Source organism: Triplophysa rosa, linkage group LG12 (genome assembly GCF_024868665.1).
Source record: "Triplophysa rosa linkage group LG12, Trosa_1v2, whole genome shotgun sequence".
Taxonomy (NCBI): Eukaryota; Metazoa; Chordata; class Actinopteri; order Cypriniformes; family Nemacheilidae; genus Triplophysa; species Triplophysa rosa.
Genome location: NC_079901.1, coordinates 23,567,553 through 23,639,641, shown reverse-complemented (window position 1 = coordinate 23,639,641; position 72,089 = coordinate 23,567,553). Strand labels below are relative to the sequence as shown.

Here is a 72,089-nt window from a genome sequence, read left to right as displayed (position 1 = left end):
TCGACAGAATAAATGCCGTTTACATTGATTCCTCTGGAATTTTGGGGGGTTGTTTTATTGCGTGCGGTTCAGTTTGGATGTTCTTAAAGCTGTTGTGACGTTAAACAGGTGAGGGGTCGAGCGAGGCGGACAGAAGCGTTACCAGTAAATGTGATTATTCTGAAGGCTATTGCTTTAGGCCGAGCACAGTGCTGGAAACAAGTTGAGGTATTCCTGCTGTTACAGACTTTGTGTCTGGTTGCATTCACTCTTTTACAAAGACACGCGTGTATCGCAACCTCCGTGGCAAAGTAAATTGTAAATGAACTGCGTGTGCAACACTCTTCGGGGAATTTCTGCTGATCTTTTCACATTATTCCAGGCACGGCTTCTCTCCGGCTCGTCCTCGCCCCTCCGGTGAAATCGATGCCAAGTCGGACGGAAATTTGGTTAGAGACACCCGGAGCGGTTGTAATCCCATCATGCTCAGCGTCAGCGACACAGTTAAATATGGTTGTTTGACTGGCTGCCTTGATCGATTTATTCCCTCAGCGGTGTCATAACTACAGCGTGGATGCTGGGTTGTGTTGCAGGCGTGTCGGCGGTAATGCTGCTGTAAACTGAGACCGTGAAAGCGCAAACGGCAGCAATTAGACGATCACAGGCTGAGCTGTTAAGAACCATCTGAGGATGAAGAGGATGTGATGTGTTGTCTACATGTACTGCTAATCTGACCCTGTTGAAATGATGTACAACAAGCTGCTTAATAACAGTTGCTCTTATATGTGAATGTGTTTCAGATGTGTGACTGTGACCGTGAGACAACTGAGGTGAGGATTACAATGTATATACGTACGTAAATCATATGATCAAATACAGAATGTTTTTTCCCTACCTTTAAATCTCTTCCTAATCTTTGTAGACTACACTTCTTATATAAAACAAAACATTACAATAAGGTTATATCTGTTAACATAATTCGAGCAACTGTGACGGCATTAACCAACATTAGTTCACCCAAAAATGAATATTCTGTCATCATTCACCCACCCACCCACCATTTCAATGCTCCTGTTTACACAAACAAAGATATTTGGAAGAATGTTTGTAACCAAACAGTTCTGGGGCACTATTGACTACCATAGGAGGAAAATAAACTGTGATGGCCAATGGTGCCTGCAGGACTGATGGTTTTCCACGTTCTTCAGAATATTTTCTTTTTTGTTCGACATGTATACAGGTTTGAAACAACTTGAGGGTGTGTAAATGATGACAAAATTTTAATTTTTGGGTGAACTGTCCCTTTAACAAAGATTGATAAATGCCGAAAAGCTAACTTTTAATTGGTTTTACTAATGTTAACAAATACAAACGTGTTACCAGAAACAAAAGTTAAATGCTCTCTCATTTGGGATAAAAGTGTCTATTAAAAGATTAAATGTAGTGTTAACATTTATGTTTTTTAACATAAACAATGTTTATAAAACATTTTTTTACATACAATTTCATCCAAGAATTACACCATGGACATAATACTGTGGTTGTCAATGGAAATAAATATACATCAATTTCATGAAATTAAAGTTGTTTCTACTTTCTTGTTCCTGATTTCAAGAATTTGAGGGCGAGTAATAAAAACAACTTTAAATAAACAGCCAGACATGAATGTGATTTTGTCGTTTATTGTGAAGGAAAAACGAAATGAAGCTTTCTTTATTCTTTTTTTTAATTATTTAATTATTTTTTAATTGAATGTTAGCTGGAATTAAATTGCTGTATTGACTTTTGACAAGATTTTAGAAATACTTTGCCCATGAATAACCTAAAACAATATCAAAATAACTACAGTAGTTGGTTAACGTTAATGGTCTAGGTGTTTTTATTTTCTTTAGAATAACGTACTGGTGAATCAGCGAAACCAGTAACAAGAAAGTAGAAGCCACTTTAATTTCATGTTAACTTAAAATTTATGTACATTTATTTCTATTGACACCTGCAGTATAATGTAATAAATAAATCAAATGACTGAGAGGGCATGGTAAATCCTTAAGTGTGCATAACTTTGAACCAACAATACACATATTTTCAAGGCGCTTCCTAAACACTTCATTTGCAAACGGATAAACGGACTAAGTTAAAAGATAAGTCTTTTAATAGCTTGGCATTGAATCTCTTCATTGATTTGTCATTTGAGGCTAAATCACTTTCAAAATGTTTACATAAATATAAGCAACAGCTATATCAGGTCAGCGTTGGAAGCACTCCACCAGTGTTTTCTGTAACGGTCTCAAGTGCTGACTGGTCTGGGGTTAGCTTGCGCGAGCTTTTCAGATGAACTTAAATATGTTCCGTCACTGTGTGATGATGATGCTGTCATGATCTGAGCGGCAACTGTGCGTGAACACATCTGAACATCTCGACAGCTAAAATTATAGTCCTATTTTCATATTCCAAAATGCAAGGCATATGTATGTAAGTATAACTGCTCTATCATCCCTTCTGCGTTGAAAAACTTAAAACTTGTTTTCAAGAAGTCTTGAAAAGACCGTGAGTAACATTAAATGATATTCAGCATATTGAACAGCCCACGTGTTAGCACTTAAATAACCAGTTCCTTTAAAAACACTTTCTGGTAATATTGGACACACATGTTGCATAGGACATAAACAACACATTTTAATAACAAAGAATTACAAATAACTGAACGGAGTCGCTGACTCACCACTGACTAAACCAGAAAATGGGACAACCCGGTTACACTGTCCAATCATCTTTTAGTGCGATTATTTATCTAAACTTTATTATTGGCAAGCAGAGGCACATACCATATCATCCAGTTACCAATACGTTGACAACGACGAAAACTTTGCCTTTGCCATAAATACTAAGATGAAACTGAGGGGGCACAAATCTGACCTGAGGGTGCAATGCCCCCTTTTGCCCCCCCCCGTGGCGCCAGGCCTGGTTCATGGCGTCATTCTTTGATGAAATTGTATGGATCTATTCTCTTTATGTTCAGTCTATTTCTACAATGTTTTAATCATTAAAGTCGATGATTGAAAACATCTATTTGCAGTTGAGAGAGTATACAGAAGGAGATGCTATGGATCCTAAAAGAACCTGTAAATCATTGTATGAAGTGATGCGTTTCTTTGAATATGCTGAGGTTCTAATATGTTTACGTTTAGTGTCTCTTGTGTATATAGTGTCTATTCAGTATTTTTTCGAATTCCCCAGGTTCCTCTCTCTCCCTTCACAGCTCTGGGACTCTCTACCCCAATTCAAATCAGAAGTCCCTTGCGTGGCACACACGAGCAAACAAATAAAGAACAAATAAAGCGACATTACAAATGTCAGCTTGTGCTCTTGGCGCCGTCACACGGGAGCAAAAAAACCCTCAAAAATAATGAGACATCATGAGTAAGAGCAGTTTATCTGAGTGCGTGCTGTTTCCCGTGATTTCCACAGGTTATTTTTTGAACATGGATCAGACTGTCAGGGCCTCAGCCAGAGGACCGGGTCACTTTCCCATTAGTTCACAATTGTGTTTTCCGCCCGTCCCAAATAATTTGTCGCGTTCGGCTGTAACACGAGGCCACCTAATCCCGTCTGGGTGGATACAAGATTACGTTAACCTCATTTTGTACAGGATGCGGTTTACAGCGTGTTGATATTGAAAAATAAAATCAATTCATAGCTCTGGGAATAAAAATGGAAATTTTCGTATTAACTTTTTGTTTTGTCTGTAGCTATTTTATTTGTCTCGGCTTTAGACGTCATGCACACGGACCACCCGCGGTCCCTCACTTACTGTTTCGTGCAGGTACAAAAGACTTTTCTGAATCTGGCAAGCTCTGGGCTAATTGACTGATTTTACTCAACTTTAGGGATATGCAAAATTACTGCTGGAGCAACCGCTTCGGTTTACCCCACAATTGGCTACTGTTGTGGTATAATGTATTTCACATAATCCCATCTTTTCTTATATTGCAACATACATACTAATAATTACTAATTAGCATTGGTTATTTTACAGGTTTCTTTCGGTCTACAGTGAGTGGCATTGTATAGACCACAGTTACGAAAAGTAAGTATACTGTATTTCAAGTTCATTTTATTAAGTATACTTAAGTTCACCTGTATTTATGTAGTATGTGTACTAATATCAATGTACTGGTAGTATGCTTGTAAGTGTACTATTTCAATACTACTTTGGCCCAGTTTTTAGTTTATAAAAGTTTACAGTAGTGTAATGGTAGTAAACACAGCTACTTTACAACTGTTTATTCTTTGTACTGCAACTACAAGTGAATTTATAGGTATACTGATAGCCTGCTGGTTTGGAATTTGTATTTTGTCTAGTTTAAAGTACACTCCATTACTATTTAAGTCATTTTTATATTGCAAGTATAGTACGTTTTCTTCAAGTGAACTTGACGTCACATTTATACTTTATTGTATATATTTTAAGTGTACTATGTTCAAATGTGACCTTTTTTTTTTTTTTTACTATTTTCTATGTACATAGAATACGCTTTGCATAAAAGCATCTGCTAAATGACTGAATGTAAAAAAATGACTACATGTACATCAAATAATCCAACGTAATGTAAGGAACATTCTGTCAAAATCTAACCTTGATATCTTTAATATTGACTGAGTAAAGATATGCCCAAAATTGAAATGATAGTGAAATTAATTAATGGCTGAAATCAAACTTTGATGCTTATTTTCTCATAATCAGATTTTGAGACTTTAATGTGGTTTTCACAGGCTGGGTCACATATTTAGGTGTTCATTTTAATCACTGAAATATACCTTTAATGGTGCTTGAAGTAGATTCCTATTTACTGAAGATCAGCTTCATTTTCACACATGTGGACATGTAAGTTTTTAAGACAGTATGTAAAAAACTATGTGAAAAAATATGAAAAGGCCACTCAATCGAACGCAACTACAAGCCAAGTATACTTAAAATACTTCATTATACTATAGCTATATACTATAGATATATCTATCGCCATCAAATGTTTTAACTACGAGTATAGAGCAAATATACTATACATTTTCATGCAGTATTAGTCAAGTATGAGAAGTACATAAAAAGTAGACTGAAAGTACACTTTCTCATTATTTACTTTAAAAATAGTCCACTTATAGTGCACTGAAATAAACCCCTTTTTTTGTAAAAGCACACTATGTGCTTCATCAAAAGTCTGTTTATGAATCTGCTGTGTTCTCAACTTACTGTCTCTCTTTTTGTCTGGTTGGCTGGCACGTTCTCTCTCTCTCTCGTTACTCTCCCCTTTGTCAGCTTACACTTTTGACACGCGTGACCGCATTTGGATGCTCATCGCCATTTTGGGAGCAGATTGCCAATTGGATTGCCATATGGTAGCGTCCCTACAGGACAATGCATCGGGATGCTAAGTGGCCCTGGATGGAGAAGCAGCCGAGCTGGAGTTATCGCCTCTCTCTCCTCGTCTCATTGAGAGCCAGCACAAAGCCATCCCTCCATCACAGCCCTATTCAGATCAACTATTGTTTTAAAGCCGCCTCTCGCCGCACAATAGAGCGCTTTATTTCTCATCGGCCTTGACAGCGAGAGGGAAGAGGCTGCTATTTTTAAAAGCATGTGGGTGACCGCGTTAGCTAATGAACGATTGCATTACACCATCCGGCAGAGAGAAGAAAGAGAGCGCGAGAGAGGGAGACGGACGTTGCACGCTCGAGCGTTCGAAAACTCACAGCGGAGGGATCCAGACGTCTCATTACATGGAAAATCCTCCCTTAGCAGCCACAATACTATGTGATATACCACCTCCTATATTTTATTTAAAGCTCTGCGCGAACATCGTCGCCGTTGAACGCGAGCACATGATGTAGACGCGCATCACGCGCTAGCCGCTAGCAGTCAATTCTTCCCGCCTTTCTCACCGTTGACCACATCCCATGCGATTTACCGTTTCGAAAGACACGTTCCCGAATCCAGACTGCCCTCTGCTCGGCGTGAAACGAGAAAAGATTCACGTTTGATGAACTGGATGTTCACTGGCAGTTGGTTAGAATTGGCGGGATGTGATGGACGGTTATGGATTTGCTGCTCCAGCAGCATTTGGCTCTAATTGGAGTCTTATCTTGACATCGGTAAATATATGACCATTGACCGGCCAGTCAGATGCATTAGCTATTGTGTTGGTGGCACCTCATCTGTTTCATGCTGCAAAAACTCGTCATGGCTTTTGCAGGTCACGCTGGGTTTTAATAAACACAGAAGCCCTTTGGCAGTGTTAGACACATTTCCGTACACATATTTACATGGAATCTTGTTTACAGAATATATTTGCTCTGTCATTGGAACACAATGCACTTTTTTAATACAATACGACATTCAATTGAATGGCCATATACTGTATGGATGGTTAATTTTCACAAGTCACCCAGCATTGACAAATGTGGCACAAAGTTAATTCTTCTGCATCAAATTGTATTTTCAATTCCTTTAGAATATAATTAAGAGGCACATAAATAGCTACCGCCATGATTTTCGGGCATAGGGAGTCGATTTATATTGTTAATGTGTTTTCTACTCTATAGGGTAAATAACACAGCGATTAGTGATTGCGTTACCTCGTGTTTATTTGTATGAGATTCCCCAGTGTGACAAAATAACTGTGAAGCGTTCTGTTTTGTGCTTGATCATCACTAGAGCTATTTATATTTATTATGGGTGACAGCCAAAGAAACTGATAGTCTGTTAAACTGATAATGAATAAATGTAATGCATATAAATGTAATGTACATTTTTATGTACACATTTGGCAGACACTTTTATCTAAAGCAACATATGGTATAGTACATTTAATCTACATTTGATTTGATCAGGATGTGTGTTCCCATCTGAAGCCATGATCTTTGTGTATAGGTAATTTAATGATCTAACACTTGAGCTACAGGAACACTTATACATGTTTAGTGTTACTTTCTGAAGAATTGAGTATCAAAAAAGCTTACTTAACTTTTTGACATACGTTTTGGGCAAAATTTGCATAAAACTTTTTTATTTGATGGGTTTGAATATAAATTGATTCCATGACTCACTAGATTTTGAACGGAAAAAATACAATTTGTAGTCTTGTATTTATAACGTTCCATTTGCATTCTGAGCAGTTTTGAGAGAACGCACTTCAAAGTTTTTGCATTCCATTTGACTTGGTAGATAAAACCTTTTTTGTTTTCTAAAAAAAGGTTTGAACATGTACACAACATAAAGAACAAAACATCACATCATGTAAACAAGCTGTCACAGAACTCAGTTTTGACAAAAATGTTGTGTAGACCCTTATAATTCCAAGGTGACAAATTTACTTTTTTGCAGTTTAGTTATGTTTGCCACAGATTGTTTTGTCAGTTTTGTAGGCTTGGTAAAATCTCCATCATAAGTAATTCATGATAAGGTATATAAGTGCCAAAAGTGCCTTAAAAAGTGCAGCTTTGTTTGATGCATTGATATTATTTTCTCTTAAGTTAAGGCAAGACAAATGAAGTGGCTCCACCCTTTTTAAAACAGCCTATGAAAACCTCAAGTGCAAAATAATTTCATAAAAAATCATACATCTGTGCTGGTTAAAGTGAAAGACTGTAAATTTTGAATTCTTTTATCTCCTAAATGTGAATTGTGATTTCTGACTTATAGACTTCCTTAAAGGGGTCCAATTTGTCGATGTACATTTTAGGATTCATGTCACTAATAACCCAGGAAAACGTTTGTTGTAGTCCCTACAAGCCACTCATTGTAGTCTTTAAAATTCAATTCAATTTTATTTATATAACGCTTTTCACAATGTGCATTGTTCCAAAGCAGCTTTACAGGAGCAAATAAGAAAAACTGAAAAACACAATAAAGGTCAAACACAGCACAGTGCATGGTGTGTATAGAACAAGCAAGATTATTATAGTAAATAATATCTAATAAATGCAGTCTCCCGGTGGTTTATTTTGCATATTTTGCATTAAGTGAATGCTTGGCTGAAAAGATGTGTCTTTAATCTAGATTTAAATTGGGAGAGTGTGTCTGACCCTGGAATAGTATCGGGGAGGCTATTCCAGAGTTTAGGTGCTACGTATGAGAAAGCTCCGCCCCCTTTGGTGGATTTAGTTATAAAAAGTATAGAGTTTTGAGATCTTAGAGAGCGTGATGGGTTGTAGTGTGGTAGAAGCTCTGTTATGTAGGTAGGGGCTAAAGCGTTTAAGGCTTTATAAGTGATTAAAAGAACTTTAAAGTCAATACGAAACTTAATGGGTAACCAGTGAAGGGTTGATAACATTGGGGTTATGTGATGGTATTTTCTGGACCTGGTTAGAACTCTGGCAGCTGCGTTCTGAACTAACTGTAGTTTGTTTATTGATGATGCAGGACAACCACTAAGCAGTGCATTACAGTAGTCAAGTCTTGAGGTCACAAATGCATGAATAAGCTTCTCTGCGTCAGCCACACATAAAATATTTCACAATTTGGCAACATTTCTAAGGTGGAAGAAGGCTGTTTTTGTGACATTTGAGATGTGATTTTTAAATGACAGGTTGCTGTCTAATATAACGCCGAGGTCTTTAACAGTATTTGTTGGAGTAACAGTGCAGCCTTCAATTTGCAGGTCATAATCCAAAATATTCTGCTCACGTGTCTTTGGTCCGATAAGTAATATTTCTGTTTTATTAGAATTTAATAGAAGGAAATTACAAGTCATCCAATGTTTTATGTATTCGATGCACTCTGCCAATTTGGATAGTTGGAAGGAATCATCTGGTCTTGATGAGATATACAGCTGAGTATCATCTGCATAACAGTGGAAGATAATTCCATGTTTTCTAATAATGTTTCCAAGGGGCAGCATGTATATGGAGAATAGCAAGGGTCCAAAAAAGTGATTTCTGTTAAAGAAAATATCTTCCTCTTTATTTTTTTATTTCGTTTTATCCTTTATAATTTAAAAAAGTGAAATTCCATCATACCTCCTCTTTAAGGCTTGCATATTCGTAACTTCGATAACTTTTATTTTGTTTTCAGAAGGACCTTAATTAAACTATCCTCAATTTCACATTCCAATTACAATTCTGCCTTTATCCAAATCCAAATTCGCAATATGAATCTTAATTCACATGAATGTTTACACCGTGTAAACATGAATCTTAATTCACTTCTGATTGTGACTCCATCACCTGGTTTCAGATTCAAGTGGGCGGAGCCAGCGCTGTGACTCAGCATGCTCGTGTCGTGGGAGGGCACTCTGCTCTTGGACGCTGCCCTGTTTCCCAAAGAGTTTCTGTGACAGTTGCCATGGAAACTGTGAGACTCTGATTCGCCCTGAGAAGTTTGTGTACGGCCGTGCATGTGGGTGCACGAGAGGAAGATAAACATGAGGCTTATGTGTGTGTTACACTTACAATCTTCACTTATCCACGGACGACCGAGCATGTGTGCGTGCGTGTGTGTGTCGAGGAGATTGATGGCTGAAAATGGCGTATTTCATCACTGCACAGATATATTTGTGCTGGAAAATCCTCCTTCTTTTGGCAGCCAATATGCTGATGGGCGATTTTCATTTCGTGCGCCGACTGTAAGTGCTCAAATAAGCTCCGTCCTGAAATATCTAATATGATTTTTAATAGATGACATAAATGGCAATAATACTTATCAGAAAGAAGTTATTAAATGACGAGGGAGGGTTACTTCCGGATGGGGGGTTGCTATGGCGACTGCAAAGGAGTGCCTGCGGTCATTTGCTGCGAAGCACGTGGCGTTTTATTTTTATTTCGACTCGTGAAGCAGTCGGGCTCATCGGACTGCCTAGTGCTCTCACAAATAACTTCTAGCTTCTAAAAGTTTGTTAAACTTCACAGGGAAGAGAATCCTGCTGAGATGATCATGAAAGAGTAGACAGTCGCCCTACAGATGTCCAGGTGCTGCCGTGTGTCCTGTAATATCTCTGCTTTATTTTCCAGACTTTTAGGGGCTGTTTGTAGTTTATTCTGTCATCTGATCTCAGCCGACCCTCGACATCAACCCGCACACAAATATACATCCGTGATTTTTCATATATAACCTTGTTTGAACTTTTCCTTCATGTTCTTTCTCATAATTTAGGCATGCGACTCAGACAAACATTACTGGCTTGAACAAACCTAACCATACGTATGATAATCTTCGACCCATGCTACAGATTTGAAATATTCTGCACATTTAAGCACCTCTCAGATTGTTTTACAATTACAGTAGACTAAAAAACAGCAAACAACGCTCATACCGAACACTCTCGTGTAATTTACAGCTCTAAAGAGGTAAATGAGGTTACAAGCATGTCTGTTGTGGTACACATAAACAGCTGGCATGTTATTTTTCCCCGGAGAGCTGCTTGTTGATCGGAGGATATTCGTCTTGTTCTCTCGAGCTCAAAATAGTCTGATAGCCGAGTTTGTGTGCAATACACAATTGTGTAACCAGTGTGATATTTTGTGGATGAGATCCGACGAATCCAGTTAATAGTTTGACGATGTCTGGTGGCAACAAACACATCTGCGCACAGCCTGGAGTAGATAAACAAGCATTTCCCCGGACGAGCAACACCAACACAAAATAATCTCTTCAAGTCAATCTGCAGCGTTCTTCAGTACAGAACCGGAGCCGCTGGAGTTCTGTGCTGTTGAGACACTTCACAGAATGAGGGCTCAAATCGTGAGAGGTACATGTGATCTTTTTGGGATGAACATGATGCACAGTAATTTACAGTACTGTACAGAATTTGTGTTCTAACTGTGACACAAATTGAAATATAAAATAATTTTAAAAAGTTGGATTACTCAAATAAAACGATTATTTCCAAACACCTGGGGTAAAAAAAACTGGATAGTGGCACGGGTTTTCAACACATGTAAAAATAGACCACATTGGCAAAGATAATTCGGCGAAAGAGACACAGACTTACACAAACTCTTATATCAGCATGATGGTGCACCACTTTCTACTTTAATTCATTCACATTATACGTACATTATTTAATCAATTATCATTATACTTTATATTATTCTTTAAAAATTATATATAGCCACAGAAAAAAACATTAAGAGACCGCACCTAAATTATTTGAGTTTTTCTGAATTCATTCTGTGGACATTTCTCCCAAATTCCACATGCATTTTCTTTTTCAAACATTGAAACGGGGCAAACTAGTCAAAATAAAAAATGATGCAACATTTGCAGATCTTGAATACCGCAAATTTCAAAGTTCATATTCATGTTTAAACAACAATACAATATATGTTTTACATGTCTTTTAGGATCAGTTCAAAAATTAATATATGATGCAATAAGACTCTTTTTTTTTTTTTCAACTTTAATGCATTCTTTCAGTCTTTCATATTGCTGTTGGGCGACTTTGTCATTCCTGAAGTTTGTTTCTGTGCCTATTATTGCCATAATACATGCTGATTAAAGTCAAATCTTAAGTAGTCTCTAAATATTTTGTGCCAATATTTATTTACTTGTATATGTGTGTGTTTAGAAAAATGTATGTTTTCTGTTGCTATTTAGTGTTTAAGGTAAAAGTATAACCTATGTATTTTGCCCCGGGGGGCTTTTGCATTGTTACCCTGTGCATCATTGCATGACCACAAATGTGTATGCACCAGTGAGACCTCACGAGTGAATATAAACATTGCTCAAATCATGGTGAAGTAATGAAGATGTAGAATTGATACCGCCATTCTCAAATGCCAGAGGAGCTAATGATAATAGAAAATGATGTGAAAGTTTGTTTTGTGCTGTATAGAGCAGGACGGTCCATGATTACCTCAGTCTGCTCTTAACAGTTTATCTCATTTCAGCACAGATTGTTTTATGAATCTGTCACAGTGTAATGCAGCCTCGCAGGACTATTGAAGGATGGGCCTGTTAAAACTGTAATGCGCCCCACAGCAACGTCTGTGTGTTAGCAGTGATATTTCTCGTTTGACAGTGACTTTACTAAAAAATGTTTAGGGTATGGGTAAGTGTGCGTTTAATGTGTATTTTTACCGTTCATGCTATTTCTGGTTTTAGCAGGACTGCACTGGTCTAGCTGGTGTAAGTACTGTGACAGACCACTGATGCCTAAAACCAGGTGATATAAACTGGTCCAGAGGGGTTTAAGATGTATTTTCTCTTTTTTTTCTACAGGGAAGAGAGATTGCCTCTCCTGATTCCTACAGGATACATATGTGTTTGTAATGACCTGCTGGGCTTCAGACCTGTATCCATCACCACACATGAATCTAACAGGTATCCACGTCCCTTCAGTCTGAGGTTGCCTAGCACACAGTAACCAAGCAACATAAGAATTCACATATTACATTGCAGTCAAGGTCTTACCTGAGTGGGCACTGTTACAGAAGCGTCAGTCCTGTTTAGAAAAGTGCATATAAGCGTTCACCGAGTTAATCTGTGTGAGGATTGTGTCAAACCGCCATTTTTATTTTTTGACAGCAGATGGTTCTCACCAATAACCAAAAGTCACAATTCCCCAGGTAAAATGAATGATTCCTCATCAAATCTGTATTAAAGATTATAGCTTTTCTCTAATGGAATGAACCACATGATGGTTTAGATTTGCATAACTGGTCTGTATTGACAAAAGCTGTTAAAATTAACCATGGTTTATATAGCAACCATAGATTTGGGTTTTATTTAAAGGAAAACCAGAGTTACAGCAAATTTACTACACTGTAAAAATGACACATATATGTATATGATATTTACTTTAAAAAATCATGGTAACAATATGACACATTTTTTTAAAGTACTTTAAAGCGTATTTTTAATGCAATATTCCATGAATAACAAGTCAACAAGTCAAGTAAAATTACCTAAATTATTTAAGCACATGTCACATGATAATCTTAAAAAAATCAAGAAGAAATACTAATTTGAGCATTGCAGTTAACGTCTTGATCTTTTTTTAACTCAGTTTAACATTTATCATTTTTTACAACATATATGATGTACAAGTAAGATGAGAGTTGTCTCAGTACTGGCATTAGCAGCATTACTCTTCACTGAGTGAAATAAAACACATCATGAGCTCTCCCATAACCTAAGCACAAACACCACGCTTCTGAACGATGGTAACCACGAACTCAAAAATACGAACAGAATCTCTTCTAAATCTTATAGACAACTGAACGATAAACTCCATCAAGTCTTTCAGTTTATTGTAACGCACATAAAATAGCACTTTTTCCTCAAAAATGACTCTCTTAATGCTGTCGCGTGCTGGGAACTCTAAATTCACTGCTCCGTTAGTGAATTTAACAAAAATAATTAATGTAGTCCCACCACAAAGTAATTAAGTAAAGATCCTTTATACAAGTTTAAGTGGGTTGAACATGATAAAATTAAGTTGAATTCACTCAATAATTTGTGCATTTAGAATTCCGAGATCTTTTCTATAATTTAAAATAAAATTTTGGTTAAAAAACAAGAACACGATTGTATTAAGTAAAGTTTACTCAATTAATTTCATGAAATCTACTACGACACATGATCATTTTTTACAGTGTATTGTTGCACTGTAGTAACTATACGTTTACCATTACAGTATAAAAGGGTTATAAATCAGCCGTTTACCGAAATTAAACCTCGGTTATATTTAACAGGTTGATCTGCTATACCAGCAGAGAAAATACGTTTTCTCATATATTAGCTATCAATATATTAAATAATTGTCTGTTTATTTAAAAATACATAGAATAATTAATTCTTGATATATTACAATATCACAATATATTTAATAATACAAAATAAAATATGTGACCCGGGACATCATCTGAAAGCTGAATAAATAAGCTTTAATATATGGTTTGTTAGGATAGGACAATATTTGATCGAGATACAACAATATAAATTTCTGGAATCTGAGGATGCAAAAAAATCTAAATATTGAGAAAATCGCATTGAAAGTTGTCCAGATGAAGTCCTTAGCATAGCATATTACTTACAAAAATAAAGTTTTGATGCGTTTACGGTAGGAAATTTACAAAATATCCTCATGGAACATGATCTTTACTTAATATCCTAATGATTTTTGGAATAAAAGAAAAATCGATAAATTTGACCCATACTATGTTTTTTCGGCTAAGACCGGTTTTGTGGTCCGGGTCATAAGCACTTTTTTTTTACAATATATGGAAATGTATTATTTAATATGTTCCATTATGTTCCTATATATTTTTGTTTCGTAACAGATGGTAGCCATGTAAAAGCGATATCTATTATCATTTATTCACCCTCACGTTGTTCATTTTTGCATGAAACTTTAAACCAGCCAAAGGTGCCTAAAATATAAGCTGGATTTAAGGTGGTTTCAACTGGTCCCAGTAAGCCGGTTGACAAACTGTTTGGTCAAGGCCAGTTTTGTTCTTGTGCAGGACAGGAAAGAATAAGTGAAACAAGCTAGAGAATTGAAAGCCGGACTCACTCAGCGAGGTGTGTGCCGGTCATCGGGTCAGAACAGCAGGTGCCGTGTGAAATGTGGATTCGTGGTGGCGATGTCGAACGGCAGTTTCCATTAGAGAAGAAATGAAAAGCCGAGATTGTGATGTTGAAGTATGAGGAAGCGTAACTCTGGTGACAGAATGTTGCTACTAATGTTGTGAGAGAAAACTGAAACCGCTTGTACCACATAAAGAATGCCTGTATGATGTGTGTGTGGGTGTGTTTGTATGCAGGTGTATTCATTATACATCAATATAGCCTGACAAATCAAATGAATTAGATGCTAATAGTGTGTGTATTTGCTATAATGTTTCTTCATTTCATTGTTTAGCCATATTAACAACACGAATGCAGAAAAGCACAGCATCATTTAATATGACTGACTGGATCTTGTGTAATTAAGTTTTTTTTCTCCCTGGAGAAACGTGCGTTTATGTGTGTCGAGTGTGTGAGACAGGATTTTCTCACCACCCTAAAAATAACCACAGGTGACCTGGGAGAAATCCAATCCCCACATCCAATTGTGGCAGACGAAGCCGCTCTTAACTACTTCAAAAGGTAGAGTGATGAGATTTCAAGCGATCGATAGCAACGCCGGGGACGAACCACACCGCCTGGCCCCGGAGCGCTCGCCTGTTTGCCTCTCATCTGTAAGCTGTGTTAGCGCTCCAAAATACTCAACATGTCCAAACCTTCGCTTGTAAGTAGACTAACCTTGGGACCCCATCTTTAGAGACATTGTCAGCCATTAGCTCTCACAAAGTGTCTGACTGTGTTCTTCAGTCTCTCTGTTTAAATCCTAAAGAGATCAGATGCACATTTATCTTCACGCCTGTCACTTGCTGCCGTGTTTATTTTGCAGTTTATTTTGATAAACACAAATTAAAAGAAAACAAATCAAATGTTTATCTAAGAGGTAAATTATGAAATGGATAGATCTTGTTAAATACTACGTTTCAGATGTGCTGAGATATATGCAGTGTAGTCATGTGTCTTTGATGTGTAACACCTGTTCGCCTAGCAACTGTATCGCTTCACACCACTTGTAGAAGCAACTAGAAACTGAAGTTAAGTCAACTTCAGGTCTGTGTTTGGTTTAAATATAACAATTTATTTTATATTAATTTATGTATTAAATTATATTAAAACTATTTATTATTGATTCTTTGCGGAGGTCTACTGGAAGTTAAGTTTGGGACACACAACGTTTGTTTATGTTGTTGACGCTGAAACCGTCTATAGGATATGGTACAAAGCAAATTTATGATGTATTTTGTTGGACGAAGTAAAAAACAATTCGTACATTGAATACATACTTCACAAAATGCTAATCCAACCGGATCTCATAGAAAAATAGCTATTTTACAAGGTGGCAATTCGTAATAATTTACAATTCTATGATTCGTACAAAACTAGGTTTAAAGCAGACTGTACAAAAACATACACATTAAATTGTACGAATTTATACGAATTTGCTAAAAATCTGATTAAACAAAATAGTAACAATTTGTCATGAGATTGTGTTGACTAATCAGGAAATGTCTTTTTTATTATTTAACTATAAAAACTATTTAACTTTTAATTATTATTCACTGATGTTTTTACAACAAACATTGTTAAATTTTACATTCACATTCATTCACTTAGTAGTCACTTTTATCCAAAGCGGCTCACAAATTGTGATGCAATTGTTTGATTTGAATTCCTTTCACACTCTTAAAAATAAAGGTGCTTCAAAATGCCATAGAACTATTTCTATATGGTTCCATAAAGAACCTTCGACATTGGAAGAACCTTTCTGTTTTACCAAAGTTTCTTTGTATTTGAGAAAAGGTTCTTTAGAACATAAGAAAGAAATGGTTCTTATACCTTTGACTTCTTTCGGGAGCCAGAAATGGTTCTGTTACAGCATCACTGCAAATAACTTTTTGCAGCACCTTTATTCCTGACATGTCCAGCCAAACTTTTTGTCGATCACAGTTTCTGTTTTTATAAAACTAAGTATCTCTCTCTACAGTGAAATCCCCCAAATCTCTCAGTAAAGGAGTATATTAAAAATTAAATGAATGACTTACACTGATTTGTTTTTTAGAAGTGTTAATGTGATGGGCTGCTCCCTGTGGCTGATCGTGACTGTCGTGATGTGCTTTACATCAGCACCCGGCCTGTTATTCCATCCCGGTACAGAGTTTAGTTAAAAACAACACACCAACTACATTAAGGGATTAATGCGATGATGTGTTGTGTGCTCGTGCTGTAGTTCCGTCCCACTGCCTGCCTCAAGCAGCTCGTCTTGTTCCGGAAATAATCGCACAGCCGTATCTCTCTTTTATATATTTGATCAAACTAAATACTCTTCGAAGATACGACGTATGCAACACTACTGTATAGGCACTCAAGATTAATATGAGATTGGCAGAAACTAAGCATGTTACCCGATCTTTAATGTCCGTCTTAAAGTGTTGCTGTAAATGCATATTTCAGCTAAAACTGCATTGAAGTCCTAGCAGATCTACAACCTGATTTGCTTTTATGTGCAGTTATTTACCTCATTGGGATAAAAGCAAGCAGTTTAAAATAATAATCAAATGTTAATGTTTGTATGTGTCTTGGAGTAAAAGAAACCTTTTCGACATTTTTTGGAAAGTGCAGAACTGAATTGACAATCATGTTCTTTATATTGTCATAAGTACTCAGGATCAGGATTCACAGCTTCACTAATGATGACAAACACCAGTGCTGGGAGAAAATTGGTTTAGACTTCAGAACTCAATAAGAATACACAACACACTAGCTGTGAGCTTTCCGAAAGGTAGTTAGTTGTTAACAAAACACAAATACATCATGGCTGTCTTTTGGAAAGATACTTCATGTTACATAATAGTCATTATTTGTCCATTTCAGTGGGAAACAACTATTACCCAACCATAAACTAAACATTGTGTTGGCTTTTCAGTTAATCTATTCATTGTGAGCTGAGCGTAAATTTACCTCATAAACTGCAGACATTTATGAAGCATTTGGACTTTCAAACAATATTATGATCGATATATTGAACAAACTCAATGCACACACACGTCTACAAAGAAAATCCAGCAAGTAACTGAGGTTCAGAGTTGAAAGCGAGTCAGCATTCATTTTTCTAGTCAGAAAACCTGGTGCAATCAACCATGTTACATGACATATTTCATTAAACATTTTTCATTTTTGTAATGTGTTTGTAAAAACCATTACCTACTTTACTGACATGCTGTATGTTGTTCTTTGCTAGATATTGCTGTGTTCACCTCACTACTAGACCAGCATCAGTTAAAGGGATAGTTCACCTAAAAATAAAAATGCATTATTTACTCGCCCTCATGTCATTCCGAACCTGTTTGACTTTCTTTCTTCTGCAGAACACAATAGAAGAGTTTTTGAAGAACGTTAGTAACCAAACAACATTGAACCCAATTTACTTCCACAAAACCGCATGACATTTCTCTAAATATCTTCTTTTGTGTTCCACAGAAGAAAGAGTCACACACAGGTATATAAACACATGAGGGGGAATGATGACAGAATTTTTACTTTTGGGATCCACTACCCGATCTGGACCAAAACAGAAGTTCGTGCTTGTGTTTTCAGCAGACGCATTGTCTTTTCTGCTTCTAGCACTCTGGAATATGAAACACCGAAGCTGCTCCTCAGAGAAGCCAAATCGAGAGAGAGAGAGAGCAGGAATGTGTAGGTAAGAGCTCTTTTGAATCTTCAGTTTCTCATTAAACATTGGTTCTGTACTCCCCGACACTCATTTAAACACACATCTGCTCCTCAGTCTCTGTTCCTCTGTCTCCTACTGTGCTTGCGGTCCTGGGCTCCGTTAGAGGAGGTGCACATGTCACTCTTTCAAGGTGTGGAAGCTGGAGGCCTTCCCATCATGCCCTGCGGTGAACGTCTCTGATTCTCAAGCGCATTAGGTGATGGATGGCAAATTGGTTTCTTGTGAGCTACTGTTGTTTGTTTACCACTATATTATTTACTTGCAAATAAGTGAAATATAACTGTACTTTTAAGATTAGAATTAGAAATTTGAGTTATATTATCATTTCATGTGAAATCAGCCAAATTTTGGAAAACTCTCTTGCCAACTTTTTGGATTTTATTCAATTTTTTCTGTATAAATAAAAATAAATGGTGGTGAAAGCAAAATTATTACATGTTTTCGATTAATATTTTATGTTTTGTACACCATAAGACGTGTTTATTAAAAAACATAATCTAAAGGTATGCTAATATATTTTTAATACCGTTTCAGTTACAGGCATGCAAACTTGACATGAATACAAAAAAGAGCTTTTTCTAAAGTCAACAGATTCTACAGATAGTCCAACCAATCCAAGTTAAAATAAAATAATGCTGCTCTTTCACATAGTCATTTTTTTACCCCCTGTAATTTGGGTCGGAAGTTTAGGTGAAATATATCACCCCGTCCAAAATGGTTAAATATTCACTCATGCCGTTTTATATTTTTTGTCAGAATGAAAATCAACATATTTGACACACAATGACCCTTTATATTGCATTATGTTGTGTATCTGTTACTTATCAGGGTACAGAAGGGTGCAGAGATAAATGATAAAAAAGTAATTCCTCCAGAAAGCATAAGAGTGAGTAAAAAGATGCTTCTTGCTTTCTATGCAGAGCAAAGTCATCATTCACTTTTGATTTGATCTGAGCATTTGATCTCCTCAGAGAACCTTCTAAGCCTCATCCGGACGGCTTAGACTTTATGAAATAAATGTCTTCAAATAAAAAACACTCACTCATTGTTATTTTTCAATGTTTGTTTGCTCCAAAGCTGTAGCGTATGATCCATCAACTCTGAAAACACATTTCACATCCAGCAGATCACGATCAACGCTGCTGTCCGAGAACGCCTCTATCGCTTGGCCTCTCATTGCCCCGGTCTTTGACGGTGAAATATTTTCTTTGTGACTTTTTTTGGGAAAGAAGTCAGAGTGTTGGAGTTGGAGAGTACCGTATAGCTTATATACTCGTGGTCGAGCTGTTCTCTGATCCTATTGTGCAGGGAAGCTGGAGGACTTTTATAGGCAGAAGTAATCCGAACTTCACTCCAGGGATAGCCTGTAATTTTCTTCTCTCCTGCGGAGACATGAAGGCCACAGGGTGCGTGATCTAATCTAAGTGCTTATGGAGGCGAAAGTAGGTAGAGGGAAAGTTAGCAAGGTGCAAATGATGCTTTGACCTATTTTCACTCTCCTTCATAACCCCTCTCTGGTGTACTTTGTCCATCTTGTTCTTTTTTCATTTCTTCTCTCCGTAATTCATTTTTCCACAGCTCTAATCGGGAGAAATGACCAACAACAGAGAATCAGAAATCCTTTAACTGCAGGTAAATTCACTGTTGTTTTCTGCAATATATATGGAGCTCATTTGTGAAGTATCATGCTTTCTAAGACCATGTGACTTCAAATATGTTCTCGTTTGCCTTTTTCTTTCGGTGTCATTATGAAGCTACCACAATTACAAAGCATAAAGCAGAAAAATCCACATGTTGCATGAGGTATGAAAGGTCTTATGTGCTGTGATACCAAATCTTTTCATCCAACGCTTGTGTTTGAAGTCCTCTGTTCCTCCCACCGCTGTTCTCTGGTAAAGACCTCGTGATAGTTCTGCGTGTGTCTTTTGGTTTCAGCTGGAACATTTTGAGTTCCAGATGTTGTCATGTCAAAATGTAACAATATAATCAGTGATGCTCGCAAGTGTTAAAAATACTTTTATACACAATTTTTGCTTTTAAATTTGATGCATCTGGCATTTGAAGTTGGTTTCCATTGTTTAAAAATGTCAACCGTATTTTTTTCCTTCTCTTAGCATTTATCAATGGAACTATTCTCCTATTTGACACAGAGGTAATGTCATTATTTTGCCTGTAATTTCAATTTGAAATAATAATTCACAATTTTAAACTCTTGTATTAAGTTGGAACAGGACGTGTTTTAGCATCTGAAAAATGCGGCACACTTCCCTTTAAAACATTTCTTGTGGCACATTTTGTGGATTTTATTTATATTCATTCATTCAAAATGCATATGTGGTGCTAGTAACTGTAAAACGGGATTCTAATGCATGAACCATCACTGTTGGCCTCTGAAGGTTTAGTATAGACTCGATGCACGGTCACTTCCGTATACATATAATGCATATTACATACAGAAACAAATATGTACAGAACAGTATATATTTATATAATTACGTTATTTTTATTTACATTACAATCTGTACAAATTAAACCAAATTAATGTATCCACAGTGTTACGTTTATTCTTTAGCATTAGCTAATGCCATCGCTTTCACCAGTAGCTGACGTGCTGTGGCTCAATCACATCTGCACTCTTAAAGTGATGACAGCAAACTGTAGTTGTCATGGTTCTGCCTCTTCATGTCATGTCTTTCTTGGTCTAGTGGCAGGATCATGACGGAGCCTCAGGTTTTGTGTGGGGAGAAACATATTATTGTCGGTCACGACATAATGTGCATTCTCTCCAGTCTCGTCTTTGGCCCCGCCCCTCTTGTTCTCTCGTTTAGCTTCCCGCCTGTGTTTCATTACCCACACCTGCCCATTGTTATCTCTCCTGTTAGTTACCCTATATTATGCCCTTGTGTCTTCAGTCCTGTGCTCGTCCGCGTTTTGTAGCATTTGCTTGTTTCGTTCGATTGCTGTTTGCTGCATTTGATTCATGTCTTTGAAGACGTTGCGTCTTGTTCCTGTCTGTAAGTTATCCCAGTGTCGTTTTGTCAAGTGTAGTTTTAGTCCAGTGTTAGTTAGTCTACGTTCCTGTTTGCCTGTCATATTATTTCTCCTTGTTATTGTTGTTTTACCCCCCCCCCGTGGGTCTTTGTTTTGTGTTTAAATAAATCTTGTTTTTTGTTACCCCTTAACCGCTGCCTGCATCTGGGTTCTTCCCTACCACACCATGACAGTAGTACCAGTTAACGTTTAAATCCTTACCTGTAATAAAGTAAATCCATGCATAAAATGGGACACAGCCATGCCTGAAGGAACCACAGTCACGTATTTATTGAAACGCTGCAGGTCATGACTAAACTAAAGTTTTGTATTATAGCACCCGTTACATGCTTAATATATAGTATTTTAACAATACGATGTATTTCACTAATCTATATTACACGTTCATTCCCCCCAAAATGAGCACTTGTAAAGCACATTTGCTATGGGTGAATACCACCCGGAAGCTTTCCCGCCCCCTGAGATTTGACTGGAAATACGTAGGCGTATTGAGTGTATTATGTACTAGAAACTGATTTAGATAAAAGCATTTGCTCTATGACATCCATACTGTTTATATGGAATTGTAGTATATGAAACTTACCAAAAATGTATAAAAGGTGTATTGTTACAGTCATCCCAACAACTGTCTGCTGTATCCAGCAGCTCATAATATCTGGATGAGGAATTGTCGGGTTACAGTCGAGTAATGAAGCACACAGATGGAGGCATCATGTTTGTGCATTTCTCTGCAGCAGGAACTGAAAAAGGACGGCATGATGAATGGATGGAGTGTGTATAGAAAAATCCTGGAGAAAGTCCAGCTATCAGAACCGCCTTGGGACTTGAGAGATGGCTCAATGACTAACAGAAAATACTGTAGAAATCACATCAGACTGTCTTTGAACTTAAATATTTTGTATAGACATGTCAGAGATCACATGTTGAACTCCATTGTTTTAATACTGCTCATATTTATCATTGATTTGGTTTTGTTGGCTGCCGTATTTAAAAAAAGTAAAAGGGTTGAACATTTGATCAGAATTCAGTCACATTCAGCTCCATCGCACAATCTTTCTCTCTTTCCAAACTTGTGCACGTAAGTAATCATTTACACATCAACTATAAATATACACTCACTCAAAAAATGTTGGGTTGTAAATTAACCTGTGCTGGGATGTTTCAACCCATTTTTGGGTCAAATATAAATATTTTTCTGGGTTAATTTAACCTTTTTTGACCCAATGCTAGGTTGAAAATAACCCGGCATTTTTTTAGAATGTACACTCTAAAATACCTTGGGTTATTTCAACCCAGTGTTGGGTCAAAAATGGACAAACCCAACCGTTGGGTATTAAACAGAACTATGCTGGGTCAACCCAAATTGCTTGGTTGTTTTTCAAATATAAACCATTTACTGGGTTATTTTACCCAAAGCTTGGGTTTGTCCATTTTTGACCCAACTGTTAAAAATAGCCCAGGAAAAAATGACAGAAGTTTGTTTAATAAATCCCTCTTTTATTTTTCTGTTCTACAGGTGAACCATTAACTATCGATTCTCCTTAGTTCTGATGTCCCAACATTAAATTTTAATATTAAATTGATTCAATTATATGTTGACATGTAGTTTAATATCCTCTCTATCTTTACTTTGCTGTGGAGTGATTCACTTTCCCACAGGACAACAGGAACAGGCTGCAGCAGTTTATCCGGAGCAGGCCAGAGGAAGATAAATATACGGGTGAGATACTTGTACGCTGTTGATACCTGACACGAGAAGAGGAGGCTGCATTCCCCCAACAATAAGAGATCTCCAGACTGGATTAGGGTTGGGCTAAGAGGCATATAAAGTCAAGCCATTACCCCGTGATCGCTGCTGGAATGGGGCTGGAGATAACATCACGGCACGCAGTGGGAAGAGAGGCTTCGCCTAGGCCTGTGTGCTTCTTTTCCACGTCTTTCAGTCGCTGATAAACCCTGTCTGATGAGATTGGACTTCGGGTTTACACTGGTAAACACACAGCTAAACACATTTATACACACTCGTATTATCTGTTTGTGGAGTACATTGGCTTGTGTGGGAACTTACCATTGAGCGGGTGGATGCCATCGATTGAGTCGTTTAATATGATCTAGAAGAGTGTTTAGTTGATGGCAAGTTACATCATAGAAATGTCTCTTCTAAAAGGCCGTAAACAAGTAATTACATTAACCTCTCCATCCATCCATCCCAAAGTGTATGCATGGATAAATTAGCGATCACATGCCCTCATCAGGGGCGTTTCAATGTCTCACTGTCATTGATTTAAATAACTGTTCTGTTTTTTTGGTCTGAACACACTAGTCACAGACGTACAGAAGTATGTGAATCGGGATTGAGTCTAGAGTGTTAGAATGTGGCCAATGTTGGGCATGAAGTGAACACCAGGTGATGCTCTGGCGGATTGAATTGACCTTTGCCTTTAACTCTGATTGGACACAGCTGGTATTCATAGCATCCAGAGAGAGAGAGAGAGAGACTTCAGACAGCGGGCATGATACTGCACTTCTTTGGCAAATCCATTTATTGGCTACAATCACTATGACATCTGTACCATATGCCACCATATAAAGATGGATGACAATTTACATTCATGCACACACACACACCAAATGCCAGAAGGACAATTCGTGTCATTTTGCCCGAAAGCTGGCTTCATTTCTTGGAACACATAATTCTCTCTCTCTCTCTCTCTCTCTCTCTCTCTCTCTCTCTCTCTCTCTCTCTCTCTCTCTCTCTCTCTCTCTCTCTCTCTCTCTCTCTCTCTCTCTCTCTCTCTCTCTCTCTCTCTCTCTCTCTCTCATAAACTATATTTTACTATCTGAAGATATCTCTAAACTCTAAAGATATGTCTAAAGTAGATGTACACCGATACTAAATTTCTCCATGGCCGATTATTCAGAATGATATCTGCAGATACAGATTCTGAAGATTAAATGAAATTTCTTAACTTTCTGAATGACTATTATTATTGAACATCAGTGATTTTTTTAACATTTTCTCCAAAAATAGCACAAATTCATTGCAATTTCTTGACCTCTTTTGATTGACAGGATATATCGGCCCTGATCATCGGCTGTTTTTAAACTATCTGCTGATAGTGTGAAGAATTGCTTTTATTGACCGATACTGATTACAGAACCTTGATGACATTATTATATAATTTAGACATACAGGAGTAAGACATTATTATATGTATTATTATAGCAATGATTTGGCTGATTTCTTGTTTTTTTTTATACTTGAAGAGCACCAAAGACACGTGAGCAGAATATTTTGGATTATAACCTGCAAATTGAAGGCTGCACTGTTACTCCAACAAATACAGTTAAAGACCTCGGCGTTATAATAGACAGCAACATGTCATTTAAAAATCACATCTCAAATGTCACAAAAACAGCCTTCTTCCACCTTAGAAATGTTGCCAAATTAGGAAATAGTTTATGTGTTGCTGACGCAGAGAAGCTTATTCATGCATTTGTGACCTCAAGACTTGACTACTGTAATGCACTAGTTAGTGGTTGTCCTGCATCATCAATAAACAAACTACAGTTAGTTCAGAATGCAGCTGCCAGAGTTCTAACCAGGTCCAGAAAATACCATCACATAACCCCAATGTTATCAACCCTTCACTGGTTACCCATTAAGTGTCGTATTGACTTTAAAGTTCTTTTAATCACTTATAAAGCCTTAAACGCTTTAGCCCCTACCTACATAACAGAGCTTCTACCACACTACAACCCATCACGCTCTCTTAGATCTCAAAACTCCAGACTTTTGATAACACCTAGAATAACTAAATCCACCGAAGGGGGCGGAGCTTTCTCATACGTAGCACCTAAACTCTGGAATAGCCTTCCCGATATTATTCCAGGGTCAGACACACTCTCCCAATTTAAATCTAGATTAAAGACACATCTTTTCAGCCAAGCATTCACTTAAATTGAATGCTTGTGCAAATTGTTACGAAGATTTTATTAAGTAAAATTTGCTGCTATAATTCAAGTACAATTTACTAATCAGAATAAAGTAAATTCTACTTATTGAATACATTTAGTTTTTGTTAAAATATCAAGTAAATGTTACGTAAAGTAAACAAAAAAAATTACACTGAACAAAAAAATCATGTGTCTAACTCAAACTTCACGGATCAATTACTTTCATAGTATATTTCAATATTTTTTTTCCAACATAGATGGTCAAGTAAGAAGAGACTGGTGGTCTCTGTACTGGCATTAGCACAGTTACTGCTCAATAAGTGAAATAACACACTCCGTGACTAATAGTATGCATCCCTCAGCCTAGGCACAAGCACCGCTCTTCTGAACAACGGTAACAACTTAAAAAACCCAAACTAAAAAAAAAAAAATGCCAAAGCTCTCCTAAATCTCAAAGATAAATCAACAAAAAACATGAACAAGTCTTTCCTTTTACTAAAAAACACTTAAAATGACAATTAATCTTGAAAATTAATCTCAGAATGCAGTCAGATACAAAGCATGCTGGGAACTACAGATCAACTGCCAAAGTAGTTATAGCTACAAAAATTATTTATGTAGTCTCAACACAAAATAAATAAGTAAACTTAATTTGACCAATTTAAATGGGTTTAACATCAAATTTAGTTGGATTTACTTAATAATTTGTTCAATTAAAATTTGTCACAATCCCAGTCCGTGTTTCCCCTGTCTTTGTGAACTTTTCTGTCACTTCCTGTTGTGTGCCATGTTTGTAGCGGGTGAAGGTGCGGCAGCGCAGTGCACCGCCCAAACACACCCCAACGCCGCAACCACCACCAGCAGAGCAGACTCCCGGAACAGGACCTCAGGAGCAGGCACCTCTCGGACCACCGGACTTGATACCGGCTTGGCGGCCACGACGGCTGGAGACTCTGGCTTGGTGGCCATCTTGCGAGCGGGCTCTGGACTGACTGGCGACCATCTTGCGAGCGGGCTCTGGACTGACTGGCGGCCATCTTACGAGCGGGCTCTGGACTGACTGGCGGCCATCTTGCGAGCGGGCTCTGGACTGGCCATCAGAGCCCGAGGCCTACTGCCCCCTCCAAAAAAAAGGTTCAGGGGCAGCCTCCTCCTCCACCTTGCCCACATTGAAGGGGGACTCACTCAACGCCAGGGCCAGCTCTACAAAGTCCACAAAACTTCCTTGAGAATCAAATGGGGCAAGCTGTGATTGAATGGGTTCGTTTAAGCTTTTACGGTAAAACACCATGAGTGACTTATCTGGGTAGTGAGTTTGTGGAACGAGATCCAAAAAGTCCTGTATGATTCTCAAGGGAGCGGGAGCCCTGGCGGAGCATAAGGAGGCGCATCGCTGGGTGCCAAAACACTGCTGGATCCATAGTGGTCGGTCTTTCTGTAACGGATTAATCCAGGCAGGATTCAAGCGGATCCACTTGCAGTAAAAGATTTTAATTAAATAAACAAAGACAAAACAAACCAAGGTAATCCACAGGAACGTATGGGAGGCACAAAAACAAGCATGAAACACAGACTGGTTACAGCATAAAAACAAAGACCGACACCAAACAAAGGAAACACTAGAGCTTATACACTGGGATACCAAGGAAACAAGAAACACCTGGGGAAACTAATTAACAAGAACTACAAACTATTAAAAGGACTACAAACATGGCACACAACAGGAAGTGACAGAAAAGTTCACAAAGACTGGTAATACGGACTGGGATCGTGACAAAATTACTCAAAAACAGGAACATAATTATATTAAGTATATTTTAATCATTTCTTTTCATAAAATCTACTAAGGCACATAATAATTTTTTTCAGTGTTGCGTCATCTATCAGACAAATAGCATTTTCAACAACAACAGCATAACTATTGTCTACAAACACTAAAACAATCATGTTTTTAAGAAAATGATTAAAAACGAATTGAACATGTTGCAATGCATGCTGGGAACTTTTCGTTTGTTCAGATGACAGTTTGTTAAGTTGGGCAAAGTTTTTGCCACATTTTGACCAAAACTTAAATATCTAAGTCCAGTAAAAATAAATCTTTGTCAGCCACAATTTTAGTTTGATTTTGTTCAGTATACACAAAATAATAAATTGACTCCTTCAACTAAAAAAATCTTTGTTCAAGATACTTGTTAGGAGAACATTTTAAAGTTGGATTTTTTTACAGTGTACACTATTATCACGGATCATGGTGAATTTGTGGTTATCATGGTTTACTTTAACTATAGTAACCATGTTTTTTATGTTTATTTGTTGTAAAGCCGTGGTTAATTTGCATAAGGGATGTTTGTTTTAACAGCAATCTACGAGAGTAAACAAGCCTCTGAGCTTAAAAAATAATAGCATCTCAATAATCATAATTGCTGTCAAGAAGATGAATCTGTACTTAGGAAATCCTCTTGATTTTATTCAGCGTCTTTGGCACAGTGGAGTTGTTCCGATGTGTTGAGTTATGGTGGAGCCGGCTGTCTTCGTCACCTTAAGTTTCAATTTTGATTATGAAGCACCTGCTCGCTCGTAATTCAAATGAAACATCGGTCATGAATTCATCAGGGAAGCGCATCTGCCCTTCATTCTATTTTGTTTATTTCTCTGCAGTTCTTACTCTTTATTTATCGCTTTCTTTTGTTCGTTCACTCTCTCCGATGACTTTGAAAGATAGTTTATGAAAAATGTTATATAAGGTAAAGGGTTTAAATATGTTTCATCCTAATACAGGCAACATGTGTGACAGGATTCTTGTACAGGGCATGAGAAAAACATTATTCACATCATTCATGGTTTTGTCAATCTAACCTAAAACTAACATGGCTCTACACAGTGCAGGATATGCTGACTTTGTGGTAAATGATCACACATTTTCCCAAAGAAATTGTTCATATTGGTTGTGAATCTTGTCTTAAGATGCTGAAACATAAAATGACTTAATAAGACTGTATGTTGTTCTCGCTCGTATTTAGCACTGTAAGCATTTTGAATGGAAAGTCTGCCAAATGCATACATGTAAATATTTTGATAAATAGAAATGCTAATGGTTTGGGAATGTCATCCATACCTGCGGAATATTTGCATCCTGTATACTGCAGAAATGCGTGTATGATGCTATTTATATCATAGCCTGAAAGAGGAGGGAGAGCAGAACCCACGCTTTTGAATGTGTTTTCCTCAAGATGGCTGTCTCAGCCAGGACACATTTTTCTGGTGTCAGGTGAAGCGGAGCGCCGAGCAGAGAAAGCGTTTTGAAATTCTCGCTCATTCCTCTGAGAGGGCGAGAGTGAGATGGAGAGAATGCATCTTTCTGTGATGGATTAAAAGATCTTGTGACTTCACACTCATGGTTTAATATGAGTGTCATGTCAGGGAGAGATAAATATACAATCGAGCTGAGCGCCAACATTGGGACACATCTTAAGGACTACTCAAATAACTCCAACATTAATCACAAAAGGACCACATCTAAAATCTTGGTTATTATTTTCAGTGATAAACGACCGGCCAACATTCTTAAATATACAAAGGTGTAGTTCGGTTCATATTTGATTTAAGGACAGTCAAAAATTTGTATGATAGTGCTTGTAAAGCAGAATCGTATTGAACTTGACATTCTTAAAGCATTGTTAATGACATTTACATTGGTCCGCCTACAATATCTCCATAACCCGCTCTTGTAGATCAATTGGTAAAGCATTATGTTAGCTACACAAGGTCATGGGTTTGATTCCCTCGTGGAAAAAAATACCGTAGTACACTAGTATTTACTATAGTAAATTCTTAGATAAACTATAGAGGGTTTCATCTTAACAACATAAACAAACGTTACTGTGCATGCGCACTTTTGTGACCCCAACTGAATTTCCGGTACACGTTCACGAACAATAGAGTGCCTGTAGGGCTCTCACTGCATCCTTGGTGTTTCGAGTCTTACGAAACCCTAACCCACACCCTAGCCATCTAAACTGCCAAAAAACACGGCTGCTTGATGACGTCGTCAGACTCGAAACTGTAAGGATTTAGTGAGAGCTGATAACAATCAAAAGAAACCGAGAAGAACTGTTACTTGGCTAAAATTTTGTTTCCAATATTTTGAATTTAGACTGCGATACTAAGCTCAACCGCTAGATATCAATGTACCATAATGCTTCTTAAAGTGCGACCGAACTACACGAACCATTCAACAAATAGTTATTTCATAAAATGAACATACAACAAATCGTTTATTTGATACAGTTATTATACTTGTACAATATAATAATAATACAAATTAATATTAGCATAAACTAATTCAAATATGAATAGTTATATTAATAGACACTAGCCAAACACAAACCGGAAGTTAACCGCGGGTCAGGCACGCGTGTCCGAAAAAGCGGTCTATATCTGAACCATACTATAGTAAAAGTTAAAGTATACTGCAGCATTTACAATAGTTGATCAATTTACTTTAATTAATATTACAGAATACTATATTCTTCTACTAGAATATAAACAGTTTACTCTCTTAAATATATGAATAAATATACTGTATATATAATATAAAGTCACTTAATAAAAGCATCTGTGAAATGCATAAATGCATGCATTGCAATATTTGCATATTAAAATGCGATAACAACATTGAGGGTCAAGATTATGAAGATGGTGGACAGCCTGAAAACTTCAGGAAGATTTTTATTTTTTACAAAAGTATAAAAGCTTTTAATCTCTAACATATCGAGATGTTTTCAGGTTAACCCGTCAGATCTATTGGCTCCGTAACAAACAAACCACGCACATTTTCACCTCTCGTATCGAAACGCATCAGTCACAAATCTTCCTGAGGGCACGGAACAGTCGCACACCTCTCGCCACCCCGCATTTCCATCATATCGTTCAAAAACAAACACACCTTACTTTCCCGAGTCTTTCCGAATGCTGACAGACGGCTGTGACCTTCTATCTGCTCGATGAGTCGCGCAAAGGCTGACTGACGAATCTAAAGTGGCGTCGTGAGTCTGTGCGAGTGCGTTTGTGTGACAGAAGAGGTCAAGCTCCAGAGAAAAGGTGTGCGAGGATAAACACGAGGAACACAGGGCAGGTGTGACTGTCAGCGGTGACACAAGCGTCTCTTCCACCGCTGGGATCTGCCTCAGACGCTTTTACCGGTGTTGACTTGTTATATTTATTTGCCCTCGGGCAGTGAGCGTGCAGACTCGCGAAACAAACCGGATGGGAGATGTTGAGGGAAAGGACAGACATTTAACCAAGTGGAAAAGTACTGATTCTTTTTTTTGCCCGCTAATGCAGTTTACAGACTTTGGAAAGTGGGTTTTCATAAGTTTTTGTGTTTGTCTCTCGTGTGTGCGCTCGTCGTTTTGTGTTTTTATAGCTTTATGATGCTTTCGGTCTGATGTTCTGTTAGTTATGAGTTAAAATGAGCTTGGAAAATGTGCATCTCTCTCTTGCATCATGTATCTGTCTGAGGAATTGTGAAAGTGGAAAAGTTTGTTTGGGAAACAATGAGAAAATGAGTGAACTAGAGGATAGAAAGACTGGAAAGCATGGGCTAGTGTCGGCCAATTTGTGTCGTTTTGTAGGGAAATTAAACATTTATAGACCCTCTAACACACTCTCTCCTCTCGCTCTCTATTTGTTTTTGTCAGTTTGTGTGTCCTGCTGTGTTGGAAGAATGGTGGGAGCAAAAATGAAAGACAGCGTAATAGTGATGCTTTGCCTAAACAACAGATCCTCCTGTATGACATGTCCTGCATTATGTTTCATATATTTTTCATATTTTATATAAATATTAAACTTCAAATTGTGTTGTATTGAGTGATTATAGTACACCAGTGAACATTTGAGAAAAAGATGACTGTGCACCTGCAAACTACATTACGGTTTAAGCGGCAACAACAAAAACTTTTCAATTCAGTTTTATTTATGTAGCGCTTTTCACCGTGTTGCATTGTTGAAAAGCAGCTTTACAGGAAGAAAGACAAAAATAAACAATAGTTAGTATTAGTATTAAAATAACAAGGGTCCATCTTTGCTCTTGATTGTTGACGGAGATTGTCTGGGCTGGAGCTGGGATGGTCCGTTAAATTCACAGGATCTCGCAGGAGGAAGGCACGTGAAGATCTGCCGGTGCTGGTGTAATTTGTAGTTTCCTCTGGATGGGTATCCCGATGCTCATTCAGTCCACAGGCTCTCACAGGAGGATGACACCAGGTGGTCCTACTTGAGTCGGCATAATCTGTGGTTGCCTCGGGATGGGTATCCCGAGGTAGGGGAGGAGGGCAGAGAGAGAACAATTAGCGTAGCTGCTGTTCATTTACTTATAAACAAAGATATAATACTGGTATGCATCATATGCTTTGCTGAAAAGATGTGTTTTTAATCTAGATTTAAATTGGGAGAGTGCGTCTGACCCTCGAATAGTATCAGGAAGGCTATTCCAGAGTTTAGGTGCTACGTTTGAGAAAGCTCCGCCCCCTTTGGTAGTTTTAGTTATTCTTGTCAGGGTTCCTGTCTAGTGTGTCTTTGTTTACTCCCTTGTGTTGATGTTTTGTTTCTTGAGCACATGGTTTGGTTGACAGCCTGCCATGTGCTTTCTTGTAATTGTGGTGTGACCCCGCCCCCTCATTACCCTGTTAATTTCCTCGTTATTGTTTCATTCTTCTCACCTGGGTTTGATCGTTGTCTTCTCTCTCTCCCCTCCTGTTTCTCATTTGAGTTCTGATTTCCTTCCCTTTATACCCTTCTGTTTCTCTTGTCCTGTGTCAGATCGTCATAAATGTTTTCACGGGTCACTATGCTGACTCCCAAGGTCCTGTTAGTTTTAGTCTGCCTGCCACTAGTCCTAGTTTTGTGCCTAGTTTATTGTTTGCTTTTAGATTTAGCTTCTTCCCCTAGTCTTGCCTCTAGGGCCCCTTGCCCTTTGCCTTTGCCCTTGTCCTCTGCTCTCTCCCTCTGCCCTGCAGTTTTTCGTTGGTGTCCTGGACCTCCCAGCCTTTTACACAGGCACCTCACTCCCCGCATTCAGTTCTCCCTCAGTTGGTCAAATTCTCCCCGTGTGGGCCCGGCTCTCTCCAGCTTGAGTTCCTGCGATCGCTTCGGCAGGTTGAGCCTCTCCCCATGGATCTGCGTACTGCTGGTGGTGCTTGGACCCTTTTGAGTTTGTGGACTAAGTTTCGTTTTATTTTGTGGACTTTAATAAATATCTTCCATTTACCTGCACTTGAGTCTCCGCCTCCTTGTGAAGTCATGACAATTCTTGGTACTATCAGAAGTCCGGAGTTTTGTGATCGTTAGAGAGCGTGATGGGTTGCAGCGTGATGTAAGCTCTGTTAGTAAGCAGGAGCTAAACCGTTTGATGCTTATACGGTACTTAATGGGTAGCCAGTGTAGGGAGGATAACATTGGTATTACGTGGTCAAATTTTCTAGACCTTGTAAGAACTCTTAACAGCTGATGTTGGTTCATGGGACAGACTTAAAGGTTTAACATTAATTAGCTTCCGGTAGACCTCCGCAAAGACTTAATAACTCTTGAGTAGTTCAATTAAAATTTAGTAAAAATTTGAATACAATTGAAATACAATAAAATATTAATATAAATTAACATTACTATAAATTAAATATAAAATAAATTGTTATATTATAAAAAACATAAGACCGGCGCATGTGACCGATGAAACCATCTATATTCCAAAGTTTAAAAAAAATGAAGTTAAACATTTAGATATCAACCTGTATGGTCATTTAGCCTGCTTATTGACTGGTTTTCAACATATGTGTATATTTTATGAGCACTGTTTTGTGTATGTATATGCAACCATGTTTTGACCAATTTATTACAGTTTTTATTACTATAGTTTAACAACTAATATCATGGTTTAAATTGTTGTTACTATAAACAGATTTCAAGTTTGCTTTAATTTAATTAAGAAAAAATGATAATTTTTAAAGTATAAGCACATATGTGTTAAAATGCACATTTCTGAAAATGTGCACACATGAATTGATAAGAGGAATTAAAATTTTAACTTTATATCAAGTTTTCGGTTCTCAACCTTTCGATTCCGATTGCAGAATTGGAATTGAATTTCGATTCCCAACCCTACACATGTCTGAATATTAAATGTTATGTGCTGTTGTGTAGAGCCATGCTTTATAATAGCTACACTAACACAATGCAGCAAAGCGAAGGCATTATTTAACACAACAACAATAAATTACTTTAAGAGTTAATACAGCTGTGAAAGATTGTACTATTTCATCAAGAGTTTAAATCTCAGCATCTTTTTCAAACAGATGCTGCGCATTGTTGTGGCATTATAGAAAACTGGTCGATTTTTTACTGTGGGTGACACAGTGACAACATCTGAAATGATGACCTTTCCAAGATGGCGGACACATGTCGAATGTGGCATCTACATGTACATACAGTATCTATGATATTACCTACTTACAGTATAAAATCGTGTTGTCTTGCTGGTTGGTCAATACCATATTACTTGCTAAATAAAAATGTTTTTGTAATTTTTTTAGTTTAAAAAATAGTAAAATAGTTTCTATAGTTAATGTCTAGCAGTGTTTTATTAAAGCAACAACACTCTCGAGAGAGATTTGATATATTGTGAATATTGTGTCTAACAAAAGCTACGTTTACATGGACCATTCTAATCTGATTAAACGTCCAATCCGAATGAAAATGTTCCATATAAACACGTCAATCAGATTAAAAATGGCCAAACCGATTTAAATTTTAGTCGGATTGTAAGGGGTGGTTTATGCCGTTTGCAATCCGCTTGATAGGACATGTATACACTTGATCAGATTGAAAACCGAAGTAGGAAGTTTTGCGCATGTGCAGAGACGACGCTGGCTCATACAGACGTAAGGGCGTATGACGCACGGAACGAGCAGCTGTTGCTTAAGAAACCAAAAGTCATAAATCTGTCAAAGCGCATTCAAAATGTCAACTGTTTTCCTGGAGTGAGTTTTTAAACACAATTTCTCAGTTTCTTTTTAGAACATGATACATTTGCAAATGTACAAACATACTGTAGGCTAAAATATCTAATCATAAAATTTCATTTATATTCGTAGTACCGAACATTTATTATATTTATAGTTTACTTACATGTGCTTTGAAAGGATTTACTGGTTTTATCGTGGTAAGTCGCTGTAACGACCTTGCTTCATTGATATGTAGACATTATTTTGCGTTTATAAACTGTACATTATTATGCTGGTGTCTGTGACATAAACACATCTGTGCTTTTAACATTGTTTGAGGAGCCGTTTTGTGAATATTATAATGATAGTCGCGTCCACCGCGCCCATCTCTGTTTACCGTTAATGCTGATATATGAATCCGCATATTATCACTTCTAAAGTTTGGTATTAGCTGTTATTAAACATTTATTTGAATTATTGTTTGCCTGCAGACACTCTGGTGGGTCTTGGTAGGTTTGTCATGGTAAAACCGTTTCAGATGTGCTCGTGCTTCATTGGCACGAGACATTACTCTGCCTTTATAAACTGTAAATTTGCCGTTTTCTTAATAAAATATACACAACATGTGCTTTAAAACACTGTTTTAGTGGGTATTTAGGTGAACACTTGTGCAGTGTGCGGATTTGAAGCTTGCCATGTAAACACGCACATCAATCAGATCACTTTATTTACCTTTCATGTAAACACTACATTCAGATTGCACAATCTGAATAAATTCAATCCGATGTGTCCATGTAAACGCAGCTAATGTCTTGTTTTCATTACCATATGTACAATAAGAAAACAGCCTTTCATACATTGAAAATACGCTTCAAAGTTAATGCTATACAAATATAACAATACATGTATATCGATGCTGTCCTTCTGTAACCTCGAATGCCCAAATTTAAAGTTTTTCAGGAAATGGTAAAACACTGTATACGTTTTAAATGATTAAATACTGTGTTGTCAAAGTTGACAAGCACATTTTGATATTTGATATTTTTATTGGTTAGATATTTGCAAAGCCCAGTGACAAACATAAAGGGTGACTCATAATGATTTATGGAAAAAAATAAAAATCACAAAATATGGAGATACAAGGTTTCAGAGGGACACCACGATATGTAAGTATGGTTATGATTATATTAAAGATATATACTGTAAGCAGTGTGTATAAAAAGGCTTTATGGAATATGCATTGTTTAGACAGGCTTCAGTTTGTTCCTGAAAAACAAGCATTGACGTCACTTTTAGGTGTTTTTTAGACATTCATTTTTATTCATTTTTGTTTTGGGTATCATATGAACAAGGTAAGGGAGTTTTCTTTAGATATGTAAATACATAGAGGTGTTAAAGTGGTGTGTATGTGTGTGTTTGTGATGTTAGATTGTTTTGCAGTGATGCTAAGAAGCTTTAAGTTTATGACGAGTGTAAGCACTAGTCTTACATGATGGTTTTTCTTTTCACATTTGCTACACTCTCTGCCATAGAATATGTTTTTTATGGCTCATGTTTGTCATTGATTTATTTGAGGTAGAGATTGAAAAGCAGATTGGCGGTGTCAAACAGCCATTGGTCAGCTTCAAGGTTATGGCGTGTGTTTTGACAGAGCTGGTAATAGATAGGGGGAATGTAACTGAGCACCAATCATATCCTCATTCTCCAGATGTGAAAACAACAATGATGGACGCATGTTTTGAATCTGTCAATCATAATCCAAGGCACCATCTGTTCATTGCATTACCTGCTTCTGTGTGCGTGTCTGTGTGTACAAAGAGAAAGACAAGCTGACAAGAAATAGTCTGACAAATACCCCGAAGGGCCCGCAGCCTCAAACAGAACGTGCCAATTTAACTTAAGGCAAAGTATCGATATTTTTAAGACATTCTCTAAAACTTGTGCTTTTGTGCTCCATTAAAAAAGGTTGGACAGTGCAGACAAGCACGAGGTTGAGTAAATGTTGGCCGAATATACATATCTGTGAGCACAATGCCCTTAAAGGTTCATTTGTGAGGTTTTGGTTTTCTTTCACGTGTCCCCGTGATATTGGTCACTTATACACTGTGTGTATGAACTTCAAGAAATCAGGAGGGGATTTTTCTAAAAAAAGACTAGAATTGAAAGTGGTGACAAAGCAGAAGCCATAAGCCATTATTCAAAGAGCCTCAGACATTTCTAATGAGGTTGTGCATGGACGTGTGTTGAGACGGTCATCTCTGAGAACAGAAGACTCATTAGCAGAAAAAAAGATGTTTGAGGGTCATTATTGTGGTAGAACCATTTTTTTTTTTTTTTTTGGATGTTCAGATATACAGTATGTTGAGATACGGCCGCGGAAAAAATGAAGAGACCGTTCCATATTTTCATTTAATCATCATTTCTAGATGTATTGTGGTCATTTCAGTCCAGTGTCTGTTGAATTTTAACAAAATTAAACCTCAGGAGTGACAAAACATCATCCAAAAAAAGACTGACAGCATGACAAGACACATGAAAACTGTGATAAAGATCCAGGTTATCAGATGAAAACACTTTGGAACTTTTCCTAAATACACGTAGAAATGTGACTGGTGTGTTGCTTGTTTTCTTTGCAGTATTTGAGGTCTGAAAAATACAGAGCATCTTTTCTGTTATTTTCACCTGTTGCTCCAGTTTTCATTTTATGCAAATAAATGCAAATTGAAACAATATTTTTATTTGAAATTTGGGAAAAATATTGTTCACAGAATGAAACAAAAATTATAATTTTACCTAAACACATTTAAAGAGCAAATGTTTATGTGTTTGCATATAAAGTACAGTGCAAAGTAATTTGCACACAATGTGTGTGTTTTAGGAAAGACATGCCTAAAATCACTTAATAGAAAATTGGGGTAAATTTGTGTTTTTTATATTGGGTAGAATTGATATAGGAAAAAATATAAATGTAAGTGGAACTAGAGGTCACAAGTAATCCTGCTGCTGTTGACTTTTGGCTGTTGAGTGAAATTTTGGCTTCTGTTGTGTTTTGTTTGGCCTGTGGAAGCTTAACATCTGTGAGCTCTTCTCAATTGAATTGCATCTCTTTGTGTTTTCTCTGTGCGATTAATAGTTGGGCACAGTGTGCAATGGATGTTTTTCATTTCATTTCATTTCAAATTGTCAGATAATTTGTAATAAACTTTCTTCAAATATCCAATGCTTTATTGGGGATCTTTTATACAACTCTCAGTAATGTTTCTTTTTCGTTGAATCTTTTGGGTTTAAGCATCAAGATACAACATAATCTTAGTGGTATATTGCATGCAGGCCAAGCGTTATAATGCAACTCTTAAATTATAAATATTTGTGACCCTCTTTTCATTGACCTTTTAAAACACAGACTTAATGTTAATGTGTACAGCACATGCATGACTTTCATACTGAGAATATTCATCATATTTTATACACTGAAAAAAATGATACTTTAAACTAACATAATTAAATTATGGACAGTGGTTCCACACAACAGAAATATGTTATCTCTACTCAAATACTTAATGTATGATGAACTAAACCGAACTGCGTAAACTTAAACAACCATGTCCAAATAACATTTTATTGCAACTTTTACTCTCCCTAGTCAGCCCCGTAGAAAGCATGATGGGAAGTGGAAATCCTGTTCCCAGTTTCTATAACGCTACTTTAACACAACTAAATTCATTTATGTTGTGCTAACTTGATTTATTTAAGTAAATTGAACAAGCATCAAATATTATTTTGATCTACTTGATTGAAACAAGTTAATTTAAAATGTAAACATTTACTTAAGCCAAAGCATTGCTGATTTTAGTCCGTTTAACACAATGCAATTGTGTTTGAACATAAAACCTAATACAATGCATGTTAAAACAAAATGAATTGTTTAAATAAGGTGAACAGTACCGTAAAATCATTTTTTTGTACATTGTATGAAACAACAAAGTAGTAAATAATTGGTCAGTAACCTTGAAGGTCAAAGTGGCGCATGATGATAGTTTGTCGGTTTTAAACGGAAACACAGTCTTTGATCGCTACGTACATAGGTTAAATAGGTTAAAACGTATGTTCTGTGAGCGTATACTATAAACATTCTGTTCTCGGTCAGAATTCTGGGCCGAATCTAATTATATCATCCATAATACATATGGAGGTTGCTGTCAAATATTTGCATATGGTGTGAAAGGGTCTTAAAACTCTGATACCTGATATATTATAACGTCGACTGAACTTTATGCCTCATCAATTCGTATTACATTGAGATGATACACGCAGGAATCCACGTACGATATCGTCATTATAATTCTTCACTTTATGGCTCTAATTAGAAGCATGAGCGCATTATTATCCGCTTTCTAGCATTTGACAGTCTACAAGTGCTGGTTGCTTTGCTGGTTTTAATATTCAGCGGTACACATTATCATTTTATTCTTCGCTGCTAGTTTGTTCCAGTCTGGTGTCTTAATTGTAGAAATTTATGTCTCTGATGCAAAATAGTGAAGAATGTTTCTGCATCTTTCAGACCGGCATACGATTTGCTTTCATAACTGTACGCAGTGCAAGACGTAACTCAGGTTTATTTTCTCTCAGGAATTGCAACGCACTTGCCGATGAGTTTGTCTCTTTGACGTCCTCAGTTTCTCAAGCGAGATGGGGTCAGAAGCCGGTGAGGAGTGTATTTTCATTTTTGGAGGCCCTGCAGTCTTTGTGATGATGTTATGAGCTTTGCTGCTTTCATGTGCTTATGAAGGCCCTGTTATTTTGCCATTCTTTGATGTGAACTGAAACAATGTTCTTCTTCATCAGGGGATGAGTCATGCCGCTCTGCACCTGTATAAAGTGTAGCGTTAAACTCAATTTTTATTCATTTTCTCACAGTCGCATCTTTGTTTCGCTATCACGATGAAATAATTGTCTTTCTCCGGGTGTGTGTGTGCGGCTTAGGCGTTGTGGATGTGCGTTTTAAAGTTATTCTGCACGCTTACTGCACCATTAAAAAGTTACAATCATCTTTTTTCAGTCAAAATTGACCGTAGGAATTCTTTTGATGTTATGTTTTATATGTATATTGAACGCATCTTTTTAAAGTCCTGTAAGAAGTTTTACTGTGAATAAAAATGTAGGGATAATTTGGTCATTTCCACACCATCCTGACATTTCCAAAATATGTGAAACATAATTATGCAGTTCTTTCTTCATTTATTTAAAAGAGTGGTTCACCCCCAAAATGAAAATTCTCTCAATTTTTAATCTTGCATAATTTATGAGACACCATTTTAAAATGCACTGTCAGAAAAAAGTTTCAAAAAGTTTCACAAAACTTTCATTTTTAAGCTACAATACAATAGCCGTCACTGGGGTGGTACCCTTAGGTGTTCATTTTTGCATTTAACTTGACCTTTAAAGGTACACAAGGATACAATTGGGTACCCTAAAAAAGAAAATGTTTTATGTTTTGTACCTGTACTACCCCAGTGACGATAGAACGGACAGTTAAATGTTATTTGTTTGTGTTTTTCTGAAGAGAAGAATCAAGGATGGCGTGAGGGTATCAGATTTTGGGTGAACTGTTCCTTTAAAGTCTGCTATTAAACTCCAAAATAGAGCTTATTAAGCATTATAGCCCTCTTCAGATGATGTAAACAACACTGGTCCTGAAGAACTTCCTATCTCAGTTATAGTAAACAAACGTTTAAACAAAATATTACCAACTTAATATTTATAACCAATTTCAATAGTTAAATATGTTTAAAAAATACTAATCATAAATAAATAAAACTGAAACCTATAAGCTAAAATCTACAAATGCTTTTGTTATGCAGCATTAACATTTTGAAACTCTTCGGTTTTCCACAGTCATCAGGATTGAAACAACACGAGGCTGAGTGATTGACAGATCATTTTTTGGTGAGGTATACCTTTAAAAGCCATTTCAAGGATGTTGAACTCTAGAACAGGGTCAGATTTGGTCAGGACAGAATAGAAGGGTTACATGTACGAACTGTTCCCTTGGCAACCTGGGATTAACCTCATTAACCTTGCTCTCTAGCTCGAGTAGGTCACCGCTTCTGTGCTACCAACCCACATCTCTATTAACTCTACCACCGCCACCCCTGAACCACTGGCACTGAGATCAATGCCTTTTAAATGAACGCCTTAAAAATGCACTTGAGACAATGTGAGGTTTGTTCGTTCAGTTTCATCCCTTAGGGCGGCGTGACTGGTTTCTCATGGCCCGAAGGCAACCGGCTCACCAGAGCCTCCATTACTTATGTGGTGACAGAATGAAAGAACAAGTTCATCCCTGGAAACTTTGAGCAGTGAATAAAGATGTCAATCGGAGCGGCGCGCTCTCTGGGTCAAAGTTTCGTACCGTGGAGATATGATTTTGCCATCTGTTGTTTACTCGCCCGGTAGCTAGTTTAAAGCCCGACACTTTCAAAGCTGCGTGGGTTTGGATTCTTTTTCCATGAGTGTGAAGAACTCTGGCTTGGCGTCTCACGTTTGAAGATCAAAACTTCAAGGTGATGGGGTCAATATTATTAAGATCTCAATTTATTTACGCAAATTCAGATTATTTTATCTCTACAATCTACATTCTTTTTACACCGCCATATCTTCATGTGTTTTAACAGTTAGACTCTCATTTGTTTCTCTTTTTATTTCTCTTTAGCAATTTTAGAGAAACACGTGAGCCTAAGTAGAAACCGAAATGAAACACAAGAGAGAAGTGGATTTGATGAGATTTCAAGTCTGGAGAAGCTGCATTGTTTTGAGGTCTCATCCTTTAACACATCGCGTCTTTGATTTGCATTAAAGCTCAACTGATTGATCTCCTCCCAGCTCTGTTTTACAGTACACACACGGCTCTTGCCAAACCTCTCTAATCCTTCTTTCAGCAGCAGTGCAGATAGAATTCCAGCAGTCTATTCAGCTTCAATTCAGTTTTCAATTTCAAGTTGATATTACTGGCCAAGAAGCGGCATAAGCTGCCAAAACAATTAACTAAAAACAAGCTGCTTTGCAGACAACCTAAACAGTCTGTATAATGTTTTTTTATACATTACATTTATATTGTTCATTTTATATAACATAATTGTTTCTTATGGTCTTAAAAATATTAAAGGATATGCTTAAACGCTTCAAACTATTTTGGTAGAGAAAAAAATCTAAAAATGAATTTGAAATGCATGACTTTAAATAATGGAAAAAAGACAGCCAATACGTGCTCTGAATAGATTTCAGCTCTGTAAAAAGCATCTCAGGGTGAGACTTCAAAAGCTGCTTGATAAAATAACTAGAAATTGTTTTTGCAAATTCTAGACAAAGAGTCACTACACTAAACATGCTAGAATATATATAAAATGTTATATTTTTAATGTTCTTTACTCACAACATAATTCCCACAATGAAATAACTGTTCCAAAATAATTTAATAAAATGTATATTCAGGCATATGTACATACACAGTTGCATTATTGCATATATACAGATTAATAGTGTGTGTATGTTTAGTCTCTCTGGAAAGCAGCTTTTTTTCCCCTCATCTCTCTAGAATCCTAAAAAACATTTGAGTGCTTGTGTGTAAAAGGATAAAAATGATCTCTGCCAGATCAGATGAAGGTAGAATCGTTTCTTTATTGATGTTAAAACGGTGTTAAATCAATGCTGTTGACCCTGAACGCCATGAGAGCTTAGTGAAAGTCTCAAAGAGTTTAGGTAAATATCAGACGACAAAAGTCACCATTCCTCATGGTGCATGATGGAGCCTCTTTTAGTCCGACTCTATACAGAAGGATAAAGTTATACTAAAACGAGTAAAGCGAGATACTAAGAAGGACCGATAAACACCTGACTGATTCGTGCAAAAACATGAGCTCCAAATGTAAGCAAATTTGGTTTCAGTGTTATGTAAGGGGAGGTAGTCCCCAATTGACCAGTAACTTTATTAGATTCTGCAATATTGCCATAAATAATACCATTATAGGCTGGACTTGGTCAATCTCACAGACATCACAACAATAAATCAAATATATATTGACTTAAAAGATCTCTGGAAAGTGGTTAGAAAGTTTAAATTGTTGAAAAGTTTTCCATTCAAAAAGTCCTCACAGGTCTCTGCTGTCCACGGGCTCTCTTTATTTCCAAACCTCAGTATAAACCTTACTGTAGAAAGTTCATTATGAACATTTATGTCAAAATGAGAGTTAACATTTTTATTGTAATTTTATTATTAGCTTTTATTTTTTAATGTGTATTTTTTTCAAGTTTTTTATTAAAGTTATTTTTTAAGCCATTTTGTTCTGTGCTTTAGCCATTTGATTATTTATTTTTAATATTGCTATAAAAGTTAAATTAATTTCATTTCATGTCTAGTTTTAGTTTTTAAATAAATTTAAATAAACATTTTTAAGAATAATATTTAGACATTTATTTTATTTTGAGACTAAAATTGTTCGTAGTTTTAGTAAACTCATAATAACCCTGTCTACCGTATTTCCATACTGTATGTATTTCACATTACATGTGATGGTCATGTTCTTGGCCACTATAAACTGCGTGCACCAGACTTTATGCCAGTGGTAAAAAATCTGTGCACACAAAAGTCTGATATTGAACTGATACCTGGTACTGATACTATTTTCAACATAACCTCATGGCAATTTTGTAAGGTGAGTAATTTGTATGCATTTGTGTTTTTAAATTCAATCTGTTTTCACACTAATGATGGATAGATTCGTTGCTGTTTTCTAATAGTTATACTTTTTATACAATTCACTTTGAACAACCCTATAAAAATTACCTAATCTCAGTTTCATGGGTTACTTTAACAACATAAAAACAAATTACTTTAAATGACAAGGGAAATCATATTCAGTCAAGATATAATGTTGATATTATTGTGGTTGTACCGAAGATTTTGAGATGATATTACTGACACCATAATAAAATATTGGTCTGTTTTTACTTCTAAAGATTGCTGCATTAACTCCTTAGAAAGAAATAAACAGTTTCTGTCGATTGACAATTAACAGCATTTGTGAGATTAAAGTAAATTATCACTTCGGGTTATAAAATCTGAGTTATGACTTTGATTTGTGGGCGTTAAAAGCAGCCTGAAGCATCTAGAATGTAAAATAGCATCAATAATGTAGAATATGTAAAAAGTAATTCAGCCGATTTACATATGAATATTACCATCTGAAGGAATCTGTGCACTACTTAGAAAAATATATTTTTTACTTCTAATGTTGCTCTACTTGAAATTGGTCTGGCTGCTCTTTTCTAAACTGAATGCACCTGAGCAGTTTGGACAAAACCAACAGATGCCTTTACCAATTCAATATCTAATGGTTATGCTTTGTGTTTTCAGTGAATGATGAAGTTCATGGCTCAGTGGAGTTTGATGGAAGTCTGAAGTCCTTCGATGGGAAGGTGAAGTCCAATCCCTTCATTTGAGATTTCTTAAGAAAAGGTAATGTTACCTAGATATGACGAGGAAAACTGATTTATACACTCTTTCATCCCCTATTTCAAACATTTGCTTTGTTTATCACTTTTGTACTGTCAATTTATCTAGTCTTTTTTAGAAGGCACTTGGAAATTGTAAAATGTCTCTGCTATGAATACATTCCCTATTTAATAGGTTTAGAGTTATGATATATATCATATTTTATAATACAACATTTGTATAAGTCTGTAAACTTGGCCTACAGGCATCAGTTTTAGTCAGCCTCATTGGTGCGAGGTGAAAGCTGTTCCAAACAGCAGGTGCAAAATTATGTTGCCTTTTAAGGCGCCTTGGTTTTGGCAAAAATAGCTAAATGGATTGAGATCGATTGTACATTTCAGTTCTAGTTAGTGGACAACTTAATTTCTGAGGTGGAGAAACGTTTTACACTTTGATAAAAGATTAAACAAACTTTTTTATAATGACATGTGTTGATGAAGTAGCCCCAGTGACATTTATTAAGAAAGTAAAAACATTGCCTTCAAAGGTATGAAACACATTTTAGATGTTTTTGAGAACATTGAATCAGTGTCACTACTGTGCATGAAAACAACATCACCGTTCCGTAATAGGGAGGCTCAGAGATGACGTATTTTTGTATACAAAACCCGTAAGTGAGTTATCATTTTAGGACTTCCGGTTCCATCGCTACAAAGTCTATGGGTTTTTTGAATGGGTTTTTGGTAAATCGCCCGAAATAAGGTCTGTGGTAAACCAAAACTCAAAATATTTTCACCTTTCATTCCATGACCTAAAACACACCAATTATAAACAGCTTGTGATTTTTTTAAAGCCTTATTGCGTCTTAGAAACGACGGTTGCTAACAAGTTGCTAAAAGCGACTACTTCCTTTGGCAAGGACGTTAGACGTCATCGCGCATGTAAAGCTCACAAATAATGAAACATGGGCACAAATCTCTTAACGTAGATGCGGATTCATTCACTGAGTAATTACTTAACAGGGCACACATTTTTAATCAAGTTTGAAAGAGTTGTAGGAGGCTTGGTGATGGTGATGTTGATATCTAGCGACCATATTGTCTGTTTAGCATCGTGTTAGCTTTTTACTTCTGCCCATTGTATTTCGGCTTCAAAAGTAACAAATGTGGTGTTAATTTGTAAAGATTATCTTGATAGACAAAACGTGTAAACATAATAAACCTTTGTTAATCACAGAGCTTATTTTTTGCGATCTTCCAAAAGTCTATGGGAAAAATGCATAGGCTCTCGGTCGAGGGAACGTACTCGATTTTTCACAAGTTGGCCTCATCCAATGAGAAGGTGCCTCTTTATGAATACCATTTATTGATATTTGTTGAAGTTGAAGGGGTTTCTATAGTGCACAAGAACATGCAGTGTTGAGCGCTTGTGTGCGTGTTAATCAGAGGCTTATGAAGTTTGACAAGTTTTCATCTTTTCTGTTTTGAAAAGCCTTGACTGAAACCAATCCAATGGCCATCAAAGTCATGCAAATTCACACGGCGACAGACAACCCAAAATTCATCAGCAGCCTGTCAACCAATCGCTCGTGTCATTTTCAAAGAGCGAAGACATTTGTTCTGTTTGTTTGCTAACCCCCCTTCAATATTCATGCAAATGGAAGCCATTACTCTCAATCCAACAATAATCGCAAATGAAGTAATTAAATGCTCAATTTTTAGTATGTCATTTACATGGATAGCATGTGGCGTCGATTCATTACGATCAATCAGTGGCGCGGAGATTAATGTCAGCGACACAAGACAGAGAACTGGCAGATTATCACAAATTTAAATTTTTAGTTTTTCTTTTCATTTAAAAATATTATTTTTAAAGACGCACTTGCAAGTCAGTCTTTGAGTGGTGGATATGCACTTTTTGGTCACTGTATTTTTAATATTTGCAATAGTTTGTATTAATTTTTAATATTTGTAATGACTTAATATTAATTACTTACTTTTTTAAATAATTACTTTTATATAAAGCATTTGTTCATAACAGTGTCCATCGATGTGGTGCAAATCAAATATGCTTCTAGTATTTATTTTTATTTTGTAAAAGTTTAGTGCCATTAAATATTTTTATATTGAGGATTTTTATTTTTGCTATTTCGAGAGAAATGTGATCAGAAAACACACCAACCAGAGGTAATAAACAGTAAAGGCCTGAAAATGTTGGCTCACGAATGGAAAAGAAATTCACGTCATCCTGTCAGTCCTATTCGATTGAATAGAGTAATCCTCGGATCACACAGATTATTTCAGAGATTTGAAAGTGGGATGCTCATCCACTATTAAAACAGTTATCTTGTCAGATACTTTATTTATTCTGGCCATCATGTCAGATTACTGAACGTTGACAACTGTGGATTCAGCGTTAAATCTCTTTTACAGTCGGCTGCAGAAAGCCTGTGTCCCCAACATTAGAACACTTGCTGGGATTAAATGTTAAAATTGTAAATATTGAGGAGAGCACAGTGGCCTCCCGTAAACCTGATTTTTCTTCCCCTTCTTCATGTTTTTAAGATGAAATCACTTGGGAAAGAGTTTGAAGGATGTCATTTATTTGCCTTATTTAAATGTAAATTTTTTAGTAAAGAAGGGGTTGAATGTATTTGTGAGCACATTACAGTGTTTGTGCATGTAGGACAGGTTTCAGTTCTTAAAAATGCTTCTTTCTTGCCAACATTTTCGAGCTGAATTGTGGTAGAAGTTATTATAGTTGACATACATTGTAGTCTTTATATCAGTGTATTTGTCTATGGGTTTTTAAATCACTAATACATACTGTAGATGGTTTTCTAAAAAAACAGAAAGTTAGTCTAAAGAAGTTACATAAAGGTTATCCTGTTTAGATTGCATTAGATTGTAAACGCTTTCTTGGTTCATAGTAGAAATGTTTGGTAAATAATGTAATTGTGTCAAAGAACAGTGAAAGTATGAAGTGAAGGCTAATGTTTTCTTTCTGGTGCTCTTGGAAAAACAACTGGCCATCAGGATAATGGATACGTTGATTAAAAATGGCTCCAGGTTTAAGCAGAATTATGCCTCTGAGCTACACGTCAATATCCTCCAGCATCTGCTGGGTTTGTTTGTTCATTTGGCCCACGAAATAAATTGAGCGTACTGTACCTGGAGCCTTTTAAATGAACAAAAACACCAACGTTTGGAGGCTCTTTTACATTTATATCTGTCTGTAAATGTCATCTTGTCACCCAATTCTTCATCACATTATAAGGCTGCACAAGACATGAGCAATGACTTTTCCAGCTCTCCTTATTTTGGCTAAAAATCACGCATACACGTTTAGTTAATTATCTAAATAAGAACAAGCCATAGATTATTTTCACGCATATCTAATTAAGCACTTAAAGAAAAATATATAGACAGACATGATTAAATCTGAGAGCAGGTGCCGCATGTTTGGGCTCTGGGTTCCAAGCATCATTTGGAAGATGAAAGCAAAACACTTTTGCATCACTGATGAGCAATTACAGTTGCGAATGTGCATTGGTGTATACGGTCAGGTTTAATGACTCTCACAGCCGGAGAGTTTCTGCTGTTGTAATATTGTTTAGACAAAGTTTGATCCTGTTAGAAAGTTTATTACTGCATTTTGTTCTCAATAAGCATTACAGATTTGTTTATGAAGAAGTATAAGAAAGTTTTAGGGATTTGAAGAGGGCAATGTCATTAAAACATACGTTCAGTGCCGTGCGTGCCACGAAATCTCACAACGCCACTAATGGCACTGCTGTTTCCAACTTTTCTAAACATCTGTTGCTAAGCGGAGGTGCTACAAAACTGTTTTTGAAACTTTATGCATATAAGGTTTTCATTGTTGGTACACTGAGGAGGACAGGGGGGAAACGAAAAGTGACAAAAATCTAATAGACTAATCGTTTCACAAGCATCCCTGTTGCATTCTGTCACCCTGTCACGCTAGCCAACCAAGCGCAAAACGTTCCCGGATTATTACCTTCGCTGGTTAACAAAGCAGTTTATTTCCGCCTTCACGTCGCTGTCATTCCATGCAACATGACTGCAGTTTCCACAGCAGCTATTATAGCTTGTCTGCAATTACCGCATGGAGCATTAGCCGCTAGCGTAATTGCCATCATGTTCTTCACATCTAAACCTAAAGCAGTCAGTCAGCCGAGTGTTTGCAGCGCAGATCTACAGACCTCATTGACAGGTGGATGTCAAAGATGCTCAAATTAAGTTGCTCGGCTTTTGAGCTTGCTTGAGAATCTCCGAGATCGCACCACGATCATTAGCATCGGATGAAAGTGGTTGAAATGGATCACGTTGAGAGAAAACAGTGCACGCTTGAAAACACTTGGCGCGCTGGAAATGTGAATGTTAGCGCTGCCAGGAAATGAGTTTGGAATGAAAAATTAAAGACCTTTGCCAAAACTGATGGTGTAGAAATGTACCATGAAGTGCATAAGGAGTGATTTATTATTGAATTCTTATCTACTCGAGCCTTCATGCTGAGGGAAACCCTGTCACTGGAGAGGAAATCTGGACAGTTTAGGATATTTCTCACAGAAGTGGCAGCTTGATATTTTCACAGAGCGTTAATAGGATCCCGAGAGCGTCCGGATAACACGGGATGTAGGTAACGCTGCTCGAATTTATCTCGCAGTATTTATGGTCTCGTTTAGTTGTCGTGGACATGAATTTACAGTAAATGTAGATAAAATAGAAACTTGTGTTTCTCAACAACTGAGCTCAGATTGGTCACGTCTGCAATCAAAAGTCAATATTATTGAAGATCTCAGTGAGAGCTCAGACGTCTCTCATCAAACTTACCCAAATCCAATATTTACTTCTACAATCTACATTCATTTCACACTTCCATACTCTTTATGTGTTTTAACAATCACAATTTTAAAACACAATTCACATTTTGTTTCTGAATAAATGTAACAAATTGGGTTCATATTGCCGCTTTGTACTTTCAGACCATTTTCTCCAAAGTACACGATAAACAACAACAATCAATAAAATACAAATTCAAAGCTTTTATCGTGAAAAAATATCAATTACAAGAAAAAGTATTTTATCATGAAAAATATCAATTATAAGAAAAACAATTTTGCCAGAGAAGGAGGAAAAATGTTTTGCTGTCTGCAACACAGCCTACAATTCACATATACTGTAGATTTAAACCTGTTCTTCTTTTCAATAGAGAGTCAGTGGGAGTGGAATGAGCTAACTACTTAATTATTAGGTAAATACTTTAATTAATTCTTAATTATAATGATAAAGACACGAGAGCACTGTGATGGTCCCCTTGAAAGCTCATTGAGAAACTCAACCACTAGAATTTGTATGCTGTCCATAGAATGATGAGGAGATGCGTATAATGGTTTTTCTTTTCTTTGCTGTCGGTTTAGTAATGATCTGTGAAATGCTACAGAAACAGGGCAGACAAAAGGTGAAGGTGCATGAAGAAAAGGTCAGTTATGAAGAAGAGAAGTTAAAGAAACTCAACGTGGACCCTCGGCGAGCAGGAAGCTGGAGTGAAAGAGGTCGGACATTTGAAGTTAGTTGTATCATTTTTCTGATAAAAAAATCTGCACATGGGCAGTTCAGGGTCATTTTCGGTCCATACCACATAAATACATGTTTCACATTACTAGAGGACCTAAATTTGATCAATTCTGCTGAGAAAATAAATGTCATGTTTATTAGATACGCATATGTCTATCTTTGAATGTAATCGTGTCGTAATGATGGCTTTGACTTACATCATCTGGCTCGCTGTGATTTTTAATTAATTACATTTCCCTGCAATCGGTGATTAATGTTGGAGATTTTTGTTGACAAATGGATTGCGCCCCCATTGAAAAATCTGTGGAAATATATGAAGGAATTGTGCAGTACGTTGAACCTCTCGAGCACACAACAACAGGCGTAATTAATTCAGACATGCCTTAATAACGTCTCAGGAACCGGTGAGAGGGATTGGATGGATTCAACTGTCCAATGACATTAATCATAGCTTAGGAGAAAGATAGGAAGATATCTATTGAAACATAAACAGCCTAAATGTCCTGAAGGCTAGAGCCTTTGAAATGGAAGAAGAAAGATGAGGAGAAAGGCAGTGAGAGAACGGTGTAGGAGGTCCACAGAGCTTCATCATTTCAATATTACATCTCCATGCCATTAATATCTTCACTGAGATAAATGATAGTGAAAATATAGATTTACTACTGAGCTCACCCCCTGGGAAAACTCCCGGCAGACGTGCGATATGGCCCGGAGAAGCCATTTAGTGGATAATGACTTACAGTGTTTTCAGATGTCACATTAATATTTTTTTACATCATCAGTTTTTTTGGAAAAGAAGAAAACAAAGAAAAATAAAATTATTTAAAATTATGAATATGTTTGGGGCTGAACTTTGAACACATTTATGGTGTAAATAAGACCAGAAGCAGCGAATGACAGCTCAGCTTGATTCTTCAAAAGTTTTGTTTGATCAGGAAGGATACAGTAAAATCTTCATCACTGGTGCTTAAACATATGGTTAGAGATTTGCACATCACTCAACACTACATATTAAACTTGTGTTGTACTGCAGTGGTTTTGCAGCAAGCGAGTGATGATACTTAAATTGTGTTACTTAGTTTTAGAGTTCAACTTGTGGAGACTTCCCTTACAAAATGAGTATCCTTTAGTTGTATTTTATTAAGTTTACTTTATCAAAGTTGTAGTAGAAGTGCTTGTATGTTATAATAATTGAGACTAAATTGGCAAATTTTTTAGTTTATAAAGAGGTAGCCTACTTTACTTTAACAGTGTAACAGTTGTTATAATTTAGTTTTTATTTTTATTTATTTTTATTATTAATTAATATTTATTTATAGCTTTTATTTTTTATGTTAATTTTAGTTAAATTGTTAGTGATTTTTTTATACTGTATATGCTTTCGTCATTTTATTATTTATTTGTTTATGTTTTATGTTGCCATATAATTATTATATATTTTAAATTTTAGTTTTAGGTAACTAAAATAACCTTGAACAGTTTGAAAGCACTACTACTTTAAGACTGTGTTTTTTCTGAGATGTACATAAGAAGTAGACAAAAAACTTTTCAAAGGAAGTATACCATACCTGAATAAACTTTTTCTTCAGGACTTTTTATGAATAATAATAAAATATTAATGTTTTAATTATTTTTCTCCGAAATTATAATTATATTTCGCCAGTCAGATTGATTATGTTTTGTCTTTTAAAGTCCCAGTGAAATAAAAATTACAATGCCGATTTTTTCATGAAATATTGCAGCGTTTATTGTAAATAGTTTATCAATGTGGGTCATTCTCTTTTTAAAATCTGTGTGTCCTCATAATCTTTAGTTAAAGTCTGAAAATGCACTTCCGCTCTGAAATGACTATTCATCTTAAATGACGTGTATTAGATGGCTTGGGCGGAGCATCTGTTAACCCCTCCCCTTCAACTGTCAGTCTGCTGCCAGTTCCATTTCAAAATGCAATGGCTGTTTTTATATATCCAATCAAATCGCAGAGAAAGATGAAAGCCACGCCTGCTATTTTTCTCATTAGAAATTCCTTTTCACTCGGAAATGCGTCAAAATTCAGAAGTTAAAACCATCGCAACTTCCTGTTCACGTGGACTTTAATTGTCAGGTATGCTTTCGACTGTTTATGATTGGTCTGCTGGTGTTTGTGTCCTGTGACACATGCTCACTCATATTTATGCTGCACAATGCTCTCAATGAGGATGACTAACAATGATATGGTGTCAAGTCAAGGTTACACGTGAGCCGGTCTGGACAAGCTCATATATTAGCTCTGGTCACCTGGGATCTGCTGTTGCCAACGATCTCCTCACACTAAATATATGCAGAAACCTTATGAGGCCGAGTCAGTCACATGCTCTGAACCGCTAGATCTGCAATTACAAGTCTGGGGCTGAATCCATATCTCACTGTCTTACCTTTCCAATCTGCATACAGTTCTATTTAAATGGACAGCTGCCCCAAAAATGAAAATTCTGTCGTCGTACACTTACCTGCATGTCCTTTTTGACATCATTGAAACCAAAGAGATGCTCTGTACTGTTATTTCTGTATTACTTGGGTGTTTCTTGGAAGGAAGAGAGTCATATGGGTTTTTAGCTCCATGAGGGTGAGTAAATTGCTTTTAACAGATCCAGCATATGGCAGAAGTTCATCTACCACACAGCTCTGCTCCAGACAGACTGCATAGAGAGTTATTTTGGAGGCTTTATGCTAATATTATTTTATTGAAGAGCACAACAGTGTAGGGTTTAATATTTACTATAAAAAGATGTTGCAGAATCAGTGTAATGTGAACTGTGTCTTATTATTGCCTTTAAGGTTTGCTTTCTTCTGACAGTTTCTGTTATATTTGCTTTGAAAACACGTCCAATTGTGTTTTCTTTATTAATATACATAATTTTGATTAATAATAGTATATAGTGTGCCATTTATCACCAAAACACTGGTGTCATGAATTAAGACATCAATTTTAACCCGAGCATATGCTATATAAGAGGGAATCGTATGGAAGCTAACATCCTGTAAGTGTCAGAACTGAAAACGCCCTTGTTACTGAAATTAACAGAAGAATATCAACGACTACTTCTCTAGCCCCACGCATGACAGAACTGAAGTAACACAAGTTGCGCGGAACCAGATAAACCAAACAAACAATAAACATTAAAGATCGCAAAATATTGTGCAATGCCTGGTTGTGGAAGATCACAGTCGCTGCATAACCTTCCTTCGGATTCCGACATTAGTAATGCGTGGTTGAAGTTTATTTTTAAAGACGTTCCAGCTCACGTGGGTAAAACATTGAGCGTTTGTTCGCTTAATTTCACCATGGATTCCTTTGTGAACAAGGCACAGGTCGACGCTGGATTTGCGGAGAGACTAAAATTAAAAAGCAATGCTGTGCCATCAGTATTGGATCCGACAGGAATGGCGCAGCAATCTTACGTGAGTAAAACATATTTGTACTATGCGTCACTATTGCTTTGTTAGAGATCGCTTGACATGTTCTGATAATGTGTAACCTAACGTTACGTGTTCACAGAAGGCTCAAACTAAGTTTACTATGCAAACTGCTATCCATTCATAGCAGTGGGCGTTTATTTCCAAGTCTTCAATGCGGTACGCCCATTAAAACTGAGCGTTTGTCGAGCCGGCCTCAAAACCCGGCTAGAAAATAGCCTATTTCTTATTGATTTTGATGTTTTTGAATGTAAAAACCACGCAAACGTCATAAGTAGACCTCATACAACAGTATAAAACAATAAAAAAGGCAAGTTCTTGACACCTTTAATATAAAAAACACGGTTATCAATTTTCAGTTTGGGAAGAAAAGCCTAGAGAATAGAAAATCAGAGCATCATGTTAGTAAGCGTGAGTTATTCATACAGTGATAAGATGTGACAGACAAGTGGCAATGAAAGTTAAAGTGTTTCTACTATCCAGTGGTTATCACGTTCACATTCAATGCAGATACAAAAAAAAGAAAATGTCAAATGTCAATGAAGCTGAGGCTTGTTCAGTCTCTGTTCTAAGTCACTTTCTGAGCATGCCAGTCATGTCAATGATGACGATTCGGTGGGGCAGACAAGATCACGCAGGTCAAGGTACCAAACAGAGAAGCTTTACTGTTCAGACACAATGATGAATGTTGGAGTATGTATATAACAAATGCACAGAAAACTGTCTCACATATGAACATGAGAAGCATGAATCATTTAAAATGAACAGCATTAAGGGAATAGCTTTGAAATGGTTTAAATCTTATTTATCCAACGTTTTCAATTTGTAGCAATAAACAATGAGGTGTCACGCAAATCGCAAGTCCAGTACGGTGTACCACAGGGCTCAGTCTTAGGGCCTCTGATCTTTGCATTATACGTGCTACCTCTAGCTACCTCTTTTCACTGCTCATGATACTCAACTTTACATTTCCTCGAAGCCTCATGAAACACAGCAGTCCCATTGAATAATGGAATGCATAGGCGATATAAAAAACTGGATGAGTAAGAACTTTTTATTTCTGAACTCGGAAAAAACAGAAGTGTTACTTATTGGACCGAAAACCACCATAAGTAACAACCAAGAATACTGCTTAACTATTGACGGATGTTCCATAAAACCCTCGTCGTCAGCTAAGAATCTTGGTGTTCTATTCGATAGTAATCTGTCATTTGAGAGCCATGTCGCCAACACCTGTAAAATTGCGTTTTTCTATCTTAAGCATATATCTAAACCACGTCATATGCTGTCACTGTCAGATGCAGAGAAGTTAATTCATGCATTCATGACATCAGACTAGACTACTGTAATGTACTGTTAGGTGGTTGCCCTGCAGGCTTATTACAAAAACTCCAATTGGTCCAAAACACGGCAGCTCGAGTTCTTACACGTACAAAAAAGTATGAACATATTAGCCCGGTTCTGTCAACCTTGCACTGGTTACCTATAAAGCATCGCATTAACTTATTACGTATAAAACCCTACATGGTTTAGCTCCTCAGTACTTGAGTGAACTCCTCTTGTATTACAGTCCTTCACGTGCATTACGCTCTCAGGCGTCCTGTCAGTTGGTAATACCTAGAATTTCAAAATCAAGTGCAGGTGGTAGATCCTTCTCCTATCTAGCGCCTAAACTTTGGAATAGTCTTCCCTGCACTGTCCGGGAGGCAGACACACTCTGTCAGTTTAAATCTAGACTAAAGATGCATCTTTTTAATCTTGCATACACTAGACTTCCAGAATATAAATCCTCAGAGGGTTTAGGCTGCATTAGTTAGATCAACCGGAACCAAAAACACAACTGATGTACTTGTTGCATCAAAGAGTGCAGAACAGTACTCTACTCTCAGCCAGTCTTGTCTCATTGTTCCAAGGTTACCACAGCGAGCAGGATGCAGTTCATGGCCTGACCTGATGGTAGAGCGGAGAATGGGAAGTGGGGACCTGACAAGAGCTGAGATGATAGAGCTGGATAAAGAAGGATGCGGTCACCTGACACGTCCTCACCACAAAATTTCAAATGCTATTAGATTATTAATGATAATCTTAAAACTATAATTTACCTTATTAGTAAGTTTATTTATTTTTATTTAACCTTGTTGTGCAAGCTCTGTGGAGCTTGTGCAGAGGCTGCAGCTTTTGCCAGAGGGGAACTGGAATCCCCTGGTTGGGCCTGGGTTCTCCTGAGGGTTTTTTTCTCCATTGGAATTTTGGGTTCCTCACCACCGTTTTGCACTGTTTGCCTGGCCGGGGGACTGCTTTAGAATTTTAAAGTTTTACATAATTAATATTGCGTATGGGAATTTCTAGTCTGTTTAATATTTGACCTGTGCTTCTCTCTCCTTTATCTTAAATGTGTGCTTTCACTGTGTGTGCGTGTCTGTGTGTGTGTGTGTGTGTGTGTGTGTGTGTGTGTGTGTCTGTGTGCGTGCGTGCTTGTCTGTGTGTGTGTTAGTACGTGTGCACATTGTGTGTGTGGAGTGTTTTGTACAGTATGTGGGTATGTCTGACTTCTGTGTTTTCACCTTTTTCTTGTTTTTGCAGGTATAACTTTAATTGTTTTGCTTATAGTCAATATGTCTTATGTACAGCTGCTTTGTAACAATGAAAATTGTAAAAAGCGCCATATAAATAAAGTTGAGTTGAGTTAAAATCTGATGTAGATGTCAATCTTGTTACCACATTGCAGCTTTTGTTTGATCCTCATTGGAGTTCTGTGGTTTGTTAGAATAAAAGCCATCGATAAGATCATTTTTAGCCAGCCAGGAGTTTATGTACCTGCTCCTGTTTCAATACGAATTGTATCCGAAAGTAAGAAAGTAAAACTGTGCTCATCAGGCATCGTCATGACATCTTCGAAATGTTCTGAGGAGATAACAGAAGAGAATGATTACGGAGCCGGTTGGATGAGACAGCTCGCGCGGGTGGGTCCAGAATCTCTGTGAGGAATGCGAGTGATTCCAGAACCCTGCTGAGGTCTTCAGATCCCAGGGAACAGCAAGATCTTCTGCCATGCTGCCTGTGGGGATTGCAGTGGGAAATGTTGGCGTCTCATAAGACAGACAGTTGAGAGACTCGACTCCTCCGGTATGAAAACAGTTTGTCTGAGGTTCATTCATTTCAGTCCAGTGGTCGCCAGCTCGTCAATCTTATGGTACTACAGACTGTCCATCTTACAAAAATGTACATTTTGACATTTTGTATATATAAAAACTTCCCATATTAAAAACTTGGTATTTATTTATTTTGTAATGGTTTGAAGTGCATATCATAGCAGAATTAGTTATACTTCATTTAATTTATGTTTAAGTGGTTTTAATAAAAAAATGACAAGATGTTAAAATTATTGTATTACATAATGAGTTTCTGGTTTAACATTGCTGTAACGAGAATTAGGAAGAATGAGAAAGTGTGCTTAATTGTCTGAAAAATAACACAATGTGTTTTCTGAAAATCACAATGATCTCAAAAACGATCTATTTTTTTAATGAAAAACACAATTTAAGCTTAATTTGACTAGACATATTTTCTAAATTGCTGCCGCACCAGGGGTCCATGTTTGATATTCAGACCACACACATAACACAAAGCGTAAAGCCTAAATTCACTTTTAAGGTTTTTAGATTTGAAGTTAGACTATATTTAATATTTTTTGTGAGATTTCTGGAAATACTGTAGGTTTGTGGATGTGTACATGTTTATGCAGATTTTACAGGGAGACAGCAGACGGAATGACCGTCTTTCCTTCTCTTCTGTCCGGTTTGGAGGCGGGTGTTGTGTGGGGGTGATTATAGGTCACCCTCTTTAATTCCCTGGACTGCAAATTAGGCTCAGCGAGTGTCTAGCTCCAGCGCTGACACAATAACACATCTCATGCTTAATTTGACACGAGGATTTGTACCCCTAAATGCACACAAAGACTTGAGTTGTGTCGCCGCTGACCCGCCGACACCTTCACTAATGAGCCTCTGTACATTTCAGCATCGTCTTAACAACCTTGCGGCTGTCACATTCATTGTCATTGACCGCTCCACGGTCCTGATGTGTGTTTGAAGGGTGCAGGACCTTTTGGCTGGGTTAAGATGGATGCTGGATGCTGAGTGCTCTGTCAAACTGTTGTTGTTTTTTTGGATATGATTTGAAGGTTGTGGAACTTTTCAACAAAGCATGAGAGTGCAGTAGTGCTTGTTATTTTGAAAGACACTACTGGAAGTATTTTTGGATAGGCATAGCCTACTAGTACTTTAATGCACACTATTGTAAACTTATTGTAGTATGCTAATATTTTGCATGCATTGAGTCACTGGATGACTTACACATACAGTGTTTTTCCACTATTTGCAATATATTACACTGTAAAAAAAAATGAAATTTCACAAAACTTTACCATGTAAGTTTTGAAATATGGTAAAAAAATGTCAAGTTACAGAAATAGACCCCACATTTACAAGGGTGTAAACTAACATGAAATACTTGTTTTTATTTTACAAAAAAAAAAGATTTTTTACTGGATTTTTTTGAGCACACATTGCAATGCACCATATTTGATTTCCCCGAAGTGACAAAAGCACACAAAAGTGACATTTTTGAATAACTTATAATTTTGTTATTGTGTAATATAACTTACAATTTAATGACTGTTTTAAGTATAACTAGGCTCTTAACCATGCAGCTTAAATATGTTTTTACGCAGATTGACGCCTATTGTTTTACTATAGTTTTACCGCAAATACCATAGTTAAACAATTTTGATATTTACCGGTCTGTATTTTTTATAAATGTTTAATTCATTTTTATTTTAACTTTATTGCTAAGGCAACATTTCTCATCTCTGTTTAGTTTGAGTTTTTTAAATAAGATTTAGGTTGACATTTTATTTCTAGTAATAACCTTGGTGAGACTACAATACATTTATGGTATTATGGTTTTACTACAAATAATAATAATAAAAACATGGTTAATATTCGTAAGTGGACCCCTCTTGCTCTTCTTAGTATGTAATATGGTGAGGTTATTTGACAAAAGTGTAGCACTTAAAAATGAATATGCAATATATGTATCACTTGGTAAAAGTATTAAATCCTCATCGGCCTTATCAAGTGAACTGCTTTGAACCGTCAACACCGTCTGCTCAGTTATTTTATAAACAGTTGGACAACTGCTCATTTACAAACATTAAACCATTGTTAATGAACCACCTTCGGCATGTAAACAACCTTTAATCTGCTCAAGTTCAAATGAAACCCGTTCTCTATATCTCACAAAGATAACACAAACCTAGTCATTTACATGCTCTAACGTATTTGCAAGTACACATTAATTCGTCGGTTTCCTTGCCTGAATTGCTTGCATAATTATACGTGTTTCTCAAAGCAGCAAGATTGTCAGGGAGGTTAATTCTTATTTCCCATGGTGCACTTGCCCAGACGTGCTTGTCTCTCGCCGGTCAGTGTGCTAATGGAAAACTTACAGTGTCTGAAATGCTTGTTGACTGACAGCGACTTTGACCTTGCCATGAACGAAGAATGCTTTTTTTCATTATTTTCTATATTTATTATTTTCGTTTAATGGCCGATAATCTTACCATTCTAGAGGAAAGATATTTTGCTCACAGGTTGCTGTAGTCTAGTGCGGGAGATTTGGAGTTTTCTCGTGGTTGCATCTAAGTATCAGTTTGGTTTCAGATGTTTCTTCTAAATATGCGCAGGAGAAATAAAAACAGAAATGAGACAATTATTAAAATCAATGTAGATTGCGGAGGTAAACTAATCTGGATTTGAGTAAATTTGATGAGAAATGTTTGAGTTCATATTGAGATCTTCAATAATATTGACTCTTGATTGCAGACTTGACAAATCTGAGCTCAGTTTGAGACATTGTTGACATCTCTTCTCAAACTCGAAGACATTTGTGAGATTTCCAAAACCTTTTTGCAGGAGAAATATCTGAGACGCATATGAGACTTGAGCAAACGTTTCCATTTGCTAGCCATCTATTCCTGATGATGTCTAAGATATTTCATTGAGATATTAAAGAGAGTTCATATGCAGTTTTAAATAAAACAGCTCCAAGTGCATTGTGGGTATCACTGTGCAGCATCGATTGTGTTATTTTGTGCGTCTTAATTAAGCTGCAAATGAGCTGCTGGTTGGAAGAAACAAAGTAAAGATGCTTTTTGTTACACCTCTCTGCTCATTCAGATTCATTTATTTGTCATCCATCCCATAAAACTGGGCCAGTAAGGGCCGGCAGATAATCAGAGGCAAACAAGAGAAAAGAAAAACGTCTCCTCAAAATTGGCTAATTTTCAGTTACTGGAGTGGCAGCATGTGTTTGTCAATTACAACTGTCCCATAAATATCCCAAGATCCCAGAAACAGGGCGGTAGAACCGGGAAACAATTATGATTAGCGATTTAATTACAGTCTAAACTCCATCAAAGCAAATTTAGACTATGATTGCTCGCAACTGACTTGAAGAGGCAACTACTGTATCCCCATTACGTTCTGTTGTGGGCGAAATCTCGCTCACAATCTTTTGATGGGAACCAATCATAGGGCTTAGCGTCCTGATAATTACAAACAATTCTCCTTGTTATCTCGCAGCCGGAAGCTTTTGGCCAGAGAAATGTGCTGTCAGCCGCCCACCTTCAGATGATCGGACGCCGTCGAGAGGCGGCAGAAACCTTGTAAGTCAGGTAATGAATAAACACACAACCTGAAGTTATTGTTTTACAATAAAATGTCTCTTTGTGTTTGTGATGTGATATTCACAGTTCATTTCATCCGTAGACATGTCAACATGATGGACTTTAAATGGAATTGGAATTGAGATAATAGCCCAGACACTCAGTCGCTCTGACGCCCTCCAAGCGACAAAGCGAGGCGATGTCATTCATTTCAATGGAGAGCCGGCGACACGAGCAACAGTGACCGTTGGCGAATGAAGTGGGCATGTCTAGCGACGTGACAAAGTTGAGATTTGGTCAACTTTATGCAAATGATGAGTGACTTTCGGGAGCGACTCAAAGGGAGTAATGCAGTGGAGCTCATGTCATCCGTCTCTCGTCAGTTACTGCAGTGTTTGTTTATAAATGTTACTAGAGTAAATAAAGCTAGGAACGCCTTCTAACGACCTCGTAGCAAAAGACTAGCGACACAGTCACAACGCACAGTGAGAGTCAGTCACAAATAAGGATGTCCAAGATGGCAGACAAGAAAATTAAATGTGCTAAATTCTTAATTTTGTAAGCTATCTATTTATGATTGTTTCATGTGTTTTTGAAACGTGTAACAAACTATTGAATATCTCATGAATATTCATAAATATTTTATCTTTGGTGTTAAATAAATCAGGAATGTTTTATTTTATAGTGGATAGTGGTAGCACAACATTTAAACATTTAAAGGGACAGATCACCCAAAAATTGATATTATGTCATCATTTACTCACCCTCGAGTTCCAAATCAATGTCTTTCTTCTGATGAACACAGAGAAAGATATTTGGAAGAATGCTTGTAACAGTTCTTGGTCATCATTGACTACCATAGTAGAAAAAATTACAATGGTAGTCAACAGTGCCCCAGAACTGTTTGCTTTCCATTCTTCCAAATATCTTCTCTTGGGTGTTCAAAGAGTTCGTTTGCAAATCAGATAACTCTGTTTTTTTAATAAAAGAAATCATGTTTTTATTTGTGCTAGTTAGCTGTATTTTTGAGTCATTATTATTAAATAAGTCAAAACAACCCAACTGCAGTTTTATTGATATTGCTTGAAATGCACAATTAAAAAACATGATTTTTGAAAATTTTCAAAAGTTTTTGCAAATGAACTCTTCATTTCAACTCTACATAGATGCTTATTCAAAGGTCACCGCGTTTAAAACTTTTGCATCAGTGTCAATTGTTGCACCTTTTTGTATTCACTGTGGGCTTTTCAGAATAGTGTCCATTGGACATCTCTTTGCCATTGGACGCTCTTTCTTGAGTTGTGTGTTTGCTTCATGTGAAAGATGCTGTACGGATCGTTACATCCTGTTCCTTCTTTGATTCTTTGTCACGAATGTCACACAAAAGTTCATTCGATCTCAACGGCATGAAATCAGTTGAAAGACTCCATACGACCAATGCAAACAAGATCAATAAATAATTATTTCAGTTTGTCAACACACATTTACGGTCATACTAAATGTTTTTCATCCACCAACGTACACCACAGCACACTTCTTTTAACAGAAGAAGGATATAAGGTATTTAAATACAATATGCAATATTATAATTCCTTTATACTGTAAATGTCTTTTGATAGCTGATGAGCTTTTAACTGGATGTGTGGGTCCTTGACATGAGAATCAAGCCTTTATGCACCTTTATAGCAAATACATACATATATTCACATACACGCATGCATAACTCTTCTCTACAGATCCTCTTTCAAATCTGCATCTTTCATTTGTGTTTGTTTGTGTCTGCGTTCGGCTCATCCGACCTCCCGTTGTGCCGACGCACGGCTCATGATAAAGCTTGTTTGTGTGGTCTCTGACGCTTCAGCTGAGAATAAACATAGTCTAACAAAGACGGCAAAAGAGAATGAGCTTTTAAATGATGCAAGAGAAAACCTCAACCAATGATGAACACATTGCGAGGGTTTAGTAAGCGATGGTCAAGGAAGTTCAACACAATGTTTTGACAATCGTGACGAATCGCAGCAGCAGCGTATATGAAAAGAAAATTCAAAGCATGTGTTTCAAGGCCACAAGCAATCTTTTTTGAAAATAGCTTTAACCCTGGGAGAGCGGATAGACAAATGGTACATGGATATATGGATGATTTAACTTCGCCATACTGGAAGTGCTCACTGTATCGGGCGCAGTTCAATCTTTATTGCATCACTGTAAACTGTTTTAAAAACCTGCTTTATCCTCTCAACTCAAAATGCTTTTTTCACAGACGTGAGCGCCACGGTGGGAGGCAGAAGACGACAAAGTAAATTACAGGCGTCATGCTGCGGTAATGACTCTAATCACTCTACATGTGTGTGTGCCATGTGAACAGGGCCCAGTTGCATAAACTTAGCCGCTAAGTTAAGACTGCGTCTTGACAACTAGTCTCACTGACTAGCAATTAGTTAGGGCTAATCAGTCTTACCTTTTACATTACAACTAGCCCAATCTACCTTTTTATATAACTGATTTAAAGAAGTTTGACCAGTCTTGAAGAAGAAAAATAGATGACTAACTTGTAAGACTAGTCTAAGCATGCAGTTTATGCAACCGGCTCCAGGTGTGAACAGGTGAAGGACATAAAAGTAAATGTCAATAAATCTGCCGCAAATATGTCTCATTTATTCATAGACTGTAGAAAACATGGACGTAGTGTCTGTGACGTCACCCGTAGGTTTGTGAAGAGCAATTTTGAAGCTTAAAGTGGGCGGAGCTGGTGGCCGCCATCTTGGCAGCTCGTCACGCCCAGATAATAAAAATGGGCTAAAAGGCGGGACATGCCTGGTGCGTGTAACAACCTGTCACTCAAGTTGCCACGCCCTTAATTATGCCGAATTTTAACGCCTATTACAATGTAAACGGATGAGTTATAAAAAAAATTACCCCCCTCACAGTTTTAGCTATATAAAATTAGCTATATAGACCAAAATATTTTTTTGTACCAGGCTGTAAACATGTTTTTCTCTGCGGTAAATTTGGGCATTTTAACAATTTGGCTGAATGCATGTATTTGAATGTGAATTGTATGTTTGTCATTGTCAGTGTGTGTGTGTTTTATGTCCTCGGGCAACCCTACAGCGATTACAGAGGCTCAGCCCGAGCTGTGGGACCACAGGGTCAGATTTATCTACAAGGCCAGAGATGGCAGACAAATCCCCCGCTCGTGGCTTAGGAGGTTGGGACGGCCTGTCACCCTGTTGCCCTATCAGAGCTCAGTGACTCACACCCCAGTGAGGTAATTGCCCCTGTCTTCCTGTCAACAGAGAGAGTGGACGTGCTGTAAAGGACATGGTAAGCTGCCATCATACCGCTGAACAGAGACTTTAAAACTCACCGAAAGAAACATATAAAACTTATTAAAACTCTTAAGACTTTAAAGTAATGTTAAATTATCTTAAAAATAATTGAAGTACTGAAAATTGATGTTATTGATGTGTTTCTCCTATCCCAACTTAAAATGCAGAGAATGAGATCCATTCTGGTTTCCCAACATTGAGTAAACACTGGTGTCGGGGCACTATTAGATTCTAAATAAATATTGCTCTGATTGTTTTACTTTCTCGAGTCGATACTGAAACTTTGACCCAAGAAACAACATCAGTTTAACGCAAGGCTGTCTATCTGAGGGGAAAGATAAACACCAACATGAAAAAATGTGTATATACTGTATATATAGTACACTTTAGAGTTTACTATAGTAAACTGTTGTTAATTGTAATACTTAATGCTTAGGTTTATTATAGTATTTGCAACACTTTGTTAATGTAAAGGATACTTTTACTACAGTTTACTATATTACATACTAAATGTGACGAGGGAGGCGAGGAGGAAGCGAGACCTATCTCTCACGGAGGAGATCGGAAGCATAAAAGGATGAACGGCAGGAGAACACGGCAAGAGAGGACCGGGCCCGGACATTAGTTAAAGGGCACATATTTTGCAAAATTCACGTTTATAATGCGTTAAAACATTAATACGTGTCCACAGTGTCTGTAAACAAGCAGTCTAAACAGTAAAAAATGTGCTCACTCCTTTTTTAATAATTTGCGTAATTCAAAACCCCTGTTGGTAAAAGCAAAGATTTGAATTCTGCCGTTAATGTCGTCACTCAACGGCAAAGCCCGCCCAGCAGTGGTGACGATCTGCCCTATTTGCTTAGACACAGACCCATGTGGGAAGAACAACAGTCGCCATCGTTAGATCATCACTGGAGCTACACTGTAGGCTTGTTCGACTTGATGCGGCGCCGAAGATCCGACAGGCGGATGACATCAAAGTACCGCGATAGCGATTCGAAAAACGATAAAAAATTTGCTTTCGAATCGCTCTCGCGGTACTTTGATGTCATCCGCCCGTCGGATCTTGCGGCACCGCATCAAGTTGAACAAGCCTAATGTCTGCGCCACGGAGGCACTACAGTTGTTCTGTATTAGGATGTACCGACCAGCATAACTGTCTCCATAGACTCCCGCAAGCTGAGTTATAGAGAACAGCATGGTTCAATTTAATTTATGAAGGCAATGTCCCGCTGAGAATCGGTACAGTATTTCACGTTTCCGCCAATCATTTCACGCCGGACTGCTTCACTAATGAGGGCCAGTACAATGCTGGACTTTCAACGAGGTTGCTACTGAAACCGGGAGCAATACCAACACTTCGTGTCCTCATATCCAGCAGAAGCAGTAACGTATCACACCTCATATTGTTGCTGATTAGTCTTTCAAAATTGCCACTCTTAATGTGCTTGTTATCGCGCTATATTGGTAATGTTGCTAACAATAGAAGTACAGCGTCTAACTGTATTTATTGACGCTGCCCTCACATGCTGTCGGGCTTATTGTAAACAATATGTAAAGTAAGTGTGACAGTACATGATAGAACAATGTTGAAAGCGTAGTATAACTGTAGTAACGCTAAACTATACCTGCTCGACCTCCATGCAGCATTTATTCTCTGGCTCTGTAGTCATGTTACTGCAATTCCCACACGAGCACCTGCACAGCGATTTATACATTATCATGACGGACCATGCTAATGCTTATCGATCACTTGAAGAACGTTAATTTCACAATAACTGCAAAATTACAACTAACCATTCGGAAACGTCCTGTTCAATTCTTAAGGTTGTCACTTCTTGTGTCTCTCCATCAGTGTCAGACTCCGGTTCGTACATATAGGGCTGAACACCACTAACAATTACTGACATTTTGATGTTTTGTTTTGGCCGGTGGCACAACACGAGTTCCTGAAACTCCACCCTCCTCTGGAGAGGGGGCTGGGACGAAAAGCTCATTAACATTTAAAGAGATACAAGCAAAATCGGTGCGTTTTTACACGCACTCAAAAACGGGCAACTTCAACATTCTATAATAAATGATCCCAGAGGCGGACTTACCATTAGGCAAAGTGAGGCAATCGCCTGGGGCCCCGAGCTACCAGGGGCCCCCAAAAGGAAGGGGTGGACTTAACCAATAAGCCATGTCAGCAGCCACGTAGAGCCCCAAGTAATCATCAAAATAGTTGGGATATCCCTGTTAACGTTTTACATTATTACATCTGTACGAAGGCACTCCCCCCATTATAGATTAGAGTGGACCATTCCATTAGCACCGTATATGCGCGAGACGAGTTCGACACCAGCTAGAGAAAGTTAACGCAGCGGCGGAATTAGTAGAACTGCCCACAGCGAGAGTGTCATTGTGTGGTACATTAGCTGCAAAACGAAGTAAAAGTCGCAGGGAAATTAAACAACAAAGAACGCAGCTACACCAGCGGAGAGGAAAAAAGACGATTTACAAAAGATTGTTGCCAAAGTCTCTGCTTTTTCCCCACACAAACTCCACCGCTGCTCCTACAGCAGTAGCACATCTCTCTCCCGCCAGACACAGCACTCTCCCGGCCACGAGCCATGATAATGTGCCGGTGAGTATTTCTCCATGAACACCGACAACACAGTTATAATGACTGACGACCAAAACATCTGTCAAACAAAGAGGGAGAGGGCCAGTTCAAAGGTAGAAAGGTTGTTTGAGTAAAAGAGCTATATTAGGAGCTGTATTAGCTGTGTTTCACGGCTGTTCAGGTGTTTTACGTTCAGTTTACATTTTCTTGAATTTCTTGAAAAGATTTCCTAAATTAACTTGCTGTACATCATTATAATGTTTTTAGTTGTGAAGTTGGCTCGTTGAATCAGCGTTATTCTGTACACAGCGAGTTCGCCAGTGTGAACGCACATTGCGATCAGAACGACTCGCAAACAAATGACTCCTTTGAACCAATTCGTTTACACAGAATGTAAGAGATCAGTGAATCGTTCAAAGCTCAGTGAACTACAAGAGAACGTAGGGTGTGAATGAGCTTTGCTCATTTAGTTAGACTGGTTACTTATGGGCGAAAAAGTCTTATAAAAAAGGCTTATATTAAAATTTTCAACTTTTCTGTTTGATTGAATAAATTTAATGCTTTATATAACTTATTAGTTTTCATTTCATAATTTTTTTTTAGAACTTTAATATAAGTGTTTTGTTAAGACACTTATCCCATGTTTTTCATTTGGGAATTCTTTATTATATATTTTTTAATTAGTCAGTATCTGTGTTGTTTATTAAGCTTAGTTTTCCCTGTCACTTTGACTGGGGGTGAACAGTTATGTGCTTTGAGGACGAAGAAAAATAAGGGTCGCAGTAAAGTAAAATGGTGCATAGTTGGGGCCCCCATACATGGATTTGCCCAGGGCCCCCAAATCACTAAATCCGCCCCTGAATGATCCGCTGGGTATTTTGAGCTAAAACTTCACATACACACTCTGGGGACACCAGAGACTTATTTCACATCTAGTAAAACCATTCGAACAACCTCTCCTTTAAGTTTTGTTTATGTGTTTATGTTCGTGTGACCGTCAGTCGTCCGCGAGGGGCTGCCGGCCTGTTTTACTTCCGTGTTATTGTTTATTTATTTTATTAAAGTTTGTTAAATGTTCGCCGGTTCCCACCTCCTTCCTTCCCGTTTGTTGAGTTTATTACACTAAAGTATGCAACTTCTTTCACGAGGACAGATTTAGTATATTTCTGTTTTGTCATGCTAGTGCTACAGTAATTCACATTTTTTCTTCATGCAAAATATATGTTTCTCTGGCAGAGGTTGCCATGCACAGTTAATGTAAACTGACATCAAGCCATGTGAGTTAAATGGCCATTTATATTGTTTAAATAATGCACTCATGTCACTTTGAAATGTTGTCCTCCTCCCTTAAGTTACTCAACAGAGCACTTGGCATTCGAGATTTACAGTTTAATGGAATTCTTTACATCTATAATATATGTGGTGACGTGTCTTGTGGTGAAGTGATGTTGCTTATAGGCCCTTCATCAGTTTTGTTTTAGCGTTGCATACTGAAACTACCAACATATTTGTGAACAAAAAAATTATGTGTTTACATATCGCTGTTGTCCTTCTGAAATCTTGTATCTCTATATTTTGTTATTTTATTTTTTTGCCATTAATTATTATTTAGTCACCCTTTATGATAGTCACTGGGTTTTGCAGATATCAATGTGTGTGTGTGAATACAGTAGTGGCCAAAAGTGTCAGGAGTGCACTATATTTCCTTTAATGATCCCTCGGGGTTATTTAAACCATCAAAATGAGGTTTAAGGACAAAAACTAAACTTGGTTAAGGTTTACATAATGCAATTATTTGACCAAAAAAAACTGCAGACTATCAGGCAATTCAGGTTTTACTCTAACATACAAAAAATGCACAGAGAAACAAAAAATGGCAGAAAATAAAGCAAACATTGAGTAGAGTTTTACTACATTCTCTTGGGTCTTGACTCAACGTGTAGAAATGTGTTGTGTGCCAATTTTTGCCAAACCTCCTCAAATTCTTCCAAACACAACTACATGCATGCCAAATTTGTAATACATCTTTAATTATATTTTTGATATGTTTTACATATCAAAGATGTCAATTTTCTGAGGTTGCACATCACTTTGACCACTAATAAAGTATGTATAAAATACGTATATTGCTCCACTAGAGGGCACTGTGCCGTCCACTCCCAAACAGAGAGAAAGAGAGGCGCGTGCGTGTTTGTTATGTGAATTACGTTCCATACGCACACACGCGCCCATTAGCAAGCACGGGGGCCTCCGCTCATTGATGTCAGAGAGACAGACAGGTCAATTATGAAGACGTGACAGCTGCCAGCAAACCCACAATGGGCCGAGGACGTCGGGTATTCAAGGACAAATCTCTCTTCTGCATCGGCACTCTCCACCTGTCTGTGTGATTACCCGGAGCCGACCAATACCTGTCACCTGTGATCAAGCACTATATGGCCTGTTTCCACTTTAATAGATGTGCGTTCAGTGAAGTCAACATCCAGCGGTGTTGTTCTGAGCGCTCCTTCATTTAGCATTGCTTGTTTAATTTGTGAGTGAGAGGAAGAGCTGTTTTGCACCTGGGAGGACATGTTGTTCCTCGGAGGTTTCCCAGTCATTGAATTTAGTGCCCATGTTTCCAGTGTCTGACTTAAGTCCCTATAAACCTAACGGTACAAGCATATGTATGTGGAAAGCTTTAAAAACATTTGCACGTTCAGCTTAAAAGATTTTTAATATTTAAGTCAAGTTTATTTGTCGTTGAATATTGTATTTTTGGCAAACTTTTTCATTATAACATGCCCTGTAACATATTCAGAAGACCAGGAAAACAAGTCCATTGCGACTTCATATTGATTTTAAGAATCCTTTGAAAAAGTTTTCAGTTTCAGAGTTGTTTCTTTGTTTTTGGGGGACAGCGTCTAAAATCTTCTTGTTTTGTTTGTGCAATGATGCCAGGAGCAACTTCGCCAGATGATGGAATGACGACATCATTCGCTCACCACAAATGTCTTCGACCGCATCCTCCCCACCCTCCATCCTCACTACCTTCAAATCTGACACTCTGACAGACAGGTTAAAACTGATATTTTCAAATTGAGCTCAGTTTCATTTGAGTGCCATCTCATATTCCGTAACAGTGCTGAAAAAGTAAAGATATTACATCCACACAGAGAAATTACTTACAGAGACTCAGACATTTTTAATGAATCCTGTTTTATTTTCTTATTTATTACAGTGAAGCTTTCCATTTTTCGTTTCCGTCTGTGTTGTAAATCATTTGGAAATAATGAAGCCGCTCAGACTCATAGCTGTTGATTGGTTAATCTGTGCGCAATTAAATTCTTATTTTGTTAAAATGTTTTTTTTTAAATCATATTTAATATGATAAGACCAGAGTTATTATAGTTTTGTTCTTAGAGTTTTTTATACTTGTTTTATAGTAGTTTTATCATTTTACTTTTAATATTTTGTTTTTAATTGCTATTAATATCAGCTTTCTATTTGAATTTTTTTACGTTATTTTTTATTTTCTTATGTGCTTTTGTCATTTTATTTTTTATGTAGCTATTTAAGATGAATTTATGTTTAATTTAGTTTTAGTTTAGTTTTTATTATCTTTAATAAAAACATTTAGTTCCTTAAACTTATTTCAGTTTATTCCTAAAGCAACATTTCTAATTTTTGTTTAGTTTTTCTTATAAAATTTAGGACAACATTTTATTTGATTTTAAAACAGAAATGTTTACATAGTTTAAGTAAACTATAAATACATTTATTTTTAAAAGCAAACAGGCCGTTTATTTATTTTTTTTTTTCAAAAACTTTACACACACTTTGGTTGAGCATGGCTCAAGCAAAACACGATAGCAACCCTATAATGACCTGGCAACAGTGTCTTTTGTTATAATCTCTTATGATGTTTGAATTGAGAGATGTTAAGACTCTAACTTTTTCATCTTTGTAACTTATTTTATTCTTCCTCGGGACGTTTCAGGGAACCACTGCAGTCCATAGAGGCTTGTAAATTGAATTGTGGCGTTTAGCGTATAGTTCTCCTCCCTCTGTTTCTCCATGTTATTGTCTGAGTCAGCTTGTTAATAGAAACACTGAGCACCTGAAACAGACAGCAAGTCTCAAGGAAATCACGGCGTGTCCTGAGATGAGCTTTAATGGTTCTTAGCAGGAGAAGCAGATGGAGGAGAGTGGGATGGATCTGCAGCGAGGAGAGGTGACGCCTGTGAATGAGGAACTGAACTCATGATGTTTACTGTGCTAAAAACTTTGAAGAAACATTCAGAAACATATAGGGTTAGTTCGGTGAAATCCTCCGCATCCCACGGGGGGAAAATTAACACAAATGAGATCAATATAAAGCAATATTTAGATTCTTGTCCTGAGGAAAAGAGCCAAGTCATCTCAGAGCGTGTCTCCTCTTTAGAATCTCAACAGTGGAATCTTAGCACAGTTTGTGACAAAGTCTGCATTTAAAAGTCAAATATATCTCAAATTAACAAAAAATGTATGATAGGCCTTGTGAAAATTAATCACTAGCCACAAAAGCAAAATAAAACATGGCTAATGTATTTATGGTACACTCTTAAAAAAAGGTGCTTCAAACGGTTCTTCAAAGCCACAGAAGAACCTTTTGGTTCCATGAAGAGCGTTTGAAGAACCTTTATGTATCACAAAAGGTTGTAAGAGATGGTTCTTTAAAGAACCTTTGACAGAATGGTTCTTTGTGGAACCAAAAATGGTTCTTCTATGTCATCGCTGTGAAGAACCTTTTAAGCACCTTTATTTTTAAGAGTGTAAGCACAAACAACCCGTGGTTTTGCTTTAATAACCATAGTTTTACCGTGGTGTTTGTAGTAAAACTGTGGTTATTCAAATTCCAAAATGTATTGTCATTTTTCTATAATAAAACCATGGTCAATTTCTGTAAGGAATTCTCCCCAAGACCGAATTTGATCAAATGTAATGCTCTTTATTTTTATACCATGTCAACTGTTGTCTCATTTTCTTTATTATTTTCCTATTCATGTTTTTTTTTGGGAGAAAATTAGAAGAGACGATATTCGTACATAAGCCATGACTAAAAACTGTGTGAATGACATAAACACATTTGGATTATGTCAGGAAAAGCTGTTTTGCTTTCTTTGGTATACGTTAAAAAGTCTTGCATGAATGCACCAGCAACATATTTGCACAATTCCAAACTCTCGCACTGATTCACTGCGATTCATTAAAGAGGACAAGTGAATCTGGGGCCTTTCAAAAGTAATAAAAACAAAAACAGTTCTGTAATATGTCTTTCCCCTCGCGAGAAAGTTTTAATTTTAGCATTCAGTCTAGATTAGTCATCAGACAACCGAATAATAGATCAGTGAGATCCACTCGTTTCATTCTGTCATTACACAACTGTTGTCAAGCACATCTGCACATCATCCTAGTATAACATGAGTGGGAGATGTTTACATGTTCACATTTGTTATTGGTTACCACCCTCCATCCCATGATTAATAATAGTTTGATCCAAAAGTCCGTCATGTCCTTTGGTTTGTTCTATAAATGTTTCACCATCTGCTTCAGTTTTCACTAATGAGAGCATGAGACACAATGGAGTGCTCGCTCATATACGCTTCGTTTTAATTATCTCTCCATGAGCGAGAGCTCAGACGGCAAACAAATTGTAACCTTACAAACACCAAACGTTTTTTCTTCTGGGCGAGCTGAATTTTCTTGTTCTCCCTTTCCTCAATTCAGAAACTCATTAACCTTTCACGGGCTCAATTACAAGGAGAAGTAGTGCAGACAACACGGCCCACCACTCGCCTCTCCAACAAATGCACGAGCAGCCAATCACGGCACCCCCGGCTCCACGTATCCCGGTAGAGCGGCTGATGATGCTGAGTTTCTGATTACGCAATTAACCTCTCCCTGATGAACGATATATCTGCACCCAAAGCCATACTTTATGACAATTACCAGCCAACCTCTATTTTGGGTAAATAGAAAGACCTCCAACAGAATGCAGCAAAGGCCGGACCACCCAAACATGCAGGAGTCTGTCTCTATTTTCGATGAGAGTCAGTTTTCCTTCTCCTTTGATGTTGGTCTGTATGTAACTTTTGACAAGTAAAGCTTCTGGCATCAATCTTTTTCTCACTATGGCAACAAACCAACATCGCTGTGGTACTGCAGGAGGCCGATCAGAGGGATGGGAGACGAGCCCTCGGGGAAGATCTTAGAGTCCAATGTGTTTTGAGACCTTAGAGATTTCCACCTCCTCTGTCTTTCACCCTTCAGTATTGTTAGGAAAAACAACTAGATGCTTTTGAAGAAGAAACTTTAAATTGGTGAGGTTGTGTGAGACTGCCGAATGTGTCCAACATAGTCTGGATAGAAGCGTTAGATTAGAGTTTGCCCTGTAGGAATATCGTGCATTCACCTGGTTTTGATTTACACCTTGTTGCAGTAGTTCTCTTCTTTTGTACAGTCTGTGATAACCAGGGGAGGAAAGACACGAATTCTGAATGGCAGGTAGATCTGAGATCTGAACGTTACCAATGAAAGTGTAAAATAAATCTGAATTATACATGCACGTTTTTTTAAAGGCACTTTAAAAGCAAT

General features: G+C 37.2%; 2 long non-coding RNA genes across 3 annotated transcripts; both read left to right on the top strand.

Moving 5' to 3' along the window:
- The first annotated feature begins 9,378 nt into the window (after window positions 1-9,378).
- Window positions 9,379-18,625, top strand: LOC130562476 (uncharacterized). Of its 2 annotated transcripts, XR_008963959.1 has the most exons (4): window positions 9,379-9,596; window positions 12,191-12,292; window positions 18,158-18,233; window positions 18,321-18,625. It is a non-coding gene; the product is annotated as an uncharacterized LOC130562476 (long non-coding RNA). The 2 variants fall into 2 exon arrangements; XR_008963960.1 differs by lacking the exons at window positions 9,379-9,596; window positions 12,191-12,292 and adding an exon at window positions 13,872-15,203.
- Window positions 18,626-20,978: 2,353 nt separating this feature from the next.
- LOC130562477 (uncharacterized) lies at window positions 20,979-60,042 on the top strand. The gene is made up of 5 exons (XR_008963961.1): window positions 20,979-23,307; window positions 43,683-43,784; window positions 55,691-55,939; window positions 59,458-59,549; window positions 59,644-60,042. It is a non-coding gene; the product is annotated as an uncharacterized LOC130562477 (long non-coding RNA).
- Window positions 60,043-72,089: the final 12,047 nt, after the last annotated feature.